Raw genomic sequence first — 72089 nt, forward strand, 5'->3', positions numbered from 1 at the left:
GCTCGTATAGTTTCCATACATACCTGTATTGATACGTATCTATTTCCCACCATTTCATATCTTTGATATACCCGTTGAACCATTTGGAATACTATCGAATACATAGGAATCTCGTACCCTAAGTGCCAATACATAGTCGAAGGTATCTCAATCTCATATCACATATAATGCTCACTCTTGAGCTATCAACGAGTCTGCTCACAAAAGCTGACGGTCATGACGTAGCTACACGGTGCTGCTCACACAAGCTGATGAGAATCCACAACACATGCCGGATAACTCAGCCACCAGTAGGACGTACAGACCAGCACCCAAATCACAAAACCCCTAATGACATGTCATTCGTATCCTAATATATTCTTAAGGTTCAACTGGGATTTCTCATAATCGAATCGTCGTTGAACATATCCGCAAGGTCGTATTCACAAATAATTCAGTAATAAAGCATTTAAAACACAATTATATTAATGCTTATTAACATACGAACTTACCTCGAATGCAAAAACGATAAAATGAGTCGATTAGTCCAACACTTTGTTTTTCCCCCGATTTAAATCCAAATTTTACTTTTCTTGATCTATATGTAATCAAAATTAACTTATTTAATTATCATTCCATTTAATTTAGCCCAAAATGCATATTATGGCAACTTTATGATTTTCCCCCTAACATTTCAACATTTTTACAATTTAGTCATTATCTCATAAAAACACAAATTCATGCAATTAGGCCCCTATCTATGCTAGCTGAATTTCATATAACCCCAAAGTAGTCCATATTTCTCATTTATTTCACAATTTAACCACAAAATTTACACATTTCACAATTTAATCCCTAATTAGCAATTTTATCAAAAATCACTTTACAAATGTTTTTTATCTAACAACAAGCATACATTTTCTATCATCAAACATCAAAAGACACATGTATTCATCAATGGACAAATCCTAAACCATTAACAATTTTGCAAATTAGTCCCTGGTCTAGCTAGATTAAGCTACAACGACTCCGAAAACATAGAAATCATTAAAAACTGAGTCAAAATCACTTACATGCAAGCTAGGGAAGGTACCGAATGCTTCAAGCTATTTCAATGGCTTTTTTAACCCTAATTTTTGGATAGGAAGAAGATGAATGAATAAAATTTTTCATTTGTTTTATTTAATTTACCTTTAATAACCAAATTACCTATTTAACCTTAAGTTAAAACATTAAAATTCACTTAAATGATGTCTAAGAATGTCCGCTAATTTTATAAATAGGCTAATTACCACATAAGGACCTTCACTTTAATATTCCATAGCTATTAGACACCTTTAACTAATAGAACACAAGTTTTACACTTTATGCGATTTAGTCCTTTTATCAAATTAAACATTCAAGCGATAAAATTTCTTAACGAAATTTTTACACAATCATACTATCATGCTGTACACATTAAAAAATAATAAAATAATTATTTTTACATCGAATTTGTGGTCCCAAAACCACAATTTCGATCTGACTAAAAACATGTTGTTACAATATGGCTTGTAATTATGTGCAATGTTGAGTGTAGGTACATGCCAAATTGGGTGAGAAAAATAGCTTGTAAAATGGCCTATTTTCGTCCACACGGGCATGTGTCTCAACCGTGTGTGACACAGGGTCAGGTGACACGGCTGTATGTCCCCTGTAGTTTTCAAAGGGTTATGAGTCAGGCTATTACAAGGCCTAGCACACGGCCTGGAAAACGGGCGTGTGAGGTTATTTCGAAAGGTACACGACTTGGCACACAAGTATGTGGCTTGGCCATGTGACCAAGTTAGAGAGTTACACGGGCACGAACATGGGCTGGGACACGAGCGTGTCCCTATTTTGAATACCCACACGACCTAAGACACGAGCGTGTCTCTTGACCGTGTGAGTCATACGACCATGTGTCCCCTGCAATGTTGCAATTTTTACTACTTTCTGAAAAATTCTCTGAGTTCCTGATTTAGTCCCAACTTGTTTCTAACACATATTTAAGGCCTCGATGGCTCATATAAGGGAATATATGTATGTTTTGACTCTGTTTTAATATGTTTATTTCTATGATATGAAATGTTTGAAATTTCAGTTCGTTTGATTTGTAAACTCCGATAATGCTCCATAACCTTGTTTCCGTGATGGATACGAGTTAAGGCTGTTACTACGGCCACCAGCAATACGTCATCTAGATCTACCGAAATGACCTCTCTTACCCTTATGACCAAAACCACTAGCACTCTCAATCGACCTCTTAACAACTACAGATAAAGCAACTTTGGCCTCCTCCCCTAAAGTCTCCTCTAACGCACGAGCTTTCTCAACTAACTTGTCGAATACCTCAGTATTCTAACCAACCGAATATATCTTAATCTCACAATTCAGTGCAAACCTAAAACTACTTACAATGGTTTGCCTCAAAAGACACTAACTCAGGAGTATATTGGCTCAACTGAATAAACTCAGCCTCGTACTCGTCCACCGACAAAGTACCCTGAACAAGATACATAAACTCCTATCTCCTAGCCTCGAGATATTGCTCACCTATAAACTTCCTCCGAAACAATGCTAAGAAGAAGTATCAAGTTAGACGATCTGGCACAGGCCCCTTTCAATAGTTATCCACCATCTATGAGCCTTATCCATTAGTAGCGACATGGCACAACCCAACTTATACTCGTCAAAACAACTCATATGAATAAGAATACGAATGACACCCTCCAACCAATACTCTGCACGTGTTGGATCACCGGCCCTAACACCATGGAACTCCTTACCACCAAGAGCTTGTAAATGCTCCAGTGGCAAACCCTGACGAGCTAGAACAGTGTTGGCACCTGCGATACGCTGTAGTGCTCCTACCATCTCAGACATGAAGTCCTCGACGTGGCCCGTCTGAGCATCATTTTGCAATGGCGCATTGTCATCATATTACCCCGATCACGACGCGGAGGCATAACAACTCCCGTATACTAAAGAGAAAGAGTGAAGAAAACATACCAAGAGTGAGTAGCAGCAAGAGATCCAAGATTTCACTAAGTACAGTTCCTATAGGGCATTGTGTTTCCAATCCTACCTCAAGAACAATTTATATCACAAAGATCATGCATAGGAAAAAATACAAAGTTTTTAATCAACACAAGCAAGAAGACATCATAATCCAATATCATTAATCAAGAAACCTAGACTAACCTAAGGTTTTAAACCTGTCTTTGATACCACCAAATCTGACACCCCAAACCCGATCAGGACGGATCAACCCGAATTCGAAGCATTACATTAGCCACCTAAGTGACTCTCCAACTAATGATCACGAAAGACACACCCTGACCTTAAAAAACCTCAATGTTATATAATTACTAGTTATTTATTAATGCAGAAGCAAATTATGAGCCAATTTAAAACTTTTCCTAGGTAATTTAACCTAAGGGCATTTTGGTCATTTTACCACCTATGGTAAAACTAACCCAATTTTAGATCTAAGTGTTTACTAACCTTATTTTAGTCAAATTATGCAAGCCTAAAAATTTTAGCTTAACTTGAGATCGTTTACTATGTCTAATTCAAGTTTTATTATTAGGGACTAAGTTGTAACAAATACAAACTATCAGGACCTATTCTGAATTATAAATTAAGTGTGTTCCTATCAAATTTACCCATTACGAGACATATCCTAAAATTTTACCATGTTTCCTTATCATCTAAGGCTCTAATTAGGCTAATTAGATTTCAAGACTAAATTGTAACTTAAACAAATTAGAATACCTATTTAAAAAGAAAAAATTCAAACCCCCTCCAAAAACCACATGGTTGTGTCACTTACCCACATGCCCATGTGGATGGGCATATGCCTATGTGAAAACCACTACACCTATTCAGGCGAAAAACTCGTTATAAAACCCGATTTTGCATATTTTAATGGTAAATTAAACCTGATTTAACTACGATTAATTAACATACATATACATACACCTTCAATTGAATTTATTGACATCAATTAAGCCTCAACTATATAGAATTACACAATCAATTTCATGCATAACAAACACGGAATAAATCTAACAAGTGGCGTACCTTAGTCGCTAGTAAATCACTCAATGGAAGCTTCATTTAAACAATCATTACTATAAATTTCGTGCCTCACACACCACGTTATCAACCACAGTGTTATCAATCAAAAATACACCGTAAATCATTCAATAATTAAACTCAAACAGGCCTCAAAATTATTATAAAACCATCTAAAATAAAATGACCAATGCCCAAAGTCCAATTACAACCAAAATTAAACTAATTCCCAAGAGTTCAAAAATGCCCGATTACAATTTCTAAACTTGTAATAAAGTCTCTACCAAGCCTAAATCTCTTGGAACTCTTTTGCTCGGCTCCTAAGCTCCTTAAGCCCAACGATTATCTGTACAAATTGTGAAGGTGTGAGCTTTAAAAAGCTCATTAAATGTTAATAAAACTGACTAGTAAATCAACAACCAAATCATGCTTAAATTGCATCCAATCTATCACCAATTATCAGCCATAATAATGAAATATGTCAATTTAATTTTCATATGTTTTATCAATATCAAGAATCAATTATTCATGGCTTACAAACATCGAATGATATAACAATAATCACACATAAATATATTGGCATACACTTCTCATGGCTTAATTGGGTGATCATACATCGGATAAATGGATCTCCGAACTCCCACAAATATCAAATACAGTCCACTGAGTTACACAAGATGAACCACTACAAATCCTTGTGTTCTTTGTTTAATATTTTTCATTATTTCCACCATAATTTCTAAAATGCCAATTCAACCTCCCTATCGAAGATTTCGAGTTGAACCTTTCGAGCTAACAAATATTCATAAACTCTAAAGTAATAAAGTCATGAAAACATCCTAAATATCATGCCAAAAACTAGCAAAAAGTTTACCACATTGCCTTTATTTTCCCAAAACATAAATGAATAAATAACACCTACGAAATAATGCTAAGTTCTACTTGGATCACTCCCTTAGAACCACACCGCTCACACCATAACACAACTAATCTGCAATGGTTTAAAAAGGAGTCGGATAGCTTTACAAGCTTAATGAATGATCAGAATAACTAGCATGCAAACATGTCCTAATGCATTAATGAAACCACCACATAGCAAAATTACAACCTTTCAAATTTTAATGCCACATTACTTATTCAAGGTTTAGCCATTGATTCATTTACATAGTAATCACGTACTCATTTAGGCATATAACATATTACACATATTCATATTTTATGATAATTTGGCACTTAAGCTATGAAACATAAAAGTGGGCTCACCACCGCACATCGGATACACTGATCTCCAACACACCAAATGACTCATAAAGTCGAACATATCCTAAAAAGTGTAGCATATAGCTTGCACTCTCCAACACACCAAACATATCCCAGTGAATGGAACTTAGCTTACATTTCTTTATCTCTCCAAAACTGTCTCGGGCCCTATACTCGACCTGGTCACCAGGCTCGAATACGGGATGCCACACCACCATCTCGTCTCATTTACATTAAATAGGAACCTAGATTCAAGTAAATTGATCGTCTTTTATTAACTGAGTAAGTTTTTAAGTTGTCCAAATGGTTAATTATCATTATTACATGCAAATCATTTGTTAAACAATCATATATTCAATTAGAATTATGCTTAGGGGCTAATTGGCAAAATTCCATAAAAATGTCCGTAGGTGTTGATACTGATATCCAGGTATCGATATTTCCCTTTAGTGGTATCGATACCACTTGGAAAGATAATACCAAAATGAGAATTTTGTTTCTCAAGTAAAAACTTATCTATCGAAAAATATCAGTACCACAGGATGAAGTATTGATATTTATTCCCCGATTATCGATACTCAAGCAATGGTATCGATACCAAATCTCTATTTTGTTCCCTGTACGTCTTAATTCATAGAGGTATCGATTTTTAAAGCCTAATATCGATACCTCCACTACTGGAGCTAAAAGTGCAGCATAGAAAAGTAAATAATTCATCTTAAACAGTTCTTAAACAACATGCATCAAGTACCAAGTTAAATAACCAATCATACTACTTAATCAATAGAACAAAATACCAAAAATGAGTCCAAACAAATATCATCATGCCAACCTTAATGTCAACGATCCTAAGCAATAGTAATAACATGATATTCTTAGAAACCAAGTCAAAAGTTTAGAAATTCAACGTAACTATAATAAGTCTACCACATTGTATGTTTCCCCAAAACAAATAATAATAAAGCACCTACGAAGAATAACTAGACTTCCTTGGATCACTCTTATGGAAACCACACCGCCCACACTGTGACAACGCTAATATACAAATGTTTAAATGAGGGGATGAGCTTTTGCAAGCTCAATGAATGCAAGAATGTCCACAACATAAACACATCATCATGCAACAGAACCTGAAATTTATTCACAAGTAGTACATTCTTAAGTCTAGCATGATATAGTACTAAATCATACATATTCTAAAGGTCATTCTCATAGCATGTATACAAAATCATTCAAGCATAGAACATATTCCACACAATTATATAACATAAGATAATATGGCACTTGAATTATGAAACATGTTGTGAACTCTATCATCAAACATAGGATACACGAATCTCTTTACACCACATAGACTCGTAGAGTCAAACATGTCCCAAAAGTGAAACGTATAGCTAACACTCTCATTATTTCCCCTCACATGTCCCGCTGAATGGAGCTTAGCTCACATTCCCTTATCCCTCCAACATGTCCCAGAGCCTCAATATTCAAAACCTCTATACATACAGTGAGTACTCACAATCCTATTGCATGCCAACTATATCCAATGGTTCAAAGATCATAAGGCCAAAATATCCGAAAAATATCACATATTACTTACCGATTAACCATGCATTAACACTGCATATTAGCATCTTTTGCAAAACACTAGCATAGTCATCTAGCATATATATTGCACATTTGTTACATTATATATATAATTGCACTTAACACAATAAGCACCATATCCACATATCTTATATCATTCATATTATATAACTACATAACCACAAGACTAGTTCAAGAAAACTAACACTCGAAATTTAGATTAGGGGTTTAGGCTACATCTAAATTCCCAACAACACAAAACTCGTGTTTACGAGTAGCAATTCCATACGCTCACCACTTTATACTTTTGACAAAAATCAATAGCTCAACTAACATTTCTCTAGCTCGTAACAAGTTCTAGTGAATTCGAAGCTTTACACAAGTAAATCATACAATAACCATAGTCAAATATCAACCAAATATTCACTCAAACCAACTAAAACACAAGCCTTGAGCTAAGTCCTCAGGTGATTTAAACTATTAACATAGAAAACCTTATATACTAATATCTCAATCTATACTCAACCTTTTTGCATAAAATTAGTTCCATTCATCTACTTAATCAGTCATACCTAATTCGCAACCTTCAAACTAGACAAATCTATTCAATTCATGGTGTCAACATGTTCTTACATCTTTTAAGCAATTTTCACAAAATTCATTAAAACATGAGAAATCATTAACGAAACTTCTAGATAAGTTTAAAAACCTTCTAATCATGCTAAAATGAGTTGAAAAACACTTTGAAACCAAATTTTTATGCAAAATCTCGAAATCCATTATTAATGGCTCAATTTTCGGCTTTTATTTAAAACATATAATTTTAGGGCTAATAATTCAGGTTTAGAGTCTAAATAACACTAGAAACTTATGGATTCACGAATGATTACCTTTGGCAGAAGAACGAATGAGTTTTGACGAAAATCTGGAAAACCCACATTTGAAGAAGATGATGAAATCTATAGAGTTTTGGGTGCTTTTCTTGAAGATTTATGGTAATAAATGACTTAGGAATGATATGAAATTAATGTATTGTGATTTGGGACCAAAAATTAGTTTAGAAGGCAAGGAGAATAACAAGGGGCGGCAACTACAAGTTTGAAGAACAACTATCGTGAGTTTAGGTTAAAATTACGGGTTTTAGGTTCTACTTTAAAAATTGGTTTAATTTCCACATAAATACTCACTGTTTTGACTATGTTACAAATTAGTCCTTTTTCAAAATGAAGGGTTTCTAAAACACTTTTTCAAAAATTGATTTAACAGTTAAGATGCCATAATCGAAAACACTATCAAGTACCAACCTTACAAATTTCGAGGTCATATAGGCCAAAATTCCTAAAATATCCCTAAAACTCCTAGGCCTTATTTTGGGGTGTTACAGCACCGAAGTTCTAAGCCCGTAGGCTGCACATCCCTCCAAAACACACTTGGATTTCAGTAATAGTAACTTTCATTGTACATCAGTACATTCAGTATCATTTCTTTCACATAACCCGTACAACGCACGAATAACCCTATTGGCATGCCAATTGTATCCTATCATATCATTCATCTGGGCACAACTTACACAAAAGTATTATTTATTGCAATTCAGTCCATTCTTCACCGTTTTGTACCAATTTGTATACTAATTCAAAATATATTCACTTATCACAAATATACAATTCAATCACAAACATCCCAATTATATATATACTACATCATATGAACTTACCTAGAAAAACGATATTAAACGAGGTGTTAGGGACTAGTCTATAATTTTCCCTTTTCCTCGATTAAGTTCTTGTTGATTCGATTCTTGATCTATGCAGTAATTCATTTCAAAATATCAATGTTAATTACCTTATAATAGTTTACTTAATGCATATGATATCCTATTATCACATTTCACAATTTTCTTAAAATTTTGTAATTTATTCAATTTAGTCTCTAAAATTGAAACAAGCACATCTTTCACATTTAAGCCCCGATTTTCAATTTGATTTAAATTCCATCCCTATAAAGCTCTAAACCACCTATATTTACATAAATTTTATGCTATTTTTGAAATAATTACACTTCAGTCTTTGTACTCCAAACTAACAAATTTCTCTTTCAAATTAGTCTGTATTCATATCTAAGCACCAAATTTATTAATTTAACACTAAAAGCTTTAATATTCAACAATGGCGATATTTCAAATCTTTAAAAATTTTAAAAATCAACACACGGGTTAGCTAAATCCAGCTACAATGATCTTAAAAACATAAAATTCATGAAAAAAGAGCTCGAATTAGCTTACATGCAATGGTCAATTATTTGGGAGAGTTTGAAGCTTCTAATTTCCTCTTCAATGGTGTTTGAATTGTGGGAAGAAGAGAATGAAGACATTCTCTTTCCTTCCACTTTAGTTTTCTTTTAATTAAACTTATTATTTCATTAATTTAAATAAAAAATTAATATATTTTCCTAATTAAAACACATGCATTAATCATCCATACATAATGAAAAGGGTCTATTTTCCTTTTAGATCCTTGAGAAATAACCAAATGAGATTTGTACTTAATAAAATTCTATAGCGATTAATTTTTATAATTTTTACGATTTAGTCCTTATACCTTAATTACTAACCGATCAATATAATTATCGGACCAAAAATCAATATAACACTATACTAAACTCGTAAATATTAATAAATAATATTTACTAACTCTATCGTCAAAAAATAAGTTTCAAAATTATTGTTTTCGGTGCCATTGAAATACGGGTCGTTACAATAAATGCGCATATAAATAATTTATTCTTACAATGATCTTGAGTTGTTTTGCAAGGCGAATATGGCACAAGTTAATGTTATCAACGTAGATTTTCTTCTCTCATAAAGTGAATGAAGAGAAATGGATTCTACCAATTCCAGTTTAGGCTTTCAAAGGGTTGAGGATTTTAGGTAAATAGGTTAGAGTACCATGTTTTCATAAAAGGGTTACGAATGAAACTTTTCAATTTGTTATTAGAAAATTTTAGAGCTAGACAAAACAGTTGGGATGCTAAATTATTATTGCCCATGACTAAAAAGGTAACTTTTTGGCGAAATTTATCCTTATGGCAATACCTTACTTCTTCATGCAAATTGAGAAATTTGTAAGGAACTCATTTGTGGTACGTTTGGGAACCAATATTTGGACCAAAAGATTTAGATTTGAATTTGGAAGTTTAATTTTTTTATTTGAATAATTAATAGAAAATTAATTTAGAATTGATGAAATTTAAATTCAATTTCATAAGAATTAAATTTTGGATTTTAAAATCCACATTTTAAAATCTAATATTAATTGAAAACACATAGAAAAAATTTTCCATTCTTAAGATTATTATCGCCTTAACTGCAATAGTTCTTCTCTAACAACATGTTATGGCATATAATTATGGGGTTAAAAAGTCGTTAATTTTTGTTTATTTCTATTTAAATTGTTGATTTAATTATGTTACACAAAATAGCACGTTTTGGGGAGGGGTACTTTAATGAATACACTGCGTTTGCGACGAATGGCTTAGGTAATGAAACGGGGCATTTTCATGCTCAGCCTTGTAACAGAATGACAGCTATAATGATTATTGTTTTCTTTCTTTTTTTGCACCCTCGTGTGTGCTGGAGTTGGTTATGAAGAATACAGTACTATTTTCTCAACCATTTTCTTCTCTCTCTCTGTTACATCCTTTTCCTCCTACTATTCTTCTGTTCTTCTTCTTCTCATTTTTTATAGCTCGCATCAAGATATCAGAGCCTCCCTTTCCTCATGGCCAATGATGGAGTAACCACCAGGCTTCAAAAAGAAATAAGTCAACTGCAACAGGAGTTCACTCAGTTGAAATCAGATTTGGATACCAAGATTGATACCAAGTTTCAATCCTTCCATGATATGATCAAAGGGAAGATTCGAACTGAGATTCGCACAGGTCTTCAAGCTTTATTTGAGCAATACATGGGGCAACCGACACAAATCAGTGTTGTTAGTACTAGTAAGGCAATTCCAGTGGAAGTGAGCTTGGACAAAGGAAAAGGATACTAGTGAGTGTTCCTCTAGAATCTTCAAAGGAGGAGCAGTTGATATTATCATCCTTATGAGATTCAAGGCAAACTAGATCATTGGTACGAAGGTCTTCAAGGGATGTCACCAATAACCTATATAGGCTAGAGTGTCCACGTTTTGATGGCACGGGTTTTTGTGGATGTTGGTCGAAGCTTAAACAATTCTTCTCATCTGAATGTGTCAGAGAAGAGGCTAAGGTAAAGGTAGTCATGCTCCATCTTAAAGGCAAGGCATTGGACTGGCACCAATTTTTTGTCCAGAAGCGTGGTAGGTTGCAACAACTATCCTGTGAGGTCTATGCTCGTGGACTGAGGGATCGGTTTAGTTTAGACACTCTTCTAGACCCTATGTCTAAGCTCGTTACCTTGAAACAATAAGGGTCAGTTACTTAATTTCATGATACATTCGTTAGTTTGCTCAACCAAATAGATCTAACTAAAGAACATGTGATTAGTGTGTTTGTTAGTAATCTCAAACCAGAAATAGGGCAATACTTGCGTTGTTTCCACCTTCTACCCTAGTGGATGGATTTCATTTAGCTCGAAGGGTGGAAAGTATTATCTCGGGACCTATGAAAAAACAAATATATAACAGAGGAGCTGAAGGACCAATCAGACCCTTTTTGCCAAATGTTAAACCTATTCAAGCTATTTCCAGTTTTAGCACCACAGGGGTCCTAAAGGCCCTATGAAGTCCTTATCTCAAATAGAAATGGATGATAGAAAACAAAAAGGGCTTTGTTTTTTGTGTGCTTCTAAATACACTCTAGGACACAAATGCCAAAACTGTATCAATTGGTGATTGAAGTTTTCTCTGATGGTGAGGCTGAGCTAAAGAGCCTTGAAGCCGATGAGTTTCAAGATTGCAAAGAGAAATTGGAACCAGGAGAGTAGGAACCCGAGGTCACTTCGCCTGTCATTTCTTAGCATGCCTTGCATGGCTCTCAAGGGCACAACACTATGAGGCTTTTAGCTCACATCGAGCAAACAGACGTCATCATTCTTGTGGGTTCTAGGAGCACACATAATTTCATGGATTCTAAGTTGGTGAAGCGTCTGGACTTACCTACTGAGCAAACTGTTGCATTGCGAGTCATGGTGGGTAATGGAGTTCAGTTGTCTACCCAGGAAGTCTGCAAAAATGTCCAGTGAGAAACTCAATAATCGACATTCACTACTGATTTTTATTTGTTACCTTTGAAGGGGTGTGATCTAGTGTTGGGAATCCAGTGGCTTTTATCCCTAGGATCCATCATATGGAATTTTTCCTCCCTCACTATGCAATTCGAACACTGAGGCAAAACCATATCCTACAAGGAGTTATTACTGGCAGTCTTCAACTATTGTCCGACAATTAAGCAGCCAAATGTTTCAAAGTATTCAGCTATGGTCCCCCAGCCTATTCTATTATCTTTTATCCAACAGGCAATACTCACTCTGCCAAAGTCTCCTGACCATCAAATGTTACTCAAATTATTAGCTACTTTTGATGATGTTTTCCAAGTACCATCACCTCCTACTCAACTCATGACCATCACATTCCCCTACTGGATGAATCATGAATGGCCAACATAAGACCATACTGGTACCCCACTATTTAGAAGAACGAGATTGAAAAACTAGCACGGAAAATGTTACAGAAAGGGGTTATAAGGGACAGCAATAGTCTTTTTGCTTTACCTATTGTCATGGCAAAGAAGAAATATAGGAGCTGGCGATTGTGTGTGGATTACAGGTAGCTCAACAACATGACCATCAAAGATAAGTTTCCTATTCCCATTATTGAGGAACTGTTTGATGAGCTTACCAAGCTACTTTCTTTTCTAAACTGGATTTGAGGTCCGGATATCACCAAATCAGGATGTGGGACAAAGATGTTTATAAGATAGCATTCAGAACTCATGAGAGCCACTATGAATTCTTAGTTATGCCATTTGGCCTAACAAATGCCCCATCCAGTTTTTAGGCTTTGATGAACACTGTATTTAAGTCAGTTCTGAGAAAATTTGTCCCAGTCTTTTTTTATGACATCCTAGTTTATCCAAAGAATTGGACTGACCACCTGAGGCATTTAGAAGTAGTCTTCCAACTGCTAAGGGATAACCAGCTCTATGCTAAGAAAAATAAATGTAGTTTTACAACTACTCAAGTTGAGTATCCAGGCCATATTATAATAGCAGGGACTGTCAATATGGACTCATCAAAGATAGAAAAAATTTTGTCTTGGCCTATAGCTAAGAATATTAAAGAACTTATAGGATTCTTGGGCCTATCTGGCTACTACAGAAGGTTCATTCGAGGGTATAGAGCCATGGCTCAACCATTCACTTCACTATTGAAGAAAGATCAGCAGTGGCATTGGACGGAGTTTTTACAAACAGCTTTTTTGGCTCTCAAAAAAGCTATTTGCAAGCACCAGTACTAGCTCTTTCAGATTTTCGTGAGCCCTTCTGTGTGGACACAGATGCATGTGGTAATGGCATTGGAGCTGTGTTACAACAAAAAGGGAAACTAGTGACATTTTTTAGCAAAACTTTAGGAGTTAAACACCAAGCCTTATTCATATATGATAAAGAAATGTTGGCTATGTTGCTTGTTGTTAAGAAGTGGCATTCATACCTTGTTGAAGGCCTCTTTATTATCAAGACAGACCACCAAAGTCTGAAATTCCTATCTGAACAACAGGCCATCACCCCATATCAACAGAAATGGGTATCCAAAATGCTGGTGTAACAGCCCGATTTAGAACCTAGTCAAAACAGTGGTTTCGAAACCATAAATTTGAGGAAAAAAATTATTTTAATATTATTTTCGGTGTTTACAGCATGATATATGATATAATTGAAATTTCGTGTGAAAATTTTATCATTTGTGTGCTTGATTTTACAAAAAGGACGCGTAAAAAATGCAAAAGTTGCATTCTATATGTTAAAAGTGCCAAATGGTTATGGCTTATTAAATGGGAGGTCCTTATGTTGTAATTAGACCATTGACAGTGGAATTTGACAAAAATGACCATTAAATGAATGATTTTAAATGGTTATAAATAAGGTTTAAATAGATTATTAATGTTATATTAAATAAAACTAAAGCTAAAATTAATCCATTATCATCTTCTTCACACTGAAAATCAAAAGAAAATAAAGCTATTGAAGCATTTTAGGGTTCGACTCTCATTGTCTTTGATTAAGTATGTATTGAACTCGGCTTTTGATGATTTCTACGTTTTTGTGATCGTTGATTTGAGTACTAGTTAGCCAATGCTTGAATTTCTAAATTTGATGATGAATTTAAGTTATGCTATTGATGAAATTATAAGCTTTATGATGTTAGTTGATGGAAAATGAAAGATATAAGTTGGGTTAATAAGTTTTGTATTTGAATTTTTGATGAATTTGAGTATTTTGGACTAATTTGTGAAAATAAGAAACTGAAGGGCTAAAATGTTAAATAAATGAAATATATGGGGTTATATGAACTACATGAAAATTCAGCCTGCCATGTTTAATATGAAATTATGTGTATTTTGTGATTTTATGAATTAGGGACTAAAGAGTTAAAATGTGAAAATGTGAGGGATAATTTGTAAAATACCCTAAATATATTTATATGGATTTAATTGAATGATTTGTTGAATAAAGGAGTTAAATTTGAATTTATATAGATCAAGTACCAAAGAAAACGAAATTAGATCGTGGAAAGTCGAAAGTCGTTGATTAGCCGATTTCATCCGTTCGAATAAGTACGATATAAGTTGATATACAAATAAATGTGTTCGAAGTGAATTATTACTGCTTATATGTTAATTAATAGTGATGAATGGCTATTTGAGTTGAATAGGAGAAATCTGAGAAAGTTTCGATAATGTGACGACGTCTGAAAAGTCTCGTACGAACCATAGGAATAGTTAGGATACATATGTCATGACATAGGATTCCGATATTTGATTTTGTGTAAGACCACGTTTGGGACGTCAGCATCGATTTGAGATTTACATGTAAGACATGTTTGGAACATCGGCATTGTATTTGATTTCGTGTAAGACCCTGTCTGGGACAGTGGCATCGATATTTGATTACATGTAAGACCACATCTGGGACGTTGGCATTGTACGAGCTTTTTGAGCTATCTGCGTATTCTATTTGATTCCATACGATTCAGCGAGCATCTCGAGAAATGAATAACTATGTGAATGTATATCTAACTCAGGTACGTATGAACTGTATATGGAATTTGGCAATGAAAGGTGAGCATGAATATAATCTTTTGATACGTGAGCTACATGGAAATGTGATGTATTTATAAGTAAGTGATTATGAACAATTGAGCTAAATGAGAAATATGAACTTGCTATTGTGTTATGCCATGATTCATATGAATGAATTGGTTTATAAATGTGATATGTGATAAGTTTATTTGTATATGGCTTACTAAGCTTTTGAAAGCTTACTTTGTATGTGTTTGCATTGTTTTATAGATATCGAAGCTACTGGAAGCTCAGGGATCGTCGAGGATCATCACCACACTATCGAATTTTATTTTTGGTACCTTTTGAAAATGTATATAACAAAGTATGGCATGTATAGGCTAGGATTAATGTGGTATGTTTTGAGATTGATATATCATGCTATGAGATATGGCTTGATTATGGTTGAACTCATGGTTTGATTTTAGTTTATAATCTATGATTCAGAAATGGTCTTTTTGGTAAGTTAGTTGTGCGGTTGAAATGGTTGTGTTTAGATGGCATGATATGTGTATGTTTTGGTGAATTTGGCTGCTTATAAGTGTATTGAAATGATGCTATTTTGGTTGCTTTGTGTACTGGAGATTAGGGTGGCAAATTGGCTTTGCAAATAGCCTATTTTTTCTACACGGGAAGAGACACGAGCGTGTGTCTCAGCCGTGTGTGACACACGGTCATGTTACACAGCTGTGTATCCCCTGGGGTAGTCCTACAATTTAAAGTTAGTCTTGAGCACGACCTAGACACACGGGCGTGTCTGGTGGCTGTGTGCCAAGTTAGTCTCGAGCACGGCCTAGACACACGGGCGTGTCTGCTGGCTGTGTGCGGCACAAAGCCTTGGCACATGGGGGTGTGTGGCCATTTTGAAGGGTACATAGGCTAGACACATGAGCGTATGGTTACCCGTGTGACCCAAGTTAGTTTCGACCACAGCCAAGGCACAAGGGCATGTCTCCGGCCATGTGGTACAAGTCAATATGTATGCCCCGTTTAGCCACAGCTTGGACACACGGGCGTGTGACCTCTGTTTAGTCCCGACCCCTTCCTAAATCATGTTTTAGGTCTCGATGACCTAAGAAAAGGACTTTGAAATGATGTTTGACTATGATGCTATGATGTGTGGATGATATTTGTGAATTGATTATAAAATGTTCCGATATGTTCGGTAATGCCTCATAACCTTAGTCCGACGACGGATACAGGTTAGGGGTGTCGATTCTAGGACTAACGTAGCGTATGTGAGTCTAGTTATACATGCCATATATATGAACTGTGATAGTGTGATGAATCTTGGCAAACAAAATGTGTTTTTCGTATAGTAATGGATCCCGATCGAGCCGTAGCTGACGAATTTGAAAATAATGCTTCTGCTCCCGCCCAAGGGATAGCACCGTCTGATTCCAAACTTGTTACTAGTAGCCATGAGAGAAAGGCTAAACAAGCCTTCTTCCAAATGATGAATGAGTGGTTCACTCTGTATGTTAGAACAAACCCGGTTACTCCTCAACCTCTACCCCGCAAGTTCCCGTAGCTCCCCAAGTGGTAGATCTTATTTGTCTGAATAAGCCTTCAGTTGATAAGATTAGAAAATATGGGGTTGAAAAATTTCGTGCTTCTACTGATGATGATGTTGAGAGAGCTGAGTTCTGGCTCGATAATACGATTTAGGTATTCGATGAATTATCTTGCAACCCGAAAGAATATGTTAAATATGTTATTTCACTTCTGAGGGATATCGCATATCAGTGGTGGAAATCTTTGATATCAGTGGTTCCGAGAGAATGAATCACCTGGGATTTCTACCAAATTGAATTCCGAAAGAAATACATCAGTGCAAGATTCATAGATCAAAAAAGCAAAGAGTTTCTTGAACTGAAATAGGTCGTATTTCTGTTACGGAGTACAAGTGAGAATTTGTAAAATTGAGCCAGTATGCACGAGAATATGTCTCGACCGAAGTAATAATGTGTAAAATGTTTGAAGTTGGCTTAAATGAAGATATTCGCTTGTTAGTCGAGATTCTAGAAATAAAAGAGATGGTGGTGCTTGTTGAACGAGCGTATAAAGCTGAAGAATTGAGTAAAGAGAAAAGAAAAACTGATTCAGAAGCTAGAGAGGTGCGAATAAGTCATTTCAGTCCGCATCAAAGAAGTTCTGAGATGATTATAGCCGTTCAAAGGCTACACTGGGTCATTCGAGTAGAGATTGTGCAAGATTACATTCAAGCTTTAGAACTCCACCTACTTTGATTGCTAGTGTCGAAAATGTCAGATCTAATCGACCTGAGTGTAGACATTATGGTAAAAGACATCCCGGTAATTATAGACTGTACGATCGGGCTTGTTTCAAATTTGGATCTTTAGATTATTTTATCCGTGAATGTCCTGAGCCTGTAGAGCAAAAGATTGTGCAAAATCCGAAGCCGAGTGGCAATACAGCTCGAGGTAGACCATCCAGAAACACAAGTAATATGAGTGGCACTCAGAGAATGACTAAAGACACCGCTATTAGATTTGAGGTTCGAGCACCTGCCAAAGCTTATGCTATTTGCGCTCGCGAGGAAGCTTCGTCTCCAAATGTTATTACTGGTACTTTCACTCTCTATGATACTAGTGTTGTTGCATTGATTGATCCTGGATCAACTCATTCTTATGTATGTGAAACTTTAGTATACAGAAAGACTTTGCCTGTAGAGTCTACTGAATTTGTGATTAGAGTAACGAACCCCTTAGGAAGATGTGTTCTGGTTGATAAAGTGTGCAAGAACTATCTATTGATGGTTCGAGATTTTTGCTTTCCGGCTAATTTGATGTTATTACCTTTTGATGAATTTGATATAATTCTGGGTATGGATTGGCTAACTTTGCATGATGCTATTTTGAATTAAAAATGGAAAACTATTGATTTGAGATGCAAGAATGATGAAATAGTTCGAATTGAATCTAGTGGCTTAAATGGGTTACCAGTTGTGATATCTACAACGAAAGCTCTAAAATATGTGAAAAAGGGTTGTGAAGCGTACTTTGCCTATGTGATTGATACAAAAATGACAGAAAAGAAAATAGAATCAGTGCCTGTTGTTTGTGAGTTTCCTGACGTATTTTCTGAAGAATTACCGGGATTACCTTCGATACGAGAAGTTGAGTTTGGTATTGAGTTAGTTCTAGAAACTACTCTGATATTAATAGCTCCGTCTAGACTAGCTCCAACAGAATTGAAAGAATTGAAATCTCAATTGCAAGAATTGACTGATAGAGGATTTGCACGACCGAGCTTTTCACCTTGGGGTGCTCCTGTTCTGTTTGTGAAAAAGAAAGACAGCACGATGAGAATGTGCATTGATTATCTTCAGTTGAACAAAGCGACTATCAACAACAAATATCCTCTGCCCAGAATTGACATATTTGTTTGATCAGTTGAAAGGAGCTACCGTGTTTTCAAAGATCGATCTGAGATCGAGCTATTATCAATTGAGAGTAAAAGATTCAAACATTCCGAAAACTATTTTCTGAACAAGGCATGGACATTACGAGTTTTTAGCTATGCCTTTTGGATTAATGAATGCACCTGCTGTTTTTATGGATTTGATGAACAGAATTTTCAGACCGTATTTTGATCGATTTGTTGTTGTATTCATTGATGACATTTTGATTTATTCGCATGATGAATCTAAGCATGTCGAGCATTTGAGAGTTGTGCTACAGACTCTACGTGATAAGCAACTATTCACGAAATCCAGTAAATGTGAGTTTTGGTTACGCGAAGTTGGTTTTCTGGGCCATAATGTATCAGCATCTGATATTCAAGTTGATTCAAGCAAGATTTCAGCTATTTTGGATTGAAAGCCTCCGAGAAATGTTTTTGAACTCTGCAGTTTTTTGGGACTTGCTGGTTATTACCGACAGTTCGTAAAAGGCTTTTCTATGATTGCAACTTCGTTGACGAAATTACTTTAGAAAGATGTGAAATTTGAATGGTCTGAAAAGTGTCAGAAAAGCTTTGATTAGTTGCAAGCCTTATTGACTGAAGCTCCAGTGTTAGTACAGCCAGAATTGAGTAAAGAATTTGTCATTTACAGTGATGATTCGATGAACTATTTAGGTTGTGTTCTAATGCAAGAAGGCAAAGTTATAGCCTATGTTTCGAGACAATTGAAGTCGCATGAAAAAAATTATCCGACACGTGACCTTGAATTAGCTGCGTTTGTGTTCACTTTTAAGATTTAGCGCCACTATCTATTTGGTGAGAAATGTCACGTGTTTTCAGATCATAAAAGCCTAAAATATCTTATGACTCAGAAAGATTTGAACATGCGACAGAAAAGATGGCTAGAACTGTTAAAAGACTACGAGCTTATTATTGATTATCATCCGGGAAAAGCAAATGTTGTTATTGATGCTTGGAGTCAAAAATCATTGTTTGCATTACGTGCGATAAACACTCATTTAGTTCTGTCTGATGATAGTTCGATATTAGCCAAATTGAAAGTCAGACCATTACTTATTCAGCAGATTTGTGAAGCTCAGAAGGTTGATAATGAGATTATAGCAAAATGAGCTCAGTGTGATTTAGATTCTAATTCTGAATATTGAATTGATAATGATGATTGTCTAAGATTCCGAGATTGTATTTGTGTTTAGAGAAATCCAGAGTTGATTCAGATGATTTTGAACGAAGCTCACAACAGTCTTTTATTTATTCATCCGGGAAGAATGAAAATGTATAATGATTTGAAACAGCTATATTGGTGGCCTGGAATGAAAAGAGATATTTCTGGCTTTGTTTTGAAATGTTTGATTCATCAGCAAGTTAAAACTGAACATCAGGTGCCATCCGGTTTGTTACAATCGATTATAATTTCGGAGTGGAAATGGGATAAAATAACGATAGATTTTGTTTCGGGTTTACCCCTATCTCCGAGAAAGAATGATGCAATTTGGTTATAGTTGATATATTGACGAACTCAGCTCATTTCGTTCCGGTTCAAACATATTACTCGCTTGATAAATTAGCTGAGTTATACATTTCCGAAATTGTGAGATTGCACAATGTGCCACTGTTTATTGTGTCAGATAGAGATCCGAGATTCACTTCGAGTTTTTGGAAGAAACTGCAAGATGCTTTAGGTACGAAGTTGTATTTCAGTACTTCTTTTCACTCGCAGACGGATGGTCAATCCCAACAGATTATTCAGATACTTGAGGATATGTTGAGATGTTCTATTCTTGAGTTTCAAGGTTCCTGGGAACAGTATTTGCCATTGATTGAATTCGCTTATAATAATAGTTTTCAATCGAGCATTAAAATGGCACCTTTCGAAGCATTGTATAGCCAAAAATGTCGAACACCTTTGTATTGGACTGAGCTCAGCGAGAATAAGATTCACAGGGTTGATTTGATAAAAGAGACTGAACAGAAAGTAAAAATAATCCGAGATAGTCTGAAAGTAGCTTTCAATCATTAGAAATCATATGTAGATTTGAAATGAAAAGATATTCAATTTGGGATCGGTGACAAAGTGTTTCTAAAAGTATCTCCGAGAAAAAAGTACTTTAGTTCAATAGAAAAGGTAAATTAAGTTTGAGGTTCATTGGACCGTATGAAATCATAGAGCATGTTGAGTCAGTTGCGTATAAATTGCTATTGCCAACTAAACTAGAAAATATCCATAATGTATTTCATGTACCGATGCTTCAACGATACAGATTCGACCCATCGCATGTAATTACTCCATCCAAAATAGAAATTCAATCTGATATGACTTATGAAGAAGAACCGGCCCGTATCTTAACTCGCGAGGTTAAAGAACTGCAAAATAAAAAAATTTATGTTAGTAAAAGTAATGTGGCATCGACACGGTGTTAAAGAGGATACGTGAGAGCCTGAAGATGCTATGAGATAGCAATATCTGAATTTGTTCAACGGTAAGATTTTCGGGGACGAAAATCCCTAAGGGGGAAGAGTTGTAACAGCCGGGTTTAGACCCTAGTCGGAATAGAGGTTTCGGAACCACAAATTCGAGGTCATAAAATTATTTTAATATTATTTTCTGTGTTTACAGCATGATATGTGTTAAATGTGAAAATTTCATGTGAAATTTTTATCGTTTGTGTGCTCGATTTTGCAAAAAGGACTAAATCGTAGAAAATGCAAAAGTTGCATTCTATATGTTAAAAGTGTCAAAAGGTTATGGCTTATTAAATGGGAGGTTCTTATGTTGTAATTAGACTATTGATAGTGGAATTTGAGAAAAATGACCATTAAATGAATGATTTAAAATGGTTATAAATAAGGTTAATATGGTAAATAGATTATTAATGTTATATTAAATAAAACTAAAGCCAAAATTAATCCATTATCATCTTCTTCACACCAAAAATCAAAATAAAAGAAAGCTATTGAAGCTTTTTAGGGTTCGGCTCTCATTGTCTTTAATTAAGGTATGTATTGAGCTCGGTTTTTTATGATTTCTACGTTATTGTGATCGTTGCTTTGAGTACTAGCTAGCCCATGCTTGAATTTCTGAACTTGATGATGAATTTGAGTTATGCCATTGATGAAATTGTAATCTTTATGATGTTAGTTGATGGAAAATGAAAGATATATGTTGGGTTAATATGTTTTGTATTTGAATTTTTGATGAATTTGAATATTTTGGACTAATTTGTGAAAATGAGAAATTGAGGCGCTAAAATGTGAAATAAATAAAGTATATGGGCTTATATAAACTACATGAAAATTCGGCCTAGCATGTGTAATATGAAATTATGTGTATTTTATGATTTTATGAATTAGGGACTAAAGAGTTAAAATGTGAAAATGTGAGGGCTAATTTGTAAAATGCCCTAAATATATGTATATGGGTTGAATTGAATGATTTATTGAATAAAAGAGTTAAATTTGAATTTGTATAGATCAAGAACCAAAGAAAACGGAATTAGATCGGGGAAAGTCAAAAGTCGTTGATTAGCCGATTTCATCCGTTTGAATAAGTATGAGGTAAGTCGATATACAAATAAATGTGTTTGAATTGAATTATTACTGCTTAAATGTTAATGAATAGTGATGAATGGCTATTCGAGTTGAATATGAGAAATCCGAGAAAGTTTCAATAATGTGACGACGTCCGAAAAGTCCCGTACGAACCATAGGAATAGTTAGGATACATATATCATGACATAGGATTCTGATATGTGATTTTGTGTAAAACCACGTCTGGGACGTCAGCATCGATTTGAGATTTACGTGTAAGACCATGTCTGGGACATCGGCATTGTATTTGATTTCGTGTAAGACCCTGTCTGGGACAATGGCATCAATATTTGATTACATGTAAGACCACGTCTGGGACGTTGGCATTGTACGAGCTTTCTGAGCTATCTGCGTATCCTATTTGATTCTATACAGTTCAACGGGCATCCCGAGAAATAAATAACTATGTGAATGTATATCTGATTCAGGTACGTATGAACTATATATGGAATTTGGCAATGAAAGGTGAGTATGGATATGATCTTTTGATATGTGAGCTACATAGAAATGTGATGTATTTATAAGTAAGTGATTATGAACAATTGAGCTAAATGAGAAATATGAACTTGCTATTATGTTATGCCATGATTCATATGAATGAATTGGTTTATAAATGTGATATGTGATAAGTTTATTTGTATATGGCTTACTAAGCTTTTGAAAGCTTACTTTGTGTATGTTTGCATTGTTTTATAGATATCGAAGCTACTGGAAGCTCGGGGATCGTCAAGGATCATCACCACACTATCAAATTTTATTTTTGGTACCTTTGGAAAATGTATATAACAAAGTGTCGCATGTATAGGCTAGGATTAATGTGGTATGTTTTGAGATGGATATATCATGCTATGAGATATGACTTGATTATAGTTAAACTCATGGTTTGATTTTAGTTTATAATCTATGATGCAAAAATGGTCTTTTTGGTAAGTTAGTTGTGCGGTTGAAATGGTTGTGTTTAGATGGCATGATATGTGTATGTTTTGGTGAATTTGGCTGCTTATAAGTGTATTGAAATGATGCTATTTTGGTTGCTTTGTGTGCTTGAGATTAGGGTGGCAAATTGGCTTTGCAAATAGCCTATTTTTGTCCACACGGGCAGAGACACGGGCGTGTGCCTCAGCTGTGTGCGACACACGGTCATGTTACATGGCCGTTTATCCCCTAGGGTAGTCCTACAATTTAAAGTCAGTCTCGAGCACCGCCTAGACATACGGGCGTGTCTAGCGGCCGTGTGCGCCACACAGCCTTGGCACATGGGCATGTGTGGCCATTTCGAAGGGTACATAGGCTAGACACATGGGCGTATGGTTACCCGTGTAACCCAAGTCAGTTTTGACCACGGCCAAGGTACACGGGCATGTCTCCGGCCATGTGGTACAAGTCAGTATGTATGCCCTGTTTAGCCACAGCTTCAACACACTGGCGTGTCTAATGCCGTATGAGGTACACGGCCTGATCACACGAGTGTGTGACCTCTATAACTTTAAAATTAGTTAAGTTTCTGAGAAATTTTGTATGTGCTCGGTTTAGTCTTGACCCCTTCCTAAAGCATGTTTTAGGTCTCGATGACCTGAGAAAGGGACTTTGAAATGATGTTTGACTATGATGCTATGATGTGTGGATGATATTTGTGAATTGATTATTAAATGTTTTGATATGTACGGTAATGCCTCATAACCCTAGTTCGGCGACGGATACAGGTTAGAGGTGTTACAGTTGAGGTATAACTATTCCATTGTTTATCAAAAAGGGACTCAGAACATAGTGGCTGATGATTTATCCAAAAGGGCTTATATGCTAGAAGGTCAAATTCACCAGTGCTTGGGGGAGATGTCACTTACATGGTCTGAGCTCTGGGATAAGATTCTACAGGCCGCGTTGGACGATGTAAAGCTACAGAAGTTTTCCAAGGACTTACTACAAAATTCTCAATCCCATCCCAAGTACTCATTGGATGGTAGGTTTCTTAAGAGAAAAGGGAAAGTGATGATCAGTCACAACACAAACCTCATGAAGGCAATTTTTTAGTTGTTCCACAATGAGGCCATTGGTCAAGTACTCATTGGATGGCAAGTTTCTTAAGAGAAAAGGGAAAGTGATGATCAGTCACAACACAAACCTCATGAAGGCAATTTTTTAGTTGTTCCACAATGAGGCCATTGGTGGCCACTCAGGAGTACATGCTACTAGGCGTCGCATAGCTACCCTATAGTACTGGAAAAGGTTATCGAAAGATGACAAAAAGTGGGTTTAAAAATATACCACCTGTCGACATACAAGAGTGACAATACTACATACCCTCGATTATTGCAACCTTTGCCAATATCTGATCGAGCATAGGCTGCTGTCTGTATGGACTTTATATAAGGTCTTCCTTTATCCAAAGATAAAAGCACCATCTTGGTAATATAGATTAACCAAGCATGCTCATTTTTTCACCTTGGCACACACTTTCACTGCTACAAATGTAGCTCAGCTCTACTTGGATCAAGTATACAAGCTCCATGGAATTCCAGAGTTCATCGTATCTGACAGAGACAAAATCTTCCTTAGCAGATTTTGGCAAGAACTCTTCAAACTACTTGGTACTCGACTGTACCTCTCCCATGCTTACCACCCCCAAACAAATGGACAAACAGAAGTTCTCAATAGGTATCTTGAAGGTTATTTGCATTTTATGACTGGTGAAAAACCTTCAGAATGGGTTCATTGGCTGCCTTTGGCGGAGTGGTGGTACAACACCACACACCATTCAACCATCAACACCACTCCTTACATTGCCCTCTATAGTCAGGAAGTGGACAGAACACTTCAAAGTAGGGAAACTTTAATGAAGCTCCTTAGGTTCCACTTGAAACAAACTCAAGAACGAATGAAGCAGCTAGTAGACAAGAAAAGATCTGATCGGTCGTTTGCAATTGGGGACCTAGTATACCTGAAACTCCATCCTTACAGACAACATTCACTGAGGAAGATGCAGAATTAGAAGCTTTCCCCCAGGTTTTATGGCCCTTATACTATTGAAGCTAAAATTGGTCAGGTGGCCTATAGACTGAAATTACCTGAAGGAGCAAAAATCCACCTCATATTCCACGTGTCTCAACTGAAGAAACATGTTGGCTCAACTATACACTCACCCACATTGCCACCTATTGAAACAGACTGCTCGATCCTAAAGGAACCAGCACGAATCCTTGACAGATGAATGGTCAAAAAAGGGAATCATGTTGTCACTAAGGTGCTAGTGGAATGGGCAGACACTTTTCTGAAGAACTCTACTTGGGAAGCTAGGACAGAATTTCAAAAACAATATCCTGCTTTCGATCCTTGAGGACAAGGATCTGCTGCAGAGAGGGAGTATTGTTATAGCATATAATTATGGGGTTAAAAAGTCGTTAATTTCTGTTTAAATTGTTGAGTTAATTATGTTACACAAAACGGCACATTTTGAGGAGGGGTACTTTAATGAATACGCAGCGTTTTGGGGTGAAGGGCTTGGTTAATGAAACGGGGCATTTTTATGCTCAGCCTTGTAACAGAATGACAGTTGTAATGATCATTGTTTTCTTTCTTTTTAGCACCCGCGTGTGTGCTAGAGTTAGTTATGAAGAATTCAGTACTATTTTCTCAACCTTTTTCTTCTCTCTCTCTACTACTCATTTTTCCTCCTCCTATTCTTCTGTTCTTCTCCTTCTTGTTTTTTTCTGCAGCTCGCATCACAACACTTTAATTGCAATGATTGACTAATAAATTAAGCAACGGTATATAAACAATATATATAAAATTTTAGTGATTTAAAGTTAAATATTAAATTAATAATCTTTTTAAGCTTGAGATTTATTTTATATATATATTATTGTTAATAGTATTTTTCGCTTATATATTATTGTTATATGTAAATAATTAATTTTAAAAATTGTTTTAAAACTTAAATCAGGATGAAATCCAAATTTAAAATAATAAATTTTAAATAATAAATTTAATTAATTCAAAATCTTAAAATTTATAATATTAATTACTAAACAAAGAATTTGAAAATCATATATGTCAAATTTTGACATCTAAATCCAAATTCAATTTTCAATTCGCAAATATTTTGATAATGAGAATTGTAAGTCAACATTAGTTTTGTGGGAAATATGTTGAAAACCTTTAGATTTTTGCTCGAGTTGGGATCCAAAATAATTTCTAATGTTGACTCGTTCTGGGTGAAAATCTTAAGGACCAAATACAAATTGGTGGATGAAGTTCCTAGTAACATTTCTAATTTTATGGAGAATTTGGGAACTCTAAAGAATAATCTTGCATAAGTTATTGGGAATGGAAGTTTGGCTCAATTCTGGCAGGATCCTAAATGTTGGACCCCTCTTGCATTATTGTGTGAAATGGTTCCTAGTTGAACGTTAAACCCCAAAGAATTAAATGTGAACCCAAGTTTCAAATGAAAAAAAAAAAAAGTTCCATTGAGTAGAGCCATTGGTATAGCTTTGTTACAGCTATATATATATAGTTTGTGTGTTGTGTGTGTTTGAAAGTACAAGCTATGTTGTGTCTTACCATTCAAACTTTTTTAAAGAAAAAAAATATTTTATTATTATTATAAAGATTTAATGAAAAAGAATTAAAGAGGTAAGGCATTGGTTATTAATTTATTGCAATGATAAATATATTGTCGGAGGGACGATGATACACGTGTGTCGCTGAAATCATCTACAAATATATTTGTATTAAAAAAGAAGCCGCGCACGTGCTTTTTAGTCAATGGTCAAAATTAGTGAGTGGATCAATCTTTATTTTAATTTAGTTATAAACAAGATTAATCAAATAAGTAACACGAAGTAGAATCACAAGAACTAAATATAGAAAATAAAAGGGTAAATTATCTAGATACCCAATCTAAAATTATTGCAATGATCATTCTTTTTTTCTTTTTTATGTTAATTTTACTATTGTTGTTAAGAATTATTCCTATTTTGATCATTCTTCCATGGAAAACCAAATGGAATGTTGGTTGTGCTGCCATGTAATGTTGATTGTGCCGCCACATGTCTATATATTTTTGGTGCGGCATGTGAGAAACAAGTTTGTCACTCTTCTACTCTACGTAGGCTTCATGGGTTTCCGTTTTGGCCACTAGTGCCACTAGGTTCATTGATTCTCACTGTTCACTTGCTTTGAAGAAACACGACAATGAGGTTTTGGGATTGGATAATTTTAATGATTATTATGTTCCTTTGTTGAAAAGAGTGAGGTCGTATCTATTGAGCAAACGCCAAGTTTTCATTGTCGAAGGAGATTTAAACGTGTCACTTTGTTGACGAAGTTGTTCGATATCGTGTCGCTCGCTCACATGCTTCACTTAGTGGCACAGGCTGGTGTATAGTACTAGACCTGTCCATGGTCAGGCCACCCGGCCCGGCCCGAAGGCCCGCCCTGAATGTGGGAGGGTTTGAGCAAAAATATAGACCCAAAAAATAGGCTTGGAGAAAAAATTAAGGCCCGTTTAAAAAACAGGTCGGGCCTCTGATAAGGTATTTTTTGCCCGAGCCCGGCCTGAATTCACTAAATGAAAACAAAAATATATTTTTTAATATTATTTTCTTATTGTTTTCTTCTTATTTTGCTACCATTTTACTATTATGTTGTTATTGTTTGGATATTGTATAAAATTTATTTTATTGTTAACTTTGTTATTATTTTAGAGGCATTTGCTTGTTAAGTGCATCTATCTTAGAGTTATTTAAGTATACATATTTTTAAAAATTATTTTTAATTTGTTGAGAAATATTTATTTTGATGTTTTAGTATTTTGATGTATTATATATATTTTAAAATTATATAAAAATAATATAAAAATTAATATGAGCGGGTTAGGTCGGGCTTGAGTTTTAACTTTTTATCCGGATCGGGTTTAAGCAAAATTTTAGGCTCATTTTTCGGGCCAAGCCTAACAAATAGACCTAAATTTTTTGTTGAATCTGGCCCAACCCATGTACACCTCTATATAGTACGCTATGCAAAACCCACAATTGTACGTTATGTCGAACATTATTCGGTTTGTTAACTTACTCGAAGTAGCCAAAGCAGTGAATCCACAATCGTTGATCATTTGGGCTTCGTTGAGCTACTTTTATGGGCTAAACACCGACAACCCATTTTCTAAATGTGACAGAACCGACCATCAAGTGAGTCTTTATGCCGCCAAGAAGAAAGCCGGTGAGGAATCGCTCGTACTTATAATGATATCTACGATCTTTCTTTCAATGGACTCAACCGTCGATCGTTTAGGCTTCATTGAGCTCTGTTTATAAACTTAACACTGAAAACCCATTCTCCGAACATGACAGAACCGACCATCCGGCAAGTCTTTACATCACCATGAAGAAAGTCAGTGAGGAAATCGCTTATGCATATAATCATATTTACAACCTTTCCTTCACTAGACTCAGCATTTGATCATTTAGGCTTCGTTGAGCTCTGTTTATGGACTCAACATCGAAAGCCCATTCTCTGCATGTAATAGAACCGATTATTCGGTGAGTCTTTACGCCGCCACGAAGAAAGTTGGTAAGGAAATTGCTCATACTTATAACCATATCTATGAGCTTTCCCTCACCGAACTTATATTCTTCATTGTTTACAGTCCATGGAGAAAACCCGACATGGCTTATTTGCTTTCACTAAAGATATTACGTGACAATATAGTTAGCATTACATGGCGGCACAGTCAACATTCTGTTTGTTTTTAACAAATGAGTGACAAAAACAGGAAAAGTTGTTAATTGCAGTGCTAAAATTGAAAAAAAAATAATTTAGAGCGGCCAAAACAAGAACGCGATAATTATAGAGTGATTATCTGAATAATTTACCCAAAATAAAACATGTACTTGTAAAATTAAATTAAGTAGCAAGTGTAAAGCAGTGATAACACATTAAAAATACTAAGAAGTTACAATATTGTTTTTTTAGAGATACACGATAATTTTGGTTCAATATGCAATGCTATAAATAAAGTTTGATTTTGTGTAATTTTATACATTAAATATTTATTTGACTTAATTTTAATAAATTAGTAACACAATTATCGGTATAACATCATTTATGCTAACATATTGCATACACAAATAATTATATTTATTCAATATAAAAATAAATTAATGTCTTTATTTCTTTAAATGTGTATAATTAAATCAAAATCACAAGTTCATTTATACGTTTTAATTGCAATTTAAGTTTCATGTTTTATTTACATCAAATCAAATTCATACATCGAATTGTAAATGTTAAATATGACTCCTATTTTTAGTCAAATTTGAAAAATAATCTTTTAGTTAAATTCTGTTTACTTGTTTCAATCAAACACTGATTAGTTTAGATTATTTTATTATTGTTTGATTTATGAATTTAGCCTATAAATATGCTCTTTTACAACCTTAGAAAATATACCCATTAGAGATTAGAACTCATAACACATTTAGAGAATTTTGTGTTTACGTTTTGTGGGTTCTTTGTTTTCGGGTTTTCGGGGTTTAATTTTCATCTCCATCTTTTGTACTCTTCGTTCTTTTTCCATTACAGTAAAATTATCTTTACCCGTAGTTTTTTATCCTCTTTAGAGCGGTTTTTCCACGTTAAATTTGTGTGTTCAATTTCTCAATTTATTCTGCTATTTTCTTGTTCGTTGCTTAATCGGGTCAAAATCCTAACAGTAAATTAAACCAAAATTCATATATAATTTTGATATTTTATTTTCTAAAAAAATTTTAAAAAAAAATCAGAATGCCAAAGTAACGTTGACAAAGACTGGATTATTAAATGTTAAGAGTTCAAGCTCAAGTTGTATTATTTGCAAATGTCATTTATAGTTCTTTTTTAGATCATTTTAAAATGGAGTCTCCATCACGTATTTTGATTTTTAATTTAATGTGTTTGGTATTGAATTAATTCTATTATAATTAATTGGACATATATTATATGTGATTTATATTATTCTTATAATTCTATTTGTTAATTTCTTAAAAATAAAAATATTTTAATTTATTTTAATTTTATTAAATTAATTGACTGATTTTTAATCATTATAAAATTGAGAAGAACGTTAGTTGTTAAGGTTTCAACGATGATGCTAACAAATAGCAACATAAGCATTACAAGTTGTATTCCTCAAACCCTCCCACAAATTGAGAAGAATGTGATTTTTGCCCAAACCCTCTCACATTTTGAGCGGGCTTTCGGGCCAGGTCGAATGGCTTAACCCATGCTCACTTCTAATTACAACTATAGTTTTGTTAATAAATTAATTAATTGAATTGAGAAAGTCAATGACATCAACAAGAAAGGAGTAACCATACAACTAGAATATAGTGAATGTACACACCATTAATAATATATTACAAATATGTAGAATCACGTATTTAAAATATAAGTGTATTTAAAATAATATATAATAAATTATAATATATAATATTTGAAATTAATAATAATAACACATATCGATATGTACGAAATTAAAATAAAAATAGTTTAACTTATGAGTTTAAAAAAATTGAAATAGATAAATATATCAAATTACTAATATTAAATATACTTCAATTGTTCATTATAGTATTTTTATTTTTCTATAGCACATCAAAAAGTTATTAAGTTAGTGAAAATAAAATTCAATATTAAAATAAATTAAATATCGACCAATATAATTAATAACATTATCTATATACACAAATTTGGTGAGAGAAAAGATTTTGTGTTAAAAGTTATTTTTTAAAAGTGTACTTAAAAATTATTAATGGTGTAAACAAAAGACCATCGTAATCATAGTAATAATCATTATATTTTTAATTAAATTAATACTTGATTAACTCGTGATATCAATTTAGTCGAAGATTTTATTAATAATATAAATATATACTTTGTACCTTGTGTAAAAATGTACGTGTTTAATGCAATGGTATAACCCTATAAAAATATAAATATAAATTTTAAAAATAATATTATTAAAAAGAGGAGTTAGGATGTTAAGTATAAAACTAAGAAAAATGATGTTACTTAAAAGAAAGTTAAAAATATAATATGAAATGAAGAAAATATAGTTTTTGTTGTTTAGTAGAAAAGGTAAATGATAAAATTAAAATAAAAATAAAAGTAAGTATAGATGTGATTGTGTATGGTTATCATCGGGTACGTGTGATGTCATATGCTGTTAAAGAGTTCATGAACAAAAGTCAGCAAAAGACGCAACTTGTTTCAAACCGCAAACATCCCAAAGATAAGATTTTGATCCCAAAGCAAAATGGATGTTGGATGTTGGCACTACATCTATTTATGTATCAAGTTATGCTCTCAATTACTTTCAAATTAAATTTTAAAAGTATATAAAATTGATTTATTTCTAACATATTTATGAATTTAAAACGAATTTGATATTTTCAACCCATGCATTGTGTTACGTAAGTTGGTGTAAGGTTAGTTTAGGCTACTTTTGGATCCCCGTTTGATCTTATTTCAGTGTGTTTGGAGTACTTTTTGACTAAATCGCACCGTACCAATCCGTTTGGATTGTAAAGAACAAAACGATTGGAGCATCATTCAACACACTGGACATCAATTTTTCCACTGGAGCTTTATGCTCCAGTCAAATGTTCCAACATCCCATTGGTGGTCATTTTTCCTTTTACACCCTTACTCTTATTTTTTCTCCATTTTACTCTTCTTTTTTTTTCTTTTTCTTTATTTTACCTTCTACTTCAATAATTTTGTATTTTCATTGTGAGATAATTTTATTAATTTAAAATAATAAACATTTTCCCCATTATTTTATAACAAACTAATATACATTATTGTCAAAAGAAATTTTAATTTACCATTCATTGAATTAACTACTTTTAGATTATTTATTTTAAATTTTAATTATTTTGATTTAAAATGTTAATTTTTTACTTTATATAGTAAAATATCGAAAGATACATTTTAATATTCATTAAATGAATTTATAAACTCACATATTTTTAATTATTTTGATTTAAAATAATTATCATTTTATCTAATAAATAATTTAAATTGATTATATAATTCATTAAAATATTTATAATAAAATATTGGAAGATACATTTTAATATTTTATTAAATGATTTTATAAATTCACATATTTTAATAATTTTAAAAAGTAAAATAATTTAAAAATTTCTATTATATATCAATTCTAATCGATGTCCTTAATAGTAATTTTTGTTCTCACCTCACCGCTACATGACTATGTTTGAATCCAAACACAAACTCCACCATTGTTTCTAATCTCACCGCTACAGTATCTAATCTCACCGCTACAGTAACTAATCTCACCGCCACTACTATTTTTAATCTCACCGAAAGTAAACACACGCCCATCCAAACTAAGCCTTAATATTATTTTTTAAAATATTTTAAAAGTATTTTAAAAAGTTTAATTTAAAATTTAATTATTTAATATTGTTGTCAAAATGTGTTTTGAGAAATAAAATGTTCATTTCAGATATGGGGTTATAAAGTAACAAATAAATATTTAAATAATGTTCAAATTAGTTAATATTATAATATTTTAATGAGAATATAGAAAATACTTTATTATAATTTGTTGTTAATATTTTAATATTTGAAAAATAAATTTTAAATTTGTTTAAGCAATTAACTAGAAAATGAAAAGTACCATCTATTGAAGGGGTGAAAACGTAATTAAACTGCTAAAAGTGTTTTTTTGGGGAGAAAAGCTAAAATATTCAACTTCTCCATTTAAGGAAAAGTGCTTTTGAAAAGACAATTTTTTTTTCAAAAGTTATTTGTTTAGCAATCTTTTTGTTTCAAAAGTATTTTTCATATCAAAAGTTCTTCTAAAAAGCACTATTAAACACAACCTTAATGGGTGAATCTACTGCCAGTCCCTCTAAAATGTAAAATTACTATTTAGGCCCTTGAGATTTTTAAAAAAAATTAAATTAGTAAAGATAAAATTGCACTTTGGCCCCCTTAAAATTATAAAAATTCAATTAAATCCTTTAAAAATTATAAAGACATAGACTATAAAAAATTAAAATTTCATTCGGCCCCCTACAAAATTGTTCTGGCTTTGTCATTGACAACCTTAATGTTGGAAATTGCAATAAATCGATAAATGTATCTCTTGTTGAGGGAAAAAATAGAAAGAAGTGAAAGGAGAGGATGATGGTTCACACGATAGAGATAGAATGATTATGCAGAGAGCTGAACTTACAATAAGCAATTGGGTAAAGTTTTGGCATAAACCAAAAGTCTTACATCTAATGTTGGAGGAGTATTTATAGGCAAGATTAGTCAATAGCTATTCCCAAGCCTCAACATATGTCCATAAGTTTCTTATCTTGGTATATCGTTTAGGGGTAGGATAGTCTCCTAACTGGCCATCGATCATATTGATGGGTCTGGCAACCAAGCAACAATTATACATAAGTAAATTTAGTGAAGTCTTACATGTTCATGCACAAAGAAGGCTTGACACTTATCCTGATGGGCCTAATAGAAGAGGTTTCACGTGTTAGGTACTGTAACCGTCCATTTTCAGTGATATCGAAAATGACGATTTCAGAATTTGATTTTTCAATGATTGAGTATGTAAATATTATTAATTAATATTTACTAATCTAGTATTATAATAATTTTAATTTAATAATTTTATTAAATAATTAAGGATTTAAATATAAAGATTAAATTGTAAAAACTATAAAAATTGATACTATTAATTTTTATTAGTTAAAAACTTGAATAGTATTTACTTGAGCATTCAAGCGGAAAATAACTACTTTTTAAGAGTAATGTACGCCTGGGGCGTAAAAATTTGAGAAAAATATGTTAAAATAATGTTAAATTAAATTAAAAATATGTTAAAACAATAATAAAATTGCCACCTTCTTTATTTCTTCTTTTACCACGGTTTTTTACACGAAAAACAAGGTAAGCCATTGTTGAATGCTCTATGTATTCTACTATTCCATGGTAAGCTAATCTGAGCTTTTTCTTTTTTTTTTAAAATTTTATGTTTTTGATATTTTGGAAGTTTGATTTAGTTAGTTTAGAGATTAATTTATGAAACAGTTAAAGTTTTTAAATGTTGTTATTGTTGAATCTTGAAGCTCTTAATATTAAATTTATAGATTTTGAGCTTAGTTACGAAAAAATGACTAATTTATAAGTAAAAGTTGTTAGTTTTAAAAATATTACAGTTTGATCCTTTCTTGTTCCCGGGTCAACTTTAGAGCTTACGCATGCTTTAACTATTTTATTTTAAATTTGTCCAAAGTAAAAATGACTTGGGAAATGTTTTAAATTTGTACTAAGGGGTCGATATGATTGAAACCAACGAGTTTTTTACTCGAATTGTCCATTAAATATTTGTAACTATTCTTTTTTGTATTATAACATTCTACAGCTCAGCCCGATGATTGGGATAGGTGAGGGGTATTACACCATTATTCAATTAGAGCATATATGAGTAACGACACAAAAGTATATTCTCAATTTAGCTAGCATGCTAGAAATTGACTTGCATTAATTGAGGATTTTTTTATTTAGATAAATTTATTTTCATATTACTACAAGCGAATATTTAGATATATAAGATAGTAGACAATGTAGAAGTGGATTTGTTTTAGTTTTATGTGAAAATCTAACAGGTTGAATTTTCTATTTATAAGTTTTAGAATTAAGGTTTTGCATATCTTTCCTACTTATAAATAGTATGATATTGTGTTTTAGTACACTCAATTTATATCTTCTTATATTTAATAATAATATATATATCAACCTAACTAAAACTCAACTCGCTTAAATTACATTTTTATAATTTGAAATTAAAATATTATAAAAAAAAGTGTTGCACAGGTGTCAACGTGCTGCAATCACTCTAAAATAATTACTCTAATTTGAACAAGATATGAAAACCTTAAAGGTGCAGTAAACCTCCCCACATCCATAACGCGGAGATAACCCTAAAAATGGATTTTAAAATTCATATGGCAATAAATAATATAGAAACACAATTAGAGTAAAAAACGGAAAAATTTTGATTTTCTTTTTCTGTACAAGTTACGTGAATTTTTATTATTACGCTTTTCAATCATAAAAGCTATAATTGGGAATGATTATTTATTAGAAGTAATTTTCATTCCCACACAATTTGAATATGTGTTAAAGTGAAAATTTAGTAAGAGTTTTAACTGTCGTTTCATATAAATTAAGATAATTTTTATTGTTTATATTATTTTATATTTAAATAAATATACCTAAGCAAGAAAAGTTAAAATTGAAAATTATTCGAAATGAGGTATTTGGATGGTTTATAAAATATAAGTTTTAAAATCGTGGTTATATGAAATCAAACTAAATTCTTTTTTATTCAATATATAATTAATTTTAATATTTTATGATATAAAATAAAATTTTATATTTAAAATAATAAAATTTATTTAAAAATTCTTAAAATTTAAAATTTTAAAATATTTATAATAAAGACTTTGAATTTTTATCAAAAATATTCAAAAGTTATAAAATAAAATTTATTTTATTAAAATAAATCCAAAAATTAAAGTAAAAAATTAAGATAAAGAAATTGAGAATTAAACCAAACCGAAATAAATTATAGTGAAAATTTTAAAATTTTAAAAAAATGAGACCAAAATGAAACAGTATGACCCCTATATGGTAATTTTAATACCATACCATATGTTATTTTAAGTCCATTAATCACGTGTATCATGTATGCATTCTAGATAAAAGAAATAAAAATCCTAAAACTTAAATTCAAATTAATAGTATCATATTTAAAAAGTGACCATATTTATCATCATGTTTTATTTAATTTTCCAATTGACTTCAATTAATGAAATTTTAATTTTTACAGGTTGGAAAACTGCATGCATGTAGGACAAATGTGCAAAATGGAGAAGAACTAACCATTTAAAACAAATCACATTTTACTTTGACAAAATTAACTTAAAATAATAATTTAAAAAAAAAAATTTAACTGCTGGATAGTTTTCTCTCTGTCTTCCTTTTAAACCCCAACTCTCTCCTCTCTTACCAAACTCTTCCTTAAGAAGGACTTATTGGATTCTTCAAAGAAATCCCAGATGGGTTTGCATGCATTAAACTTCTGTTAAGGCTTATAAAATCATTTTCGATTTTTCTTCTTCTTATTTAAGCTTCGTGATTGTCGTAGTTTGTTTGGGGGGAAGTTTTATGTAACGGTTAAAGATTAAAACATACAAGTATCAGTTTTTTTCCTTGGGTGGTATGTTTTGAGGTTTAAAAATTAAAAAGGTTTCTGAGCTAGTTTTTGTTTGTTTCCTCCAGAATTAATAGTTTTGGTTTTTAGTGTTATTCCAGAGAAAAGAAGAGTTTTTGAAGGTTGTATATATATAATATATTATATATAAAATGGCATCAGCGAGTAACTGGCTTTCGTTTTCACTGTCTCCAATGGAGATGTTGAGGTCATCATCTGAGCCTCAGTTCGTGTCATATGAAGGATCTCCTGCTGCTTCTTCTCATCATCTCATCGATAACTTCTATGCTAATGGTATGCTAAACTTTCTTCTTTTTTTCTTTTTTCTGTTTGGTTGCCTAGAAAATACGAGAGAAACCCAAGGTTTTAGCGGTTTAAATGAAATAAATTGGTAAAATATCGTTGGAGTTTCGAGTTTATTTTCTTCCTGCTGATTATACTTAGATAAACCGACTTAAAAAGCTCACTGCTTTCAATGCTGAATTTCTTTCATGTTTATGTATAGTAGCTAAAAAAAAAAATTTAAAACCCCTTGTTTTCTATGTTTTTGAAGGGTGGACAAATCCAAAACATCAAGCGTTTGTTCAAGGAGAGAAGAACCAAAGCGAAGAAGCTCAAACGGAAGCATCAATGGCGGATGAATCTCCCATTTTTACCAGCTTCCATTACCAAGCACCAAAGCTTGAAGACTTCCTTGGCGATTCTTCATCGATGGTTCGATATTCAGATAGCCAAGCTGAAACCCAAGAAGACTCATCTTTGACCCAAATCTACGATCCCAGTGTCTCCACTTACTTCGATCACCACCAAGATCTCAACCAAATAACTGGGTTTCAAACGTTCCCGACGAACTCGGGATCGGAAGTTGACGAGTCGTCATCAAGGGGTCGAACTCAGTTGACTGGCGTTGAGTTACCTGGTCACTCGATTGAATCATCTGGTAACAATACTACTAATAATAACAAAGCCATTGTTTCGGTTGACTCAGATAACTCAAAGAAGATAGCTGATACATTTGGTCAAAGAACTTCGATTTACAGAGGTGTCACGAGGTTCATACATCCCATCAATCAATTTTCTTTTTGTTTTTTTTTTTTTCCAAATTCATTTTTAAAGTTCTATTGATATGTTAAGGGAAATATAAAATGGGTTTGGGAAGTGCAGACACAGATGGACGGGTAGATATGAAGCTCATCTATGGGATAACAGCTGCAGGAGAGAGGGTCAAGCCAGAAAAGGCCGTCAAGGTCCTCTCTCTCATAGAATATAGTGTATAATACGATGATATAAACAATATGAAATACATACACTACTGAAAAGAAGCATGCATGCAGGGGGGCATTAATAGGTCATTTATGATGATTTGAAAGACCCTGATGTGTATATATGTACCAAACTTTTTTATTTCCTACAAAAAAAACTAGTCTTCTTCTCTTTTGATTTTGATAAGATATGCCGCCATTTTTCTTTCTCTCTCACCTCAGTGAGGCCTGTGTTTTATGGCTCAGGTCATTTTTACACTTGAATCGATGCCTGAACTCTGTAACTGTGTGATTTTGATAGATTGAGTTGCCTTTCGCTATTGTCTGAGAGAGAGAGGATCTAGGTTTGACCAGAGTACTCATATGATTTTTGTTGCCTATACTATTTTTTTAGATTTGTAGTTTCCATCATAGGACTAGTTATAATAAAAAAAATTTCATCGCATTTTCATTGACCGTCAATTCTAAGGAAGCATCAAGAACACAGTGTGTTTAAATTTAAGCAAAATATTGACCCATATATTACATGACTTTTTGCATGCAAATCTGGGATGGTGGATGTTCGGCTCTCATTCAATGTTCAAATCTTGTTTATACAGTATACTTAGGTGGTTATGATAAGGAAGAAAAGGCTGCTCGGGCTTACGATCTGGCCGCTTTAAAATACTGGGGTCCTACAGCAACCACCAACTTCCCGGTATTTTATATGCACAGTTCTTTTTCCATGTTATTGGATCTGATTAAGTGTTTAATCGTATCCTGTGCTTATTATTTAAATGTGTCGGTCTGGATTACATAGAGTGATAATCTTTGCTTGTCCTCGAGCATGAACTTATTCACTCTATCATCTTCTTGCTTGGTTTAGATTTCGGATTATTCAAAAGAGTTGGAAGAGATGAAGCATGCGACCAAGCAAGAGTTTATTGCATCCTTGAGGAGGTATACTTTGTACACTTGACTGGTTCCTTTGGATAATTGAAGTAGGGTTAATCATTGTTTGCGGGTGTTTAATAGGAAAAGTAGCGGATTTTCAAGGGGTGCATCGATTTACAGAGGTGTCACAAGGTTTGAACATTTTGTTCAGAATCCAAATTGTTGACGTTTAATTTCTATCTCTATGATGTGTTCAATTATGTAACTAAATTATCTTGCGAACGACTGAAGCATGAGTTTGTTGTCTTACATTTGCAGGCATCATCAACAGGGCCGATGGCAAGCAAGGATAGGTCGGGTTGCTGGAAACAAGGACTTGTACCTTGGGACATTCGGTGAGATTGCAGTAACGGGCTAAAGAACAAACTCTCCCATTTAACTACTGTAAGATTACTGTTTGAAACTGATAATATTCATCTTCTGTATGGTTCACAGCTACTGAAGAGGAGGCAGCAGAGGCATATGATATTGCAGCCATCAAGTTCCGAGGTGTCAATGCGGTGACTAACTTCGAGATGAGCCGGTATGATGTCAAAGCCATTGCCCAGAGTTCTCTTCCCATTGGTGGGGCAGCCAAGCGCTTAAAGCTTTCACTTGAATCAGAGCCAAAACCGATGGTGAACCAGAAGCAACAACCACCACCACCCCGGTGCAGCTGCAACAGCAATCTTATAAGTTTTGCTCCCATGAAGCAGCCGGTTTCCACTATTCCTTGTGGAATCCCTTTCGATGCTGCAGCAGCAACGGCTGCATTTTATCAACAGAATCTCTACCAGCACCTTCAGACTGCCAACACCAGCATCTCTGAACCCCCAGGTTCTTCCTCGACAACGGTGATGTCGCAGCCAGCGGCTGAGTTCTTTTTATGGCCTCACCCATCCTATTAAAGGTTTTAACAACAATTCAGCTAACAGTAAGTGGTGAAGAATTCGTCGAAGCTCTCCCGAGCAGACTCAATGATCTGATCATGGATCGGAACTGGGTCTTTACCTCTTTTTTTTTACCTAGGAAAAGGGGGTTGTAGTTGAGACATTAGGAAGCTGGATTTTATAAAGTAATTAATTTATCTTCAAATGCTAAAGTTGAGATCAGAGATGATGAAATGGGCAAATCCTCCATTGCCAATATTTTGCTGCAACTATCTCTGGAATGATTAACCAGAGTTTCCGTTTAGCTGTTTTTAAATTAAATATAATTTGGATTAATAAATCTTAATTTTATTTTTAAAATGTTTTTCTTTTCATTACCCAAGTTGCTTAGGTCTATTAAAAATGGCCGAACAAAAAAAAACGAAAATATTATTTCAAACACTAAGATGCAACTGGGGAAAAATACTAATTTGTATTGAAACTCATTTTTAGTATGAAATAAAATCATGAATCATCCATGTGATGCATGCAACATCTCACAAACTTTAGTTATTACATTGATTTGTCTGCAAAGTTACCTAAACTGAATCAAAGATAAATCCTATATCCTATGTGAGGTTGGCAAAGTCATAGTTGGTCCTTGGTTAGGATAATCATCCATAGATATTATTGTATTTTGAGCATACATCCTTTGAACGATAGGAGCCATATACATGCTCTCAGAATTTTGAGGCATTGAATCGGGCTGGTGAGAAGCTGAAGCAATGTTATCATTCCTTCGAGATGTTGCCGGCATGTATAAACTCTCAGAGCCTGGTCGTAATGCAACATCATTCCTTTGAGAGGTCGAACCCATGTGGTCGGACCTGTGAGGGGTTGCAGGTAAATATATGCGCTCAGAAGTTGGGAACATAGGTGCATCAGTTCTCTGAATCCTTTGACCCATGGTGTCATTCAGGTGAGTAGTTGCCATCATGTATATCTGGTCGGAAGCTGGAGAAATGCTTCTGTTCCTGTTTGAAACAGGAACCAGGCCGTCATTTTTATGAGATGTTGGCATATATGCTCGCTCTTGAGTTAAACCTATTGCAGTGTCTGACCTCTGAACAGTTGGAGCTGCATTGTTATTCCTATGAGACGTTATGGGTATATAAATCCTCTCGGTGGGTGCCGAAGATTCTTTCCATTGTGATTGCTGTGTATAAACTCTTTCAGATTGATAGGGTGTTATTGATGACACTCCTTGGCTTGATATATCTCTCTTTCTTCCTTGTGACATAGTTCGGGACATGTCTTGGTTTTCCATATCCATCTCAGATGTTGGAGGTAGAACAAGAGATGCTCCATGATTTGGCAACTTACCATCAGCAGTTGGAGGCAGAGAGGTGATTGTTGGGTTCGATAAATCCCTCTCTGAAGTTGAAAGCAACATTGTGTGATTTGGTGAGTTACCCTCAGATTCTTGAGACAGAGCGGGTGAAACTCTATGGTAGAGTGAATCTCTCTCTGATGATGGATGCAATCCAGAAGAAACTCCCCGGCTTGTCATATCTGTCTCAGACGATAGATGCAAACCTGAGGACACTCCTACGCTTGGTAAATCCCTCCACTGCTGTGCCACCATTCTGATCTGGGTGTAAAAATGCACACCTGACTTTCCTGTAATTCATGAACAAGAGAAACAAAGAATCAAATTTCCGAATACAAGTCAACTAACAGTCATGAGGAAGGGAAAAGAAGCTCCAACCAACAAAATTATTATCTCTGGCCAAAAATGCTTTTGGTCCATTAAAAGAGGAAAAAGGCATTGGAATAGGAACAGGAACATTGATCCCAACCTGAGCCATACACATTTCGAGTTAGACAACCACAATTAGTTCATAGTCATAATAGATCAGATAAGTGCTTAAATAAGATTTGTCTTTTACTATAATTACAACGCTTCTTTGAGTATCACAGCCTCTATGAGAAAAGTGAAGCACTTTTCATTCAGAACAAGCGCATTACTTGGAAAAATACTAGTAACAAAATAATAGTAAGCTCGGACCAACTGGTGCCCCTCTACACAGATCAACATAGCTTCTTTCTTGAATACCACAAATGAGAAATCAAGAGACTCAACTTTAAGAGAGATGGATTTTAAATCATGACAAGACCATAATTTGAACCGTAAAGTTACATTGTAAAAAGGAGGCATGAACATTTGTGAACCACAAAAAGAGCTCAGCACAACACATCTCTAAGGTTACAAGCATGCAAGCCCACTTCATGCAACTATTTTCCCTAGTAAAGCACTTTAAACAAAAAAATCCTTAGCGAACATCTGAAGGTTAGAACTTTATGGCGTATAGACCAGCAAAAACAGGCCGTTGTTTTGCAATGTCAAACAAAAGGATCTACTAACCAGCCCAGACAAGATTTCATTCTGAAACTTCCTTGCAGCATAGCCAGATGATGTGAATATAGAGGCTCCATTCACAGACCTATGAAAATAGCCAAATGTGAATAAAAAGTTGGAGATGAACGAGTCATGAGAACTTTAGATGTGAATTTCATTATCTACGAGAAAATGCATATATTGCTCCTTAATTAACATCAGCCAGATGTACATGCCTGTCAGTAGGTCGCCAAAAGTGCATGAATGTCTCAAGTTTGTCAAAATTAAAAGGTAATCATAATCTATATACGCACATATATATATGTCAATGAATTTACGAAGCCAGTGTAATTTCCACCATATACATACCCCATTGCAACCTGGATTGATCATGTCCTAGTAGAAAGATGCAATGACAGATTGATATAGAAAATTCAAAGGCGTAAACGAGATAAAGAGACTTAGAGTTATGTACTTGTTTCTGTTTACAATGGTTATGGCCTCTTCTAGGTTGTTGGCCTGTTGGTTGTAGAAGAAATGAAAGCTGTTAGCTAAACAGCAACCAATTCCACATATTTAGTACTAAAGTTGAAGTAAAAGCATATGACAATACCTGCATACAAAGGAGAACTGGTCCAAAAATTTCTTCCTGCTCAACACAAGATAGTGTAGTCAAGAACATACCAAGGTCTTTGAGTTAATTCTTCATCCACTGATAATCATAAACAGTTGGAGTTCATTCATCACAAGAATGTAAGGATGGGAAGCACACACACAATAACAAAACCAAAAAAAAAAAAAAAAAGAATACCTTGCAGCACTCCATATTGGATGCAACATCACATATTATAGTAGGACCAATAAAATTCCCATTCTCATATCCAGGAACCTGCAACATTAGAGTCAAGAAAATTTCAAGTTAGATTCTAAAGAAGCCAGATCCCTAGAAACAGAGAAAGAAACAAATAACTGTAGAAACCAGTTAAATCAAAGTCCAGGATCTCCATATAAATATATTTCAATTAGAAGAACTATAAGAAAAAATCAGGAAAAATAGAAGCTGGGAACTATCAGATAGGAAAACAAGCACAAAATAACAAAAAACAAGAAGTGGTCTGAAAGCAGTAGCAATATCTAAATAAAGATAAAACTTGAAGTACACTAATTAATCAACAGAAGGGAAGCTGACAAGTCTTAGCTTCATACACAAACTTCTAGCGGTATTGGTTACATAATTGCTACATGGACCAGGATGGCATATGAGCAGTTATTCTAAGTTGTTTCTAATTATGGATGTTGTATTCAAGTCACTAGTTGATCGGCAACAGCACACTGCAGTTTATTGAGAATCTAACAAAGCAGACCTAACCCTAAAAGCAAGCATATAAAGCAGAATGATGGCATTTGACTAATGTTAGTATTCCAAAAGATAGTATAATTGCCTTAGAAAAGGACTGGAGTGAATGAATACCACAATATTTCTCCCATCAAGAAGCAGCCTAGCACCAGCATCAACACTGCATTGAACTAATCTGTCTATCTTATCCTTTACCTGCAAGATCAATAAGAAAACGGACATAAAAGTAGAGACAAGATCAACAATAATTGTGGCATCTAAAGTATGCATGATACAAGAAAGATGCAAAAGTAATCAGCTGAAGCATGTTCTGACTTCCATATAAATTTTTATTTAAAAGAGAAGTCAGCCAAAAACTTCAGTCCACTCTGAGAATGCAGATTGAATTTGAAAAGTCTTGAAGCTAGGTCTTTTACCTCTTTACTGATCACTGGACCAACATCTGCGCCAGGATCTGATCCTACATTCACTTTAAGTGCTTTGGCACGCAGCTTAAGTTCTTCTTCCCTGAGCATGTCAGGAGAACACTCAAGTTGATATATCTTATTTGCATCAATTAGGTTTTATTTCATTAAAGAAACTATCATACATTTCTACTTATCAACAAAAAATTAATTCCAAGAGTGTTAAACCATAGACTGGAGGAAAAGACAGTTATATTTTAAGGAAAAGTGCTGCATAGAATTGTTCACCTCACAAGAAGATGACTCTGCTTACATACAAGTTTATTTTTCAAAAGATAAATTTTTGGAAGACTTTTAAGATATAACGAACACATACATCTATTGTCCAGGTTTATTACCATAGAAGCTCTAGCTAGGTTTCTGAAGAAAAATGTTAAAAGTTTCCTTTGTGGGCAAGACAAGAAGTCAAAGGTGCCAAAAATGGAAAGAAGACAAATAAGTTTATTTTAGTAACACTCCTAATTAGAATAATTTATTTAGCATGTATTTTATTGCAATTAAAAGTCCTAAATTTAGTTTCTTATTCTCCAAGAATAAAACCCTATGTAAACTCAATTTAAGGGGACAATTGCTAGTAATAAAATAAGACAATTTATTACAAGTTATAGAGGTTTAAGACTCTTTTCCTAGCGAGCTTCCTTTGATGAGTTCCATATATTATTAATCCTAGGTTCTTCACGGGGTAGGAATTATTACAAGGGTGAGGCTTTATCAATCGAAGCAAGTTTTCCCGAGAGATGCACGGTCACTCAATCCATAGCCCATGAACATAACAAATTGGTATCAAAGCCAAATACGAAACAACAATGGTAGAAGCTGAATCACAAATGGCAACAAGTGTCACACAAATCAGGGAAAAAAATGGGAAATCAGTTGCAACTACTGTTGCTACAATTGTAGGAACTTCTTGCTGATTTCAACTAGAATTGCAGGGAGAAAAAAACCGTCCGCTGGAGTATGGGCAGCAGTAACCATTACAGAACATTCAATTGAATGCCAATAGGATCTGGAGTGTTATCACGCTAAATAAAGCTTAATTTTCCAACCTTTGATGGGTAGGAGAATCTGTTAATTTGGCTACACCGATGCAAGAAATTCTTTTCCAATCAGTGGATAGTGGAAATAGAAAAGGTATGTTTGCGACTTTTCACATGTTGGGTGAGGCGCAATTATGGTACCATCAAATGAACCAGGAGGAAACGGATCTCATATGGGAGATATAAGGAATGCTGCACTTTGAGGTTTGGCCCACCACTGCACAGTAACCCTTTAAGTGAACTAGTTAACTTGAAACAAACTAGAACGGTCGAGTATCGACATTAACTTCAAGTGCTGTTGGCACGAGTTAGAATAGTGTGTTGAAATATGTATATATTTTAAATTTATTTAGGTAGATAAATTTTATTCGTATTCTAGGAATATTTTTATTTTATCTTTTAGTAGTTTATTAGAATAAGGGAACTATTTTCCCAATTAGGATTATGACTGTTTTCTCTATTTAAGTTCAATTCTTTAGTTAATAATAATAGAACAATTTTATTAAAATCTCTAGTAACATCATGGTTAAACCTTGGTGCGATCACTGCAAAAAATATTGGCACACTCGAGAAACGTGTTGGAAGCTCCATGGGAAACCGACAAATGGAAGGAAAAAGAGTGGCAATGGTCGTGGTTCACAACCAGAGGATAGCAGAGCTTTCCAAACAACTAATGGAAATTATGAGGGCCAAAGTTCTCTGGAAGGGTCTCCATTCACTAAGGAACAATTAGAGCATCTACACAAGTTTTTTCAATCACCACAATTTCGGATGAATTCTTCTATTCCTAGCTCATCCAATAATCCTTCTTCCTTTTTTGCCCAATCAGGTACTGATTTTTCTGTTTTTTTTCAGTGTCAAGCCTTATAAAACAAACACGTGGATCGTTGATTCTGGAGTTAGTGATCACATGACTAGTAGTCATTCTTTTTTCAACTTACACACATTGCGCGGGAAACAAAAAGATCAAAGTAGCAGATGGGTCCTTCTCGGAAATAGCCGGGAAAGGCATTAAAATTTCATCTTCCTTGGTTTTACATGATGTTTTACATTTGCCAGTCCTCAAATTGTCATGTTATATTTGACTCCTCTATGTGTAAGTTTCAGGATATGGTCTCGGGTAGGATGATTGGCAAAGCTAAAGAATTTGATGAAATTTACTTTCTTGAAGACGATCATCTAAGTCAACCAACAACTACTTTATGTTTAAATTCTATTTATGATTTTGATAAGGTTATGATTTGGCATTATAGGCTTGGACATCCTAATTTTTACTATTTAAGATATTTGTTACCTAATCTATTTAAAAATAAAAGTCCTTCTTCATATCATTGTGAATTGGCTAAACATCATCGGTCATTCTTTCCACCTCAAAAGTATAAAGCCTCCAAACCTTTTTCGTTAATTAATAGTGATGTTTGGGGACCTTCAAGAGTCTCAACTTTTTCAGGAAAACGCTGGTTTGTCACATTTATTGATGATTATACTCGAATTTGTTGGGTGTTTTTATTAAAAGATAAGTCTGAAGTTAAAAATGTGTTTCAGTCTTTTTATGCTATGGTGGAAACAGAATTTGGTGTGAAAATAGAAGTATTTTGGACTGAGAATGGTGGAGAATTTTTAGCGACCAATTAGGTGTTTTCTTAACCAAACATGGAATAGTCCACCAAAGTTCTTGTACAAATACACCACAACAAAATGGGATTGCAGAAAGAAAAAACTAACATCTTTTGGAGGTAACTAGAGCCTTGATGTTCACTAGTCAGGTACCACATTATTTTTGGGGCGAAGCCTTGTTAATAGCTACATATCTTATTAATAGAATGCCCAGTAAAACTCTAAACTATAGAACTCCTTTTCGTCTCTTTAAAGATAACTTTTCTAACTCTAAATTGATCACAGATTTATCCCTCCAAATTTTTGGGTGTAGTGTTTTTGTTCATCTTCACAACCAAGGTAAACTAGATACTAGAGCAAAAAAATGTGTCTTTGTTGGCTATACTTCTAATAAAAAGGGTTACAAATGTTATGATCCAATTGATAGGAAGATTATTGTTACCATGGATGTCATATTTGTTGAAACATAATCTTATTTTGACTCTAATCTTCAGGGAGGGAATAATTCTAAGGAAGATTCTATAATTGATCAAGAAAAGACTAGGAATATACAACATAGGGATTCTAATAATAAGGAAGGCGAATTTATGATTAACACAGAAATTAATGATGTTAATGTTAATGAAAAGGAGTATGAAGGTGTAGAGTCTGATCATGAAAATAAAGAACAAACAAAGGAGTTACTTGTTTACTCAAAAAGAAATCGAAATCAAGAAAGTGGAATCCACCAGATTCATCACCAAGAACCCGACCCGCAAGATCCTGTAAAAAGTTCAGGTAAAGCTCATAATCCAGCCAACGAATTTTCTGATTTAGATATTCTAATTGCCAAAAGAAAAGGTGTTAGAAATATTGTCAAATATCCTATGTCTAACTTTGTATCTTATAAAACCTTGTCTTAGACATTCTCAACCTTTGTTTCGTGTCTCGATACTGTAAAAATACCCAAAAATGTGAAAGATGCTTTACAGGTTCCTGAGCGGAAGGAGGCTAATTTAGAGGAGATGCACGCTCTTGAAAAAACAGATATATAGCAAACAATGGAATTACCTGTAGAAAAAAAAAACAGTGGGCTGTAAATGGGTGTTCACAACCAAATTCAAATCAGATGGATCTTTAGATAGATACAAAGCCTGGTTGGTGGCTAAGGGGTACACTCAAACATACGGGATAGATTATCTTAAAACATTTGCTCCAGTAGCCAAATTAAATTCCGTTAAGACTTTTTTTATCAATTGCTGTTAATCTTGATTGGTCTTTACAGCAGCTAGATGTGAAAAATGCTTTCCTAAATGGGAAACTTGAAGAAGAAGTTTACATGGATCCTCCTCCAGGTTTTGAAGAAAAATTTAGAACTCGAGAATGTAAAATCAAGAAATCTTTGTATGGTCTAAAGCAGTCTCCTCAAGCTTGATTTGAACGGTTCACTCAATTTGTTAAAAACAAGGTTACTCACAAGGGCAACCTAATAACACAATGTTCTATGGACATTCACAAAAAGGTATAATAGCAGTTATTATAGTTTATGCCGATGATATCATTCTTACAGGAGATGATATGGATGAAATAAGGCGTCTCAAGGAGCATCTAGCATTGGAGTTTGAGATTAAAGATTTGAGATCAAAGACCTGGGTCCTTTGAAATACTTTCTTGAAATGGAAGTTGCTCGATCAAAGAAGGGTCTTGTGGTCTCTCAGAGAAAATATGTGATTGATCTTTTAAAAGAGGCTGGGATGAATGGTTGCCACCCAGCTGACACACTAATTGATCCAAATGTAAAATTCGGAAATAAAGAAGGTCGATTAGTTGATAAAGGGCAGTACCAAAGATTAGTTGGTAAGTTAATTTACCTATCACATACAAGGCCAGATATAGCTTTTGTAGTGAGCTTAATGAGTCAATTTATGCACTCTCCAATAGAGGAACATGAAGAAGCAGTGTTTCAAATTCTAAGATACTTGAAGAGTTCACTTGGAAAGGGCTTATTCTTCAAGAAATCCGAACAAAAAGGAATTGAAGCTTATACAGATGCAGATTGGGCAAGCTCAATAATAGATAGAAGATCTACATCAGGATACTGTACATTTGTTTGGGGAAACCTTGTGACTTGGCGAAGCAAAAACAAAGTGTTGTAGCAAGAAGTAGTCAGGTGAGTTTAGATCAATGGCTCAAGGCATTTGTGAAATGATGTGGTTAAAAGAATTATGGAAGAGTTGAGGAAACCAATAACTTCACCAATGAAGTTGTACTGTGATAGCAAAGCTGCCATTAGTATTGCTCACAACCCAGTCCAACATGACAAAACTAAACATGTTGAGATTGATAGACACTTTATCAAGGAGAAGGTTGAAGAAGGCCAAGTGTGCATGCCGTTTGTTCCTTTAAAACAACAGACTGCTGACATACTCATCAAAGGACTTTCTAAAACAAGCTTTGATTTTCTTGTAAGCAAGTTGGGCATGATTGATATATATGCACCAACTTGAGGGAGGGCGTTGAAATATGTATATATTTTAAATTTATTTAGGTAGATAAATTTTATTCATATTCTAGGAATATTTTTATTTTATCTTTTAGTTGTTTATTAGAATAAGGGAACTATTTTCCCTTATGTTTTAGTAGTTTGTTAGAATAAGCGAACTATTTTCCAATTAGGATTAGGACTGTTTTCTCTATTTAAGTTCAGTTTTTTAGTTAATAATAATAGAACAATTTTATTAAAAGCTCTCTTGGAAACTTTCATTGTGGAGTGGACCAACATGTCAACTTGTTTACTGCAGGATTAACGGATTTAGTTAGGCTTGAAGCTAAGATGCAAAATCACCCAAATCTTGTTCAAGCAATGAATTTGGCATAGGCCTTTGAAAAGAAGCAATAGCTAGCAAGTGTGACAAGCATGCTAAAAGAACCCTGACAAACACAGGCTTGAATACTAAAGGCACCAACATGGCTGTGACAATTTCCTCTTCGATCGCTAAAAACAACTTTGGGCATGACAGGTGACAGTAGTAGCTTCAAGTCTGATTAGTGCGAACCCTCCTTTTGTTAAAAAGTTTACTTGTGCAGTGATGGCAGAACGAAAAGTCTAGGGACTTTGCTAAAATTGTACAAACCATACTTATTCAAGCACCAATGTAAAAAATATATATATTTTTTGGTTGAAGATAAAAGATCCTAGCGAAGTGGTACAGAACCAAGACGAGAGTAGGGTACCTAAAATATCCTTACATGTGATAACAGGCCCAAAAAAGCGTGAACTAAACAATCCCGAGCTTGCAGACAAGCTCTTTTCCAAGAGAGGAGTGATGTCATGGTTTCCTTTGAGCAAGATAATAAGTCAAAGGCATCAAAATGGAAAGAAGATAAATAAGTTCATTTTACTAATAATCCTAATTAGAGTAAATTATTTAGCAAGTATTTTATTGCAACTAAAAGTCCTTAATTTTAGTTTCTTATTTTACAAGAATAAAATCCTATATACCCACTATTTGAAGGGACAATTCTTACTGATAAAATAAGACAAAAATAATTCCAGTTTGTAAAGGTTAATCATAGATTCTTCTTGAGTAAGGAATTGCTACAAAAGTAAGGCTTTATCAATTGAAATAGGTTTCCCAGTGGGTCACCTAATGACTCAATCCATAGCCCATAAACATAACACAAAACCCTTTAAGACATCAATGTAGAAGTTCAATCCTTTCATATTTCCTAAAAATGTAGGGATAATTAGTTACTACAATCTTTTTAATACAGTATGAGAGCATAGGTCTCACATTCAAACCCTAGAACTTCACCCTTTCCATTAATTCTTCACCTGGTGTCTTGCAAATTAAACTGTATATCCACTATTGTTTAATAAGTCTTTAGCTGGCATGGTTCTTCCATGCTTTTGGCCATGTGCAAGGCCGATTAATCAATTGTCTAGCTGGCATGTAGGACTAAAGGAGTGTACAAGAACTTAAATATAGAAAAAGAAAAAAGGGGGTCACTTATATCAACTTAATCATCTGCTATAATCAATCAACCAACTCTTTCTTTACCAAGACCTATAAAAGTGTTGCCAACAACCTCTTGGCCTAGTGGCAAGAGTATTACGTTGTAGGGATAAGAGCTTGGGTTCAATCCCAAGCAACCCTATCCCCACCCCCAACTATCAAAAAAAAAAAAAAAACCATAAAAGTGTTCAATAAACTTAAAAGAGGAATTCTTGAAGCAACAAAATGGATAATATCAAGCAAATTGTATTCACATCCATTGTAGGTTGTGACTCCTGTATGTCCATAAAAAGAAAAACTTCAGATGAGAATTTCTTAGGGATCTCGCATAACATTGATCTACTAAAACAACTTAAGGACAAACTTAAGCAATCGAAATTGACAACTGAGCTGCAATTAGGCATCCAAATAATAAGAAGTACAAACTTAATGCAACCAGATCTCAAGCTAATCAGTCAAGCTATACTCAATTTAGTAGCTTGGAAAAGCAAATGTTCCAGGTAAAGAAATCATAATACCATGGCATTGAACCTCCAACAAAAACAGCTGTACTTAGACCCATGCATCTCTGCCCGGTAGCACCAAATCCCTCAGCAACTAGAGCATTCAATGTAGCATCTATGCTTGCATCAGACATTATAATCGCATGATTCTTACCACCTATAGAGGACTAGAAAGTCAAAAGAAGAACCAGTTAACTGCTAACTTCATGCAAATTTTATCCTTTCAATAAAGTCTAGCAAAAATAGGAACATAGAGGGCAAGATGGAGAGAATCTACCTGAATACGTTTCCCTGCAGCAGCAGCCCTAGCATATATATGTATGCCAGCCTAGACATAGAAGAAAAATGAAGTATAATAAATCAATAAACAGATTGATGCCACAGTAATTGAATTTTTCTTTCATCTTTCGTTTGGGGGTGAGCATAGAGATTGGAAGTTGTACCATAAGTTAAACCCTAAAGTGTTTCACCTCAAAATAATTGTTTAGATGGCTCTGTATTGCTTATATAACTTACCGTGTTAGAACCAACAACTGATATAGCTTTTATATCCTCATCATCACAGATATAATTGACAATATCCTGCGTATATACAGAAACCAGAAATCCAGTCAGAGAAAAATTAAAAACATAACTGGAAGTTTCACCAGTAGAGTAAGAAAAAAGGATGATAGAAGCTAGGGAAAATAGAATGAAAAGATTATGTTAACAAAGTTTCTCAGGTAGAGATGGAACTGGGTCTTGCACTCTACTCTGATCTCTTTCAAGAAAATCCCATTTGAGGTAGGAGAGGCTGCCGGGAACTCTTGGGATATATGATTTGAAATCGTAACCAGTTGCCATACTTGAATTATGTTTAACAGAGATAATGATGCACTTAAACTTGCACACGCAACATGACAAAGCTAAAGCATATCAGCTTAAAAGGATAACACTACCTAGGGAATGAGGTTGATGAGAGTTAAGTGACAACCAAAGTTAAACCTGGCAACTTCCTGCAAGCCTATGGCACACAGAAAGGGCAATGAATGATTACCACCTACTAGACCTACAGAAAAGCCCCTTCCACAAGCTACCTACACTCAAATAAGTGATGCAACTTAGATCAATATAGATCAAAAACTAAATGACTTGAACACAAAGTTTAACTTCTCATTCTTCATCCAATTATTGGCTTGCGCTTCAAAAGATACAGGAGCTGCTTGTTAGCTGAAAACAGGATGAGGAAAAATGCTAAGTAGACAGAAATAAAGCACAGGATAGTGGCCCATCATAAGTACTGGAACCAGTAAGGTATTTAGAAGATGAATATGAAGGAAATCTTTTCTACTACTTTTTCTCTTAAAAGTACCCAACTCAGCACTATCTCCTGAAATAGAACTACAAATTTCTGTATGTGTAATTGCCATCCAGAAGAGTACACATGTAAATGCCATACACTTGGCCTTATCGCAAAGCCTAATTCAAGTATTCAACCAGAATGACTACCCAAGGAAGCTAAACTATCTCTTGCAACATATATGTAATAATAATTAAATGTCCAATTCACTTCTCTCAAATGTTTACAATGGTAAGTTTTAACAACCAAAAAATAGAAGGCTCCTAGGAAGGAAAGCATACATCGGTTCCATGAACAATATTTAGGACACCATCAGGTAAACCAGCCTCCTTTACTAGTGCTGCCAGGATTGTTGAAGCCCCTGGAGGAGGAAAAGAAAATGGTTTTGACATCATTAACACACTTAAGAAAAGCAAGAAAGATTGATGTCCATGGTAAATGTATTTGACAAGATTAGAGGTGATTATACATGGTCCAATCATTACTATATGTACACAATTCTTTCTTCTCTGTTTTCCATTTTTAAGGAGTACATCTTGTCAATATTTCATTGACATTCTGCTTGAATGTTAATATCTGATAAAATGAAAAAATAAAAAGGGTAAGAATGCAGATTTTACTTGTTCACTTGATATGTAAATACTTGAAGAAACCTTCAACCTTAACAAAAGATGGAACCCTAAGATATTACTCTGATCACAGAACTTAACTACCTGATTAACTTAAATCTAGTTTTGGCCAACACAAAGGGATGGTTGCTTCATTTGTTCAGTACTGTGTCAGAAAATTAAGTTTCAACAGCCACGGCCCCATTTAAAATAAAAATAAAACAGACTAGATAGAAAAGGTTCACCTGGATTTTTCTCACATGGCTTAAGAACAAATGTATTCCCACAAGTAACTGCAATAGGAAACATCTACAAAAGATATAAAAATGTCATAACAAGGAAACAATGAGAGGCACAAAGCAAGTTACATGATGGGAATACAAAGAGCTTAAGTAGACAAGCTACACTGCACATAAAGAAGAGGCCAGTGGAGAACCATCAAATCAGCCCCATCTCAGACTCTGAATCACTCTATCATGGAATGCTAAAGAACAATGAAATGCTTAACATAACCAAGCAAATATGAACACAAAAAGAGGAAGCATGTCAATGTTCAGAAGCAGATATCTAGACAGGATGAAGAACCAAAGCTCAAAAAAGGAAACAAGTAGCAACCAAACATACCCACAAAGGGATCATTGCATGAAAGTTAGAAGGACATATCCCAGCACAAACACCAAGTGGTTCTCTAATGCAGAATGTATCAATTCCATTAGAAGCATTTGGCACAAATTCTCCCATTTGAAGAGTTGCCACTCCACAAGCATGTTCAACAATCTCTACAACCAAAAGAAAAAAGAATGAAATAAAATCTACTGGCTATTTAAGTAAGGGAGGTTTATGAAATGGCTCCACTTAATTTATTAATAGAAACCTCTATTTATAAAGGTAAAGATAGATGATTACATTTAAATAGAAATAAGATAAAACAACAATTTAAAACTAGGATAAAAGATAATAACAAATGTGTTTGAATCTTTCAAATCCTAAGATTACATTATTATACTCCCACAAGATTGATGGTCGGTAGAGCAGCAATCTTACCAGCCATCAATCTTTGATTAATAATGACAAAAAAAATGCAAAAACTTATGGGAAAAAGATGGAGTTTCCACTGAGAACACTATGAAGCTGGGCTCTTATGAGTTATGGCAGCAAAGAACTAAATTGGGAATATTGTGATTTTGGACATTATGCAAATTGTGATGTATTGTGAGCATGAAACTCGCCATTTAGAGCTAGTAGATATGAGCCAATAATTGGCTGGTAACTAAGAAAGCCAATTGGTTGGCTTTGGTGAGCAAGAGTTGGCATTGTTTCAACCGAAAAAGTAAATAGTTGGAGCTATATGAAAATCCAAGGATATGCGCTTAGATACCATATTGAAGTAAAAGGAGACTTATGAAATGGCTCCACTTGATTTATTAATAGAAACATTTATTTACAGAGGTAAAGATAGATGATTACAATTAAAATAAAAATAATATAAAACCATAATTCAAAACCAGGATAAAAGATAATAACAAATCTATTTGAATCTTTAAAATCCTAATATTACGTCATTAATGGCCTAATACTGGTTGTAACAATCTCTTAAAATGATGGGACAAAGTCAATAGAGTATCAGCAATGACTACCTAAACCGCGCAGCACATCACCATGGGCACACTTTAATGTCCTGCCCTGTTCCGTTGTAATATTCATTGCGAGCTTATCCTGTGGATGGAAGAGAATAACCAAAGATTTTGAATATGAAAATAAACTATGTTCAAAAAATAAATTAATGAATAACAACAGATTCAGTAATCCCTACAATATTTCTATGGATGAGCTCCTGGAGCTTGAACATGATGCGCTGGCGAGCTGTAACTGGAGTATTCTTCCAAGAGGGAAAAGCTTGCTTGGCTGCATTAACTGCATCTTTAAACTCTTCATAGGTAGTTGAAGGAACTTGACAAATAACCTCTTGTGTTGCCTAATTAAAACGTCTTTGATATAAAAAAATGCATCAAAAAGGGTGAGAAAGAGCAAATAACAAAGTTAGCTCATCCACTTACAGGGTTTATTACGTCAATGACCATGGACCCTAGTGAATCCACAAATTTCCCTCCAATAAAATTAGGAACTTTTACCTGTAGACAGATAGCAGAATGATCATAGAGGACAGATATGAGCACATCACCACAAACATAGAAACACAAATGTACACATGCTAAAATATACAGAGAACAAGAAATCAAAAAAGTCACATCAAAACTCACCAGTTGGTTGTTTTGCTTTAACAACTCTCCAGTGGAACTGCCATTAGAGTTTACAGGAACAGATCTGTTAGGCCTCCATGATTTAAAATTTTTCTCTGCAAGAAAACACTCATACTATGAAGAAAATCTCAAGAAATGAAATGTACACTCATTTCAGAAGTATATTCTCTGAGAGGGGAGCAGAAATAGATTTATCATTTAAAACCTTACTAGTCCCTATGGAATGAAATTTATGATAGGACATGCTCCCACCTAGGGTAAACTGCAGTTTATAATAGATTTATAATAGCTGGGTCAATATTGATTGCAAACCTGCCTAGTAATATCTGACAATTGGATGATAAATTGCAAAGTAATCAATACCAACCAGCTATGAACAAACAGAATTCGAGAGGCCAGGTTAAAGTAAAATCTCTACTTTAAATACAAAAAAGTAAAAATAACAATGGGAGACTAACCTGATAAATTTCCTTGACGAATCTTGGCTTTAAGGTTGTACAAATGCCTTGGAGTTGACTGCAACTCTGGATTAGTTTGTTTCAGAGCCTTGAGCACTTGGCGTGGTTTTATACCAGCTTCAGTCATTAATTTGATTTGCCTAATTTCTTCCTCGGTAAAACGACGACTATAAGGATGCTCTGACATATCTTTTAAAGGCTCATGGTTATGCTCCCCATTTTTAATGGTGAGAACCCAGGAATCATCTTCCTTTTTTCCTATAGCCTCAAAAGGACAGTTTATAAGTCTTGAGCATGCTTTCCTTTTGCGTTTACTTTCATCAATCTTACGCCTATTGCGATAAATGCCTCCTCTGTCACATCCAAGGATGACTCTTCTGTCTTTCCTTGACTTCTTAATAGTCACTACATATCCTTGGCTAGCCCCAAAGTCCCGCACATGTTTAATGAGCTCCTCACGATCTTGAAATATTCCAGGAGGTGGAGGAAGCATATTTTTCTGTCCACTAAAAGCCGCCTGACTTTGAGCGTCCATGCCCAGTGGCAGGAAGGAAAACCCCTGAAAAACAGTTACAAGCAAAAGGTCAAGAATTTAGGTGGCAAGTAGTGCACGAAAACACAGAAGCTATCAAGACTCTTTAAATTTCTTTTTATGAAAGATAAGAATACAGAGTTCCTTTTCCCTTCTTTCTTCAACTATGTGGTAACAGGAAAAACTCAGGTATCCACTTTTCTGTCCAATCTTACCTCCTGGTTAAGACTTTTGGCCAATCTATTCATATTGAATCCAATATTACATATAAGTACTTCGAAACATGCATAATACAGTAAGATGTTCATTTGACGTAGCGGCAACAACAAAGTCCAACCTTTAAAAATTTATGTTCCAGACATCAGAGCTAGCACGAAACTTTAGGAGGGAGGGAAATTCTTTTGAAAAGCCAATTTTATACGTTTTCAGCTCAAATATTTGGCAATGAAATATCACAAGGTGAAATGAGTTCTGCCATTTCACTTGTCCAATACACTATGCCCCATAACTCAGTGTATAGAATATATTTCCACTGATGGAAACATGTATCAAGATTATTCTTTTTCTCTGACAGGGAGCTAAAACAATATTGTAGCAGAACAATCATATCACACTTGACAGATTTTCCTTTGTGTTGTAAAATCTAAATTCGTAAACCTTTCACAAACTCTACCAATAAGAAAAGTAACAGTCCAAAATATTCACTCTAAATCACACATTAACATGGGGGAAAACAAAGACCAAAATGTTTAAATTAACAACACAGGAAGCAAATATCTTAATCCAAGATGGGAATTCAATTAACAAAAAGAAATATAAACAAATTTACAATGCAAAGTAACTTACTTGTCGAGAATATCACTGTGGGAATTTGTATTCACGGAAGTAAAAGATTGCACCCTGTAAACCCTCTCAAAATCTAGAACAAGTAAATTGAGTAGGTTATATTTAAAAAAAGAAGAAGAAGAAGAAGCAAAACTAAAGAATTATAAGAGAAGTATGAGGAGAATGATCTGATTAATAAAGAAAAGTAATATAAACACACACAAACAATAAAAAAAAAAGGAGATGAACAATAAAAAAAATGCAGCAACCCAGTGACTGGAGAAGTTATTAGAACACTAAAAATGAGCTTACATTTTTATTTGTTCTATTTTCTGAAAGAGGATAATAAGGAAACCCAATAATCTGAGAGAAAGTGGGAAAGTGGGAAAATTTGAAGGTTTCGGCCTTTTAGATTGGGGCGGTGAGAGAGGTAAATATGGGGAACGCCTGTCCTCCTATACTAGGCTACTAGCTCCCCCAAGTCCGAACCAGTGTTCGTGGACTTTCACGAATTTGGTTTTCACGCGCACTTTCAGCGTCAGGGGTTTGAACGGTTCTGATCTTAAAAAATCATTAAACGCTCCTTGGGTCGGACCGGGTATATAAAGCTCGGGCCAAGCTTAAGCACTGTATTAAAAGGTTTTGGTAAAAGTACAAGGAAAGCCCCTGTAAGAAATGGGTAAATTAGCCCTTATACATTTCAAAAAATGTAAATTAGTCCCTCCAGTAAATTCTAAGTTAAATGATTACGTGGAATGTTAATTTAAATGGTCAATTAATAATTTAGCCCTTGAAATATAGCTAAAATATCATTTTGATTTTTAAATTTTTCTTCACAATAATTTTAATTTTTTAAATCTTAAAATAAATATAAATTATTAAAATCATGTTCAAATATTTTTGAAAAATAAAATTATAAATAAAATTTTCTAAAATTTCAAAATATAAGTAAAAAAATCTAATTTTTTCTTCAAAATATTTAAAATTTTATCAAACTTTTGAGACAAAACCTAGAATCCATCAGTTTTTTTACAAGACTTTCTTTCCTATATTAAAAAACCCAGAAAAATTGAAAAGTTTTAGTTATGCATTTTCAAATTCCTCATACTTTCTTTAATGTTTAGTTTCATTTTCGTAGCCCATGCTTCCAACTAAAAAGTACATAAAAAGATTTAATGTTTATTTTCTTTTACTTTAGTGAATACTCATTTTCGCATCTTCTATGCCTTCGTATCTTTTGATAGTATGTAATCACCGTTATAAAATTTTGATTACTCATTTTCGCATCCCTTTAACTATTATAAACTTTTCCATTTGAAGATCTTATCATTTAATACCTAAAAAGTTTAATTTTTAAGTTATTGGGTTTAACAATTTTTAGTTTTAAATTTTAATATAAATTTATAAATTCTAAACAAAGACTCCATGAGTTTAAAATTTTAGAAAATAATATTTTAAATTTTTAGGAAGAAATAAAAGATAAAAATGGAATTTTAATTTAAAATAAAACCCTAAAACCATTAACACGCCTCCAAAGCTGGAGGAGCAATGAAAAGAGCTCCTTGTTTATCACCAAAGAGAGATGCAAAATCAAAATATTTTATTTATTGTAGATGTGTTGTTTTTTTTAATTTGATTGTATTTCAATAATAATAATAAAACCATAATTTTTATTGAAATGAGTGATTTTAGAATTGCACTTGAAAACATCTTCAACAGGAAATGTTAGTTTCTCATTGCATTAAATAGATTTAATCAAATTGAGAATTTTATTGAAAATAAAAATGTTTCCCATTATTGAAAAAGATCTCAATTTTTAAAAATAAAAACACCATGATTCCCCAGAAAGAGCTTCTTTGAATGTAAATTTTCGTTTGATTTTGTTTTAACATGATTTCAAATATATTTTTAATAATTTTGATAGTTTATATTTATTTTAAGATTATTTTAAAAAATAAGAATTATTGTTAAGAAAAATTTAAAAATCAAAATGATGTTTTAGCTATAGTTTAAGGACCAAATTCATTTAAATTAACATTCCAAATCATCATTTAACAGATAAAATTTAACAAAATAGCTAATTTGCACGTTTCAAAATGTTTAAAGCTAATTTGCCTATTCTTTCAATAGAGGGACCGAAATGCAATATGTCCCTAAGTACATGGGCTTCCTTGATACTTTTACCAAAAGGTTTTGAAAATAAAAAATATGGTATAATGATAAATTTAATCCTTGATTTTTTTACATAAATTTAATCCTTAATTTTTACATCATTTTATCAATTTGACTTTTATTCTCTTCTATTTTTTAAGTTAAATTTGACCCGTAGCCTTTTAAAAGCTGTCAAATTTGACCATCAACATTCCAAAAAGAGTCAAAGCTATTAACTTTTTTAATTGAAATAATGATTAAAACATTACTTTTTAAACATGGTAGCTTACATGACAATCCGGATATACTTTATGCTAATTCTTTTTGAATTTTGAATTTTGAATTTTAAATTTTTATAAATTTTAAATTATTTATTGACGTGACATATAATACCAATAATATCATGTTATCATAAAGTACATGTAGACTGCCACATAGTAAGTCATACCAACATCATTAAAAATTAATATTTAGTTAATATTTTAATTAAAAAAAAGTGATTTGACCATTTTTAAAAAGTTAATGGTCAAATTTAGTTTAAAAAGGAATAGAGGCCAAATTGATAAAAATTATAAACATTGAGGCAGAAAATTAACATTATGCTTAAAAATATTAGGGTTAACTACACCGCAGGTCACCCAACTATGGACCATTTTCTTTTTTGGTAACCCAACTATGAATTTATTTAAATTGGTCACCAACTATGGATTTGTTTCTTTTTTGGTCACCCGACTATGAACTTTTTAAAATTGGTCACCAACTAATTGAGATTGTTTTTTTGGTGACATGGAAGTTGAAAAATTGGTATAGTAATAAATTTAGCCCTCAACTTTTACATATTATATTGATTTAGTCATAATTTTAAAATATTAACCATCAAGATTTACAGTTGGTCTCTATTTGACCCTAATTTAAAAAATTCAAAGAAATATATAAAAATACAAATATTTTCAAAAAATATAATAATAAATTTAAAATTATATAAAAATAAAAATAATTGTTGACTAGAAATAATATATAAAAATAAAAATTATATAAAAATTTTAAAAATATAATGATAATTTTAAAATTTAAAATTTAAAATAATATTAATATTAATATTAATATTAATTATATTAATATTAAATAGGGTAAATTACACCAACAGTCACTCAACTTCGGGGTAGCTGAAAAAACAATCACTTAGGTTTCATTTCAGTCACTCAACTTTCAAAAAGTTACAAAACAGTCACCAACATTATAAAAAAGTGACAAAATAGTCATTGATTAACTGTTACCGTTAGGGTGTTAACGGGATTACTGACGTGGCAAGTTAACCAACGGATGTGGCTAGTTAACTTGCCACGTTGGTGAAGGCTGATGGGTGCTTAGTTTGGGGCGGGTTTAGGGAAAAAAATTGAAGGGTTATGAGTTAATGTTTTAGGGTTAGAAACAGATTAAGTTTAAGGGGATTTGGGGGGGAAAGGAAAATCGATTTGGGAAATTTTGATCCTGATTTGGGGGTTTTTAGGGTTTAAACTGAATTGGGAATTGATTAAGAAGGGTTTAGGGTTAGAAATTGGTTCAATAATTGATTAACAGGGTATAAGGTTTAGGGTACGATTTTCTATTTAGTTTGGGGAGAAAAGAAGACGAACTAGAAACCATTCAGTGTTTTTGATTGTTAGCGACAATGGGTAATAGAAGAGAAGCTACCAGTGTTGTTACATCCATTTTAACGGATAAGCTGTTGCATTTAGTTTTAAATTTTTTGGATTTCAATACTGTTATTTCAATTTAGAGTTAATTAGGGTTATTTTGGTTTCAATTTTAATTTCGATTTTGATTTTGATTTTGATTTCTATTTCGATTTTTATTACAATTTTGAAACACTCGCTGATTCTGATTTAGATTTTGATTTTGATTTCAATTTCGATCTCGATATCGATTTAGAATTAGAATTTGATTTTGATTTCGATTTTGATTTCAATTTAGGGTTATTTCAATTTTGATTGTATTTGTTATTAATGTGCATGATAAATTAGGGTTTAGTTTTTATAGTGTATGACATATAATGTGTATTGTATGCCATGTGCATGATGTTTATTGTTTGTATCTGCCATTGTACGAATGCCATTATCAGACAGATGTTTATTGTGTATATCTGCCATTGTTTGTATCTGCCATTGTATGAATAACATTACCAAACTGATGTTTGTTGTGTATATCTGCCATTGTTTGTATCCAAGCTTCTATTGTATGTGGCAAAATCAAAATTTGTTATTTACCTTCTTTATTGTACTGGTTATTGCCTATTATTGTCTGCCATGTGCATGAGAAAAATGATTGTGTTTGATTAAATTAATTTTTGTATTGGTTGTTGTCTGCCATGTGCATGACAGAATTGTTTATATTAAATTATTGGGTATTTTGTATTTGTTATTGTCTGACAGAAATTGTTAAAGTGTTTGCCTATGTTGTCTGCTTTTATTGATGAGTACTTTGTTTGGCAGGTTTAATTGATGACAATTTTAATGAGAATGAAGAAAACATGTCTAGTAGTGATAGTGATGCATCTAGTAGTGATAGTGATGCATCTGAAAGAGTTAATTTAGATGGTTTAAACATGGATGGTATAGAAGTATATGAACTGTGTGATAGTGATGATTCTGGGAGGTTATATAGTGCACATGGATCTGACTTAGATGGCCAAAATTGGCCTGAGTTCAACCCAGAGAATGACATCAGTAATCCTAGACTTAAGGTTGGAATGTTATTTAAGTCTAAAGACAGTCTAAAAGAAGCTGCCAAGCAGTATGGTAGGTTGAATAGTTATTTTATTAAGTTTCCCAAAAATGATTTAAAAAGGTTAAAGGCAGTCTGCAGTGAAAAATGTTCTTGGTTCATATGGGTTTTTAGGCTAAACCCTAATGACCCTACTGACCAGACTTGGCAAATTAGAAGTTCAAACCCTAACCATACTTGTTCTGAAGTCTATAAAAATAGGAACGTAACCTCAGCTTGGATTGATGAACATTATAAAGAAAAATTCATTGCTGATCCTGATTATTTTCTGAATTCATTACAACAAGATGTGAAAAGAGATTTTTGTTGCTTAGTCTCACTAACCAAATGTATGAGGGCTAAACTTAGGGCATTTGAATTAATTGAAGGAGCTCATAAGGCTCAATATAAAAAGATTTATAAGTATTTGTTAAAGGTTAGGACCTAAAATGTGGGAACAACAACAATCTATTATTTGGATAACAGGTAGTTTCAAAGGATGTATGTCTGTCTGCAGGCATGGAAAGATGGCTATAAGGCTGGTTGTAGGAGGATAGTAGGTTTAGATGGATGTTTCTTGAAGGGATACTATGGTGGCTACTTGCTTGCAGCTGTTGGGATAGATGCAAATAATGACATATATCCTCTTGCATATGCTGCTGTTGAAAGTGAAAACCAAGCATCATGGCTTTAATTCTTAGAGTTGCTTGCAATTGACTTGGAAATTATGAGTTTGTACCAGATATCTTTCATGTCTGACAAACAAAAGGTAAAACTCTATTTATTTATTCTTTTATGTTGTTTCTATTAAGGTTTGTCAAAGAATTAAACTGTTTTATTTTCTAATTGCAGGGACTTGTAGAAGCAATATGTATGTTGTTTTCTAATGCAGAAACAAGACACTGTGTTAGGCACCTACATGCCAATTTCAAAAAGGCTGGTTTCGGAACAAAAGAATTGAAAGATTTGCTTTGGAAAACTGCCAGAGCAAGCACTACAAGGGAGTTTAAGGATGTCATGGATGAACTGAGGAAAACAAATCAGCATGCTTATGATTGGTTGAAGGAAAAGAACCCTACTCACTGGTCAATGTCTCACTTCTTTAATAAGGTAAACCCCTATGTTTTATGTTTCTTACTAATCATTAGCAATTCACTAATCATTTATGTTGTTTATTGACAGATGATACTGGAAGCAAGAGGGAAACCTATTCTGACCATGATGGAAACAATAAAGACCAAGATTATGTTGCTTATTGTCAAGAAGAAAGAAGAAGCTGACAAATGGAAAGGAATGTTATGTCCAAAGATTAAGAAAAAGGTGGATGTAAATATAAAAGACTCATTAAGGTAAAGATTTTTTTCTGATGCCTATATTCTAACTTCATGTTGCTGATCACATGCTATTTTAGTGAATGTTTTTTAATATGCACGCACTGATTGTTGGTGTGTTTACTATTTTTTAATATGCATGCAGTGATTATTGGTGTGTTGCCTATTTTTTAAAATGCATACAGTGAGTATTTTTTTTATAATATGTATATTGGTGGGGCTTTTTTTTAAGGGTGTGTGTATCATTTTTGGTGGGGTTATTTTTTTAGGGGTGTGTGTATCATTGTCGGTGGGGCTGTTTTTTTAGGGGCGTGTGTATCATTGTTGGTGGGGCTATTCACAATGTTGTTTTAGTGATTATGTTTTAAACAAGCATGCTGACTGTTTTTAGGTGTGTTCCATCACATGCCGGTGGGGACAAGTATCAGGTTGAATGTGGTCCAGGCAGCCAGCATGTGGTGGACTTAGTTGAGAATTCCTGCTCCTGCAGGAATTGGGATCTCATTGGCATCCATTGCATGCATGCATTAACTGTCATTCATTTAAAAGAAGAGTTCCTAGAGACCTATGTACAAACCTGGTATACCAATCAAACCCAGTTTCAAATTTACTCCAACTTTGTAAGTCCAGTAAGGGGTCCTAAACAATGGGCCTCTTTGTCAAACATGTTACCAATATTGTTTCCTCCACTAAGAAGGCCACCTGGCAGACCTACTAATGTAAGAAGGAAAAAGCCTGATGAACCACAAACAACAGAAAGGTTGAGCAAGAGAGGGGTAGAGATAAAGTGCAGTAAATACAAAAGAGTAGGCCACAATAAGATGAGTTGCAAAGGGGAAGTTGGCCAAAACATTCCAGTAAGTCATTTGCCAAGTTAAGTTACAGTATACTTCTATTTATGAATTTGTTTGTTTTTCATATTTCTTTTGTTCTTGTATGTTAAAATACATAAAGTTGGTGTCCCAACTCAGCAACAGGCTACCCCAAATCAGCAAGAGGCTACCCCAAATTAGCAAGAGGGTACCCCAACTCAATAGGCTGCCTTAACTCAGTTACCTACTGCCCCAACTCATCAACAAGCCACCCTAAGACAAAAGCTCCCATTCAAAAGAAAACCAACCACTGTTAGATGGATACCTTCTACTCAAGAGTCATCCATGACAGACCATTGATGATAATGTAAACAGACTGCATTTTGTTAACTTTTTGAAAATGTGTAAATTTGCCTGCTACTGATATATTAACTTGGCAGATAATTTTTTTTTAAATTTTCCTATGATTGCTACTGGTGATAAACTTAGGCATAGTCACTGAAATTTTTTGTAAATTTCCTTACAATTCACATCTGTCAATTGTGGTGAATTGTAAGAAATTTGGCAATATTTTGCCCCTCATTCCTTTTGTAAACAGTTTGGCGTTTTCATCTTAATATATGAGCATTGATCCATGCTATTTGTTATCTTTTCTCTTCTAGCATATGTTTCTTTTTTCCATCTGTTATATTTTCTAACAACTGTGTGACTATTGAGAAATATGAGAGAATTGAGAATTGAGAAATACATATGTTTTTTTTCCATCTGTTATCACTTCTAATGTGTGAAAAATTGACAAATGCATAGGTTTTTTTTTCTATCTATTGTATTTTTCTGATATATGAGTATTGATAAATACAAATAAAATGAGCTGGTTAACCATATATACCAGCAGCCATGTATAATACTTGTTCTAGTAATTTGTAAACAAGAACATGAGCTGGCTATCCATGTATACCAGTAGTCATGTATAACATATGTTAAGCAACAAAAATATTCCAAAACAATTTGTAATCAACAAAAATATCCCATTTCAAGTCTTTCAAGTGTTTGTAAACAACATGATGAGCTGCTTAGCCATGTATACCAGCAGCCATATATCACATATGTTAAGCAACAATATACCAACAACCATGTATACTAACATAAGCAACAATTTACCAGCAACAAAATTACAAAACATAAGCTGGTTTTCAATGAACATAAAATGATTTTTAAGCTTTTAAAAACAACAAAACAGTTACAATTACAAGCACCAATAACCAGGTTCTTCGCTCCCTCTTCCTTGCATCCTCCAATGTCCTCACTTTTTTCAGAAGACCCAACAACAGAATTCTTGAATGGGGCGTCAATAGTGGATCAAACCAGCTGAAAAATCGACATGGTTTTCGAAATCGACTGCCGAATTTTTTACACCCAAAAAACCTTCTACCTGGATTATCATTGGACCAAGACGTGTTTAATTTGGATGGGTTTCCACAATGGCACACCGGAATCACTTCAAGCATTTCCATATTTTCTCTTCTCCTTCTTCTTCTTCTCTTCCTCTTCTTTTTCTTCTACTATTTTTTTCTAACCCTAAACTGGTGCTTCAACAGGCTAATAAAGTTAGACTAACAGGCCAGCTGGACTGTCATTGGACGTCGTTACTTGCCATGTCACTTTGCCATGACGTCTGTGACGGAAAATAACAAAATGGACTGTCTTGTAACTTTTTGAAAGTTGAGTGACTGACATGAAACCTAGGTGATTGTTTTGTCAGCTACCCCAAAGTTGAGTGACTGTTGGTGTAATTTACCCTATTAAGTAATAACTAAAAAACTTCTATTCCTTTGCTCTATCCCCTTTTTCCCCCTTTATTGTCCCAAAGGACCTTTAGTTGTGCAATATGTATGGCCTTAGACAATTTCTTCATTTCAAACATACCTAAGTTAGCCTAACTCCGCAAAGTGAAGATTCTCGCAGATTTCCTCTAAGGCACCAATTTATATAGGGGAAACAACTCAAGCCAAAAGAATACTCAAAAGAACAAAATAGTCACAAAAAACAATGCACGAGAGGTGTTTGAGTAAATGCTCTCAAAGAATTCTATTACTTTTAAGAATTCAGGATACAATGGATGATTTACAACTGAAAGGGAGGCTCTCTATTTATAATTGAGCTCTCCCAAATCCAACGATCTAGCTAAATTTACATTGACGGACGAGATGAAGTCTATCCCTACAATTAAGGGATTTACAATATTACATAATCAAATCAAATCTTATCAGATATTATTCTCCTCGATCTTCTAAGATTAGTTCCCTTATTTAGCAAGGTAGCCTAATTTTCCATATCTGCATCATTAGGTCATCCGGGCTTTAAATAGACAAGCTTCTTCAACAGTTCTTTGAATCGGGCCAGTTATCGTGGGTTAAATGATCCTTATCTAACCCAAAGACCTCCATGGGATGCATTTTGTGTGATGGTCACAGGCTTTGCACTACGGCCTATGACACTATGTTGTTGTTGTTGTTGCTGCTATTGTAGTTGTTTCTACTACAGCAACAACAACAAGGAAGGAGAGGAACGGTGGGGGAGAGGGATGGGTAAGGGGATTGTGGAGGGAGGGGGACGATAGAGGAGACGGTGGAGGGGTTTTTATTTTTATTTAATATTAATATAAAATTTAAATTTATTATTATATTTTTTGAAAATGTTTATGTATTTTTTATATATTTCTTAAAAATTTTAGAATTAGGATCAAATTGAGACTATTTGTAAATTTTGAAGCTTAATTTATTAAAAGTATGACTAAATCGATATAATATATAAAAGTAGGGGCTGAATTTGTTATTATACCAATTTTTAACTACCACATCACCTTCCCGTTAGACATTTAACGGCAATTAATGAAAATGGACAAAAAAAATAATTTCAAATAGGTAAATGACCAATTTAAAAAAAAAAATTCACGATTGAATGATAAAAAAACAAATCCATAATTAAATAACCAAAAAAGGAAAAAACCCATAGTTGAATGACTTGTCGTGCAATAACCAAAAATTAATAAATAAGAATCTAACACAGTGGTACATTTAAGAAGTTTATATCTATAATTAACTACTAGATTATATCAAACCGAGAAAGAAAATACAATATCGAAAATTATATATAACACATTCTCTTAGAGCATTGGTTGAAACACTTTAATTAATAATTTAAGGTTTCAAGTTAAATGAAAAGAAAAGTTTTAATTTTAAATTTTAATATGAATTTGTTTGTAATTAAAATATAAATTTTCCATAAAAATATAGTTTATTTTGTAAAATTTAAAATTATAAAAGTGCATGGACAATGCTACAAGTATGTTGGACAACAGGGCAATGCCAAGTGTTTTGTAACAGGTGTTTGGTATTGTCATGTCATTTAATCATTAACCTCTAATTGGTGGGTGAATAATATTTTAATATTGTTAATATTAGTATCTAAATTAATAATTTTAATAATTAGGTGACTAAATTCAACCCTTCAAATAGTTCAATAATAAAGAAATTGATTGTATATAACTTTCATAATTAAAAGATAAAATAATATAACATACTAATATATGATGAATAATATAACTGTTGGTAAATAGTAATAAACGTTAACAACTTTGTGTAAAGATGATATAATAGTGATGACTCATAGCATATGAATAAATTATAGATTGCATATGTTAATATATCTACTCTTTATAAATTTAGAATTTAGTTATCATATTTTTATTTTTAGGAATTTAGTTTATTTACTTTTCAAATTTTAAAATTCATGTAAAAATTTTAAACTCTTAAAATTATTTTATTAAATTCAAGTTAATTATAATGTCCATTTTAGTTACATTGCTATCAAATGAGGCTTTTTTTATTATTATTTCAAAATGTCACACCAACTAATTTAGCAGAAAAATAACAATATTAATAATTGAATTTAAATTTTGAAACTTAAAAAAAGAATTAAATTCCTAAAAATAAAAATATTCTAAATTTATGAAGAGTAGATATAATTATGACATAATTTAAAGTTTCTATATTACTAAAATGTAAGTATACTTTTTAAGTTTTATAATATGATATTTAATGAATTAATTTATTAAGGTAAGTATTTTTTTGATAGGAAAGGGAACTACAACAGTTTAAATCATGACTTCCCTACTAGTACCAATGCTGTTGCCATCATCTTGAAGGAGTCGAGTCACCTTGTATGGGGTCTGTAGAAACTAATGGTAGCCTAACGATTTTGAGAAAGCCATGGCTGCAGCAACCTTATTTCCTTCTCTATAAACATGGTTTCCTCGACTATCCAATCCAAACGCAGCATCCTTTTTATGGCCCTCATCAATGCAGCATCATCATTCCCGATCTGTTGTGCCTTTAGCAGCCTCGTGACCACCATGCTATAGATCAGTTTCCAAGAATACTTTCCTTCCTCCTATTTTCCATACTTGTTGGAGCCCCTCCATCACTCCCCACAATTCTGCATCAACTACCGAGCAATTTCCAACGTTCTTCGCAAATGATCTCTAACTACTCACTCAGCCGTGGCTGCCCCTGTAGAGCTACATCTCGCCCCACCCCTTTCCGGTTTCTCCTAATAGATCACCTTGTACAGTCACTGTTTTGCATTACCGACAGTCGCTGACAACTAAATTTTAAAATTAATTTTTTTACAAACATATTAACTTATAATTAGTTCTCAACTTATATGCTTTTAGATAAATCATTAGTAAAAATAATTGATAACATATTAATAATTTTAAAGATAAATAACTATAAATTAGTAGTATATTGTGTTTAACATAATTATAAATGATAACATTTTGTAATCAATTAATAATAAAGAGATAAGCACATAATAAAAATAGTTTATAATACAAGAGTGAAACGTATTATGGACAAAATTATAGAACAAAATATATAATACGAAACTAAATAACTAATAATACAAGACAATAATATGTTTGGGGTTTGTCACTAAAAATTCAAAGTTAATGCCTAATTGTAATACTTCAAATTTAATTAATAAAATATTATAATATTCGAAACTGATCTATTGATTAAGTATGCATCTACTCATGAATAGCATGAGTTGTATACTTAATAGATAAAATATTTTAAAATAGAAAAAGATTATCTATCTTTTTTTTGTTAATATTGGATTTAAATTTAAAATTTTATATTAATATAGTATAATAAAATTATTTTAATATGAAAAAATCTTTCGATTTGTTACGGTTAAAATAGTTTTGTATTCTCTTTAGTAAGAAAAGAGTCAATATGAAATATTTGTTAATGCAATTCGAATCAATAATCTTATATCTACGAAGTCTCACTTAGAAAATAATTTTCACTCAACAATTTATTTAGTACAATTATTGGCTTAACCACAATCTATCATCTCACAATGGATAATTACAACCCCAAAATTGAATCAAAATTGTTACAAATTACTCTCCTAAATAGTCTTACAATACATAAAAATTCTCCAAATAATACCTAAAAGAGTGTTGAATAATACAAGAAGAAAATTCAACAAAGTTACCAAAAAAGACACTCCAAAAACAAACCAACAGAAACGCCACACTACTTTCTATTTGCAGACATCTTCAAATGATCATCTAATAATGTTCTGATAAAATCTAAATTTCCAATTAAAAGTTAAAATTATCCTATGAATTATCTTAATTAATTATACTATAAAAGCCTTCATAAACAATATGAGCTTAAACTTCTCATTTCTACTTCAAGTTAGCCAAATGGCATGAAATTCTTTGCTGAGAACCTTAATTGCACAAAAATTGTTGTTTTATCTACTGTTGAAACATAAAGTGTACCGTATATCTTGAATTAAATTACGGTATATATATATGTGTGTTTATATGTATGCCCCCGTATATGTATTCGTTTATATATATATATATGTGTGCGCGCGCGAGAGAGAGAAAAATACAGAAACTTCAACTGAAACAAACCGAAACCTCAATGTACCAATAGTTCAGAAAAAACAACCGGTACAGAACCTTGATGGAAACCCCATGCGGATGGTTTGGCAGGTAAGGTCACATATAAGTTTCTTAAAAGAAATGGATTGGTTGAATTGGTCCAATACGCGTTGTAGACTTAACGGGAGAAAAAATCTTATCTAAATTTGGTTCTTTAAAATATTGTTAGTTTGGTGAGATTATTGAAGGTCGTGGAAGAAGGAACTTTATTATTATTATTATATGGTCGTCATCATCATCGCATTTCAAGTTCTTCTAACGATATTTAAGCGAAACTGAAATTTTATTATGTTTTTAACACCACAGACAATGTCTCAGCTCTGGGTCGGAGTTAATAACCACGTGGGGATCAACATTAACTCGTTGACTTCGGCCAATTACACCTCTTGGAATGCAAGCTTTCACAAGGGGGACACTGCAGATGTATTGATTTCTTACAACGCTACGACTAAGAATTTCAGGGCTTCTTGGACCTACCAGACAACTAATAACCCTCAAGAGAGTTCTAGTCTTTCTTATCACACTGATCTTACGAAGGTTCTACCTGAATGGGTTATGATTGGATTCTCAGGTTCCATAGGCCTGGCTAAAGAGCAACATATCCTTAATCATTGGAGTTCAATTCAACTTTGGTAAGAAGAGAAACAAAGGGAAATACTGCAAGAAAGACAACAATAGTAATAAGTGTTGTAGTACCTGTGATTGGCTTTATGGTTGTGATAGTTATATATCATGTTCCGAAAGAGGAAAAGGAAAACAGCAGAGACAACAAACTTAACAACATCAATGGATGATGACCTTGGAAGAGGAGCTGGACCAAGAAGATTTTCTTATTTAGAACTTGTCTCTGCAACCAATAACTTCTCAGAACAGAGGAAATTGGGTGAAGGAGGGTTTGGTACAGTGTATAGAGGTTACCTGCCTGATTTAGACTTGGTGGTGGCTGTAAAAAGGATCTCAAAAGGGTCCAAACAAGGGAAAAAGGAGTATGTAACTGAAGTGAAGACCATCAGCCAGTTAAGACATCGGAATCTGGTACAACTAATCGGTTGGTTTCATGATCAAAGGGAGTTCTTGCTCATCTATGAATTCATGCCAAATGGTAGCCTTGATTCCCACCTCTTTGGCAAAAGGGCTCCACTTTCATGGCCTATGAGGCACAAAATATCACTTGGATTAGCCTCTGCAATTCTCTATCTTCATGAAGAATGGGAGCAGTGTGTGGTACACAGGGACATCAAATCAAGCAACGTAATGCTGGATGCTAGTTTCAATGTTAAACTTGGTGACTTTGGGTTGGCCAGGCTCATGGACCATGACCTAGGTCCCAGAACAACCGGGTTGGCTGGGACTTTTGGCTACATGGCTCCAGAGTATATCAGCTCAGGAAAGGCGAGTAAAGAGTCGGATATATTCAGCTTTGGAGTGGTATTGTTAGAGATTGCTACTGGGAAAACATAAGTGGATCTTAGTAAGAAAAGTGAAATGGGATTGGTAGAGTGGGTTTGGGATGTTTATGGGAAAGGAGAGCTTCTTGCAGCTGTCGCCAATAAATTAAACAAGGATGTTGTGGAGAAACAAGTTGAATGTTTGATGGTTGTTGGACTGTGGTGCGCTCATCCTGATAGTAATTTGAGACCCTCAATCAAGCAAGCCATTCACGCTCTGAATTTTGAGGCAGAAATGCCAAATCTTCCTACGAAGATGCCAGTTCCTATGTATCATGTACCAACGACTTCATCAGCCACTTCCGCAGAACCTTTACTAACTAATTCAAGCCTGGAAACGGGTCGTTAGAACTTGTTTACCTTCCTGCTTTCCCTTTTCTCGTTTTTTTTTTTTTTCTTTCTCAGTTTGTTCTGGTCTAATCTACTTCAACCTTAGCCATGAGTTGGGCAAGTTTCATAACTATCAAATCACCATCCAAAGCTTGTATGATGTTCTTATCGAGTTAAATTGAAACATTTCGTATATCAAGCTTCTCTAGTCAAGTTTTTGAAACGCTTTCA

The 72089-nt window shown here is 33.6% G+C and overlaps 3 protein-coding genes and 1 pseudogene across 3 annotated transcripts; 3 read left to right on the forward strand and 1 right to left on the reverse strand.

Moving 5' to 3' along the window:
• Window positions 1–36275: 36275 nt before the first annotated feature.
• Window positions 36276–39988, forward strand: LOC108458084 (AP2-like ethylene-responsive transcription factor AIL6). Its single transcript, XM_017757325.2, has 8 exons — window positions 36276–36858; window positions 37118–37616; window positions 37729–37811; window positions 38426–38523; window positions 38692–38765; window positions 38841–38891; window positions 39018–39094; window positions 39195–39988. The coding sequence occupies exons 1-8, from the start codon at window positions 36717–36719 to the stop codon at window positions 39644–39646; spliced, it is 1476 nt and encodes a 491-aa protein (XP_017612814.1). The 5' UTR covers window positions 36276–36716; the 3' UTR covers window positions 39647–39988.
• Window positions 39989–40097: 109 nt separating this feature from the next.
• Window positions 40098–57576, reverse strand: LOC108460591 (methylmalonate-semialdehyde dehydrogenase [acylating], mitochondrial-like). Its single transcript, XM_017760137.2, has 21 exons — window positions 57314–57576; window positions 57023–57095; window positions 55645–56203; window positions 55187–55281; window positions 54983–55057; window positions 54739–54900; window positions 54563–54641; window positions 53550–53704; window positions 53171–53234; window positions 52599–52678; window positions 51495–51560; window positions 51256–51306; window positions 50994–51145; window positions 43779–43869; window positions 43477–43557; window positions 42817–42894; window positions 42619–42654; window positions 42481–42524; window positions 42033–42111; window positions 41376–41466; window positions 40098–41287 (listed from the first exon to the last, which is right to left on the reverse strand). Exons 3-21 carry the CDS (start codon window positions 56177–56179, stop codon window positions 40230–40232), a joined length of 3072 nt encoding a protein of 1023 aa, XP_017615626.1. The 5' UTR covers window positions 56180–56203; window positions 57023–57095; window positions 57314–57576; the 3' UTR covers window positions 40098–40229.
• Window positions 57577–60824: 3248 nt separating this feature from the next.
• On the forward strand, window positions 60825–64259 carry LOC108458534 (uncharacterized). Its single transcript, XM_017757958.1, has 8 exons — window positions 60825–60828; window positions 61645–61895; window positions 62433–62576; window positions 62658–62684; window positions 62768–63025; window positions 63098–63264; window positions 63638–64103; window positions 64218–64259. Exons 1-8 carry the CDS (start codon window positions 60825–60827, stop codon window positions 64257–64259), a joined length of 1359 nt encoding a protein of 452 aa, XP_017613447.1.
• A 5883-nt stretch (window positions 64260–70142) lies between these two features.
• On the forward strand, window positions 70143–72057 carry LOC108458535 (L-type lectin-domain containing receptor kinase IX.1-like; annotated as a pseudogene).
• Window positions 72058–72089: the final 32 nt, after the last annotated feature.

Source organism: Gossypium arboreum, chromosome 10 (genome assembly GCF_025698485.1).
Source record: "Gossypium arboreum isolate Shixiya-1 chromosome 10, ASM2569848v2, whole genome shotgun sequence".
NCBI classification, from domain to species: Eukaryota; Viridiplantae; Streptophyta; class Magnoliopsida; order Malvales; family Malvaceae; genus Gossypium; species Gossypium arboreum.

Coding starts and splice junctions, on each gene's coding strand:
- LOC108458084 (XM_017757325.2), top strand. CDS start 36,717: ATGGCATCAGCGAGTAACTGGCTTTCGTTTTCACTGTCTCCAATGGAG. Junction 36,859..37,117: donor CGATAACTTCTATGCTAATG/GTATGCTAAACT, acceptor ATGTTTTTGAAG/GGTGGACAAATCCAAAACAT. Junction 37,617..37,728: donor ATTTACAGAGGTGTCACGAG/GTTCATACATCC, acceptor TGGGAAGTGCAG/ACACAGATGGACGGGTAGAT.
- LOC108460591 (XM_017760137.2), bottom strand. CDS start 56,179: ATGGACGCTCAAAGTCAGGCGGCTTTTAGTGGACAGAAAAATATGCTT. Junction 43,558..43,778: donor GTCCAGTGATCAGTAAAGAG/GTAAAAGACCTA, acceptor TTGATCTTGCAG/GTAAAGGATAAGATAGACAG. Junction 42,525..42,618: donor CAGTTCTCCTTTGTATGCAG/GTATTGTCATAT, acceptor TACAACCAACAG/GCCAACAACCTAGAAGAGGC.
- LOC108458534 (XM_017757958.1), top strand. Junction 61,896..62,432: donor TCAGTAATCCTAGACTTAAG/GTTGGAATGTTA, acceptor GTCTGTCTGCAG/GCATGGAAAGATGGCTATAA. Junction 62,577..62,657: donor ATCCTCTTGCATATGCTGCT/GTTGAAAGTGAA, acceptor AGTTTGTACCAG/ATATCTTTCATGTCTGACAA.